Here is a 72,089-nt window from a genome sequence, read left to right as displayed (position 1 = left end):
AGAGAGAGAGAGAGATTCCTAATACAAAATGGGAAACCAGAAAAGAAATTCTCTAGACGCAATGATGCTTCTGTTCCAGGCGATTTTCGGAAGTGAATCTTGATCTTCTTCCTTATTTATTTATCTATATTCCTAGAAGCTATATCTATTTTATTATCTTCTTTTATTCTTTCCTTATCACACAAAACATTAGTTATGAAATTATAGAGAACGATAGCAATGATTTGTATATATTTGTATTCAGCAACACTTTGAAGGCAAGGCCTAATTATCAGGAAAGTCATATGTCCCTAACTGATGAATGGAAATTTTAAAGTTAGAATATAATACTTTTCATACGACTACCACACCACCCAGAACACATTTTCCACCATTGGTCTTCTCTCCTTTCCCCTGAGGAAAAAAGAGCTCAGCTAATCCCCTCGTGTCCCCTCGGGTACTTTCAGTCCTGAGTTCCGCACCCTTCAGGTCAACTTGAGTTACAAGACTCTTTACAAGCACCTACGTTGCAGGTGTATTCATTCACTATGTTCGTGGCATCTACTTTATTGCTTGCTGTGGGAAACAGATGTCCGCCTGACATCAGGACCGAACCCAGGACGACATCTCACGTGAGACACAAGAGCGTTACCGACCATTCCTATATTTCACGTTCATTCAGAGGGACAAGTCGATTTACGTGCTATCACCTGAGTCACTGTTTGATTTGGAAGTTTGGTAGAAATCGTTGGTGTAAGGAGTTTAACCTGCCCAGGTAACTTCTCAAATCCAGGTTAAGTAGTTGAGTTCCAGATTCTTTCATATTATGGCATGGTTGGTAGCATCCTTGCCTGTCACTTGAGAGATCCTAGGTTCCACCCTGATATTAGGTAGAAAATATTTTCTACATTTCGCTCTTTGTTGTGTTCATTTCTGTTAATAAGAGTAATATAATTCTGTTTTGCAGTTATTCATTTATGATATTCCCCGGGATTCTTTTTGCATTTTCCAAAAATTGATTTCTGAGTCATATTATTATTCAGAAGATTAAACCTACCATATGGAACAAGCCCACAGGGGCCATTAACTTGAAATTCAAGCTTCCAAAGAATATGGTGTTCATTAGGGAGAGGTAAAAAGAAGTAAAGGGAAATACAAAAAGAAGAACTCTCACTTATTAATATATATATATATATATATATATATATATATATATATATATATATATATATATATATATATATATATATATATATATATATATATATATATATTATGCAAGAAGAATGGTATTACAGTGCAATTGCGTCTTCGCTTGAACTTCTGAAGTTCCAATTGCACCACATCCTCATATAGATAGATTTCTCTAGGAGGTAGGTCAGTAAGTTCCCAAGACAAACATGCTTCATCAGACTGAATAATATCCCATCCTTAACTGGCCCCATGTCTTTCGTAAAGAGAGAGATGAGAAGCTCAGAATTTTAGGAATCCCTGGCATGCCTTCGATCGCCCAGGCTGGACGAATAAATGAATGGTCCAGCCTGTTTTCTTAATTGCCCGATATGTCTTGTAAAGTCTTAGTAGTGAGTGTGCCTCTGGTTGTCATTCGACAGTTGTAGTCACTTCCGAGCTATAGAGAGAGAGAGAGAGAGAGAGAGAGAGAGAGAGAGAGAGAGATCCGTGGGTGATCTGTTCTCCTTTAAAACGTATTCCGTCATAATGTCTCAGGGGTAATTTCTCTCTCCCTCTCTTAAGCTGCCTTGGATCAGCCGCATGGAAACCGATCATCAATAATGATTTACGTGTATCATGGTGGCAGACTTCGCGTCTGTTTGATGACATCTGATTGCCCAGTCACTCACTAATCCTACATTGATGAATGCAGAGAGTTTTATCAGCAACGCAGAGCCTCGTCCTGATTTTATCAGCCGGGCGCCATCCATCAGTTAGTGGCCATTAGGCCAGTCGGAAAAGACACGTTTTATACAACTGGTTTAGTGGCTTTAGAGATTTCGGGTTTCGTCGACATTTTTACATAGCCCCTCTGTCTCGTTGGTCACTTTTATTGTTTCCAGGGACGAATGAGATGCATAAGTTAAACAATTTTGCATTATTATTATTATTATTATTATTATTATTATTATTATTATTATTATTATTATTACGCAGCTAATGACATTATTAACGTTACAATAATGATAATAACAACGGAAAATGATTCATCTTCTGCATCTTATTCGTCTCAGGAAGAAATGCTCACACGTCAGCCATAAGGAAAGTCCATAAATTATACCTCCCCAACTCTTTTCTACAAATCTTAAGTCAGTCCGGTATCACGACAACAACAGCACAAGGGCACTTCACTCCATAAACAATTCTCATTCAGCCACTAACTGATACCCTGAAACCGTTTCAGGCACTCGCCTGCAGCTGGGAAGGATGACATTTTATAAAGAAAGTATTAACAAGCATTTAATGATTTTGATTGTGGCATGTCTCCTCCAGAAAACAATTTACATGAACTAGACATGATGCCTTGATATTATGTCCCAGTAGAATCTATTGTTCACTTTATGTATATATATATATATATATATATATATATATATATATATATATATATATATATATATATATATATATATATATATATATTGTCACGATGCGTATCAAGTACCTGGTTATTACACAACTAATCTCAAGATTCAAAAATATACCTCACTTCAGCCAGATACCTGAACTCTCATAACATTAATTGTTACGACTGAATACTCTAAAGGTAACAGTGATCCTTAAGAAAAATCTTATTTATCAATCACTTAAAAAATCAAACTAAGTTCGTCAGAATATGTGTGAGGTATAAAAATTAAACTAGAAATCTTCTAGAGTAAAAGGGCATCACTCCATCAAAAAACTCTAACTGTTTCCCTGGTCTTAATTCACTTTAGCAAAACTAAAAGAACAAAACATGTTTATCACTTTGCCTTATGCACACACAATCAATCCTATTCACTGGTGATCAATAAATGAAACACTGTTTTTCTAAAAATGTTAAATACAAAAATTTATTTTCAGATTCAAAGTTTATAACTAGAATTCACAATTAATTAGAATTCACAATCTGAAAAATTTACTATTAGTTGAAAATAAGACAAAACTCAATGAATTCTTGAATTAAATTATGAAACAAAACTAATTCACAAAAACTTTATCAGGAATTTAAATTAATCAAGTAAAATTTAAACTATCAAGAATTACTCAAGATTTAAACAGAAAATCTCAATAAATGAAATCAAGTATGCAATGTTAAATTAAGTATGCAATGTTAAATTAAGTATGCAATGTTAAATTACCAAGAAATATTTACAATGCTATGTAAATAAATGTTACATCACAAACATAAAAAATGTGAAAATACAAAGAAATTGTAAATAGAAAAACACACAAAAATACACGTAAGATTTATCAATAATGATTTCACTTGTTCAAAATTTCCTAACTTATCACACCATAACCTCCTAACTTATCATACCATAACCTCCTAACTTATCATACCATAACCTCCTAACTTATCATACCATAACCTCCTAACTTATCATACCATGGTATCAATAAGTAAAATTTCACGTTACCTTACACAACTTGTGAAAACCTCTGTAAATCACTTGCTGCAGCTGCGTTACACAATACACACTTTTTACCAGGGCCGTTACGAACTAAATAACTTTGCTAAATTCAGATCTCAAAAGTTAATGTTAAAAGTGACCACAAAAATTTACGTTAAAGTAATCTCTTCCTAATTAGGAATAGAGAGAGAGAGAGAGAGATATGGAACCAAATCGACTGGTCTCAGAAATCAGAATGAAATAGATTTTAGGATTCCAGTAATACATGAAACAATTACATGATGTCATTAAAGCATTTTGGGTGCGAGATACTAAAGAAGCTTCTAGAAGCAGGAAGTGACGTCATTAAAGCGTTTTGGGTGCGAGATACAATGGAGAAGCTTCTAGAAGGAAAGTTACGTCATCCCAGCAAAACGTTTTGAACGCATCTTACAAAACATGACGTAATTGATCAGGACACGTATTCTTTCTCTCAAAGTGGCGAACGTGACTCAAACAATGCATGCAACAACATGAAATCACTCGTCTTGAGCCCGTATGGGACGAATTGGCGTTTGTTTTGCAAATCTGTCATCGCTAACCCAAAACAAAGCGTTCCCTCTTATCTCAACTGATGACAACTGAAACGAAACAAGCCTTGGTAGACACACACACGTGTTCACATAATACGCTTTTACCAAGAAAGATATTCGTTCTAAATTACGTTACTATTAAAATTATAACAACACTTCTAAATTACGCTATCAAGTAATCATTAGTACTTTTGAGATCTGATGTCAAACTAAATATGACACTTCAACAACCATTATCATTAAACATAACACATGAAAAAGTAAATTTGTCAAAATTATAGGAGGATATACGTATTACAAGGCAACATCATGAAATTCCTCCCCCGAGAAGATTACTTATCCCGGGTTTGAATCCAACGATTCACAACGGGATAAATAATCTGCTATGACATTATCTTTTCCTGAAATGTGTTTAACACTTACATTATATGGTTGCAGGCATAAAGACCACCTGGTCAGTCTCATATTATTATTTTTCATCTTATTGATGAATGAGATTGGGTTGTGATCCGACAATACTAAAATTTCTTCATTCCTAGGTCGGTTCACATACACTTCAAACTTTTTCAATGCTGTGATTAATGCTAATGTTTCTTTTTCAATTGTTGAGTATGTTTTCTGGTGCTTTTTCAACTTTGAAGACATAAAACATACTGGATGTAAGATTCCGTTGTCATCTTTTTGAAGTAGAACAGCTCCAATTCCACAGTCGGATGCATCAACTTGTATCACGAACTTTTTATTGAAGTCTGGAGCTTGAAGCACTGGTCTTGAAGTTAATGTGGCTTTAACCTTCTCAAATGATTCTTGACATTCTGGAGTCCAATCAAACTTTCTTTTAGGACTGGTTAAGTCAGTTAAGGGAGCTACTACGGCTGAGAAATTTGGACAGAAGCGGCGATAAAATCCAGCCATGCCCAAAAATCTTTGTAGCTGTTTCCTCGTAGCAGGAGGGGTAGCCTTGCGGATACCTTCTACATTAGCGTCAATAGGAGCGAGAAGGCCTTTTCCAACTTCAAATCCTAGGTACTGTACAGTTGCCTTTCCAAACTCACTTTTTGTAAGTTGATTGTTAGTCCTGCTTCCCGAAGTTTCTTGAACACTTTCCTTAATATCTTCAGATGTTCTTCCCATGTATTAGAATAAATCACAATGTCATCAAGGTATACACCTACTCCTTCTATTGATCCTAGTAGTTGATCCATCACTCGCTGGAATGTTGCAGGTGCATTCATCAGACCAAACGGCAAAACAGTGTATTGATACAGTCCAAAAGAGTAATGAAAGCTGACAGCAACTTAGCATTCTCATCTAAGGGAATTTGATAATATCCTTTCAACAAGTCTATCTTGAAACAAATTTGGCTTGCCCAATATTATCAAGTAATTGATCAATAAGAGGCAAGGGATAATTGTCAGCCACACTGATGGAATTCAGTTTCCTATAATCAGTACACATCCTAAATGAGCCATCTGGTTTCTTCACTAACACACAAGGAGAACTATAATGACTTGAACTGGGTTCTGCTAATCCATGATGCAACAAATATTCAACTTCTTTCTTTAAAACATCTCGATGAAAAGGCGATAAGCGATAAGCTCTCATTTTAAAAGGTTTTCCATCTTCTCTGATCTTTATCTCATGCTTTGTCAGATTGGTACACCTAGGTACATCTGCAAAAATTTCAGGGAAACTTTGAATAACTTCACTTAATTCACTACTTTGCTCAACACTCAGATGTTTTAGTTTATCTTCCAAATTTTCTAATATTGAAGAATTGTTCATTTTGTTTTCAGCTCCTAATTCGTAGCCGTCATCGTCCTCTGTAGATGAAGTTGTTTGTGTTATTGACACTGTTTCAGTTTTAGTCTCTGAGAGGTAAGGTTTCAAAAGATTCACATGTATCTTCCTCTGTCGTTTTCTTCTTCCTGGTGTTTCAATCACATAAGTTCGATCACTTAACTTCTCTATTATCCTGTAAGGACCTTGAAACTTATTGGTAAGGGAAATCTTTTCACTGGTAAGAACACTAGAACTTGCTGTCCAATACTAAAATTTCTTAGCTTAGTTTTAGCATCATATTTCCTTTTCATTTTCTCTTGACTTATTTTCAAATTTTCTAAAGAGAATTTTCTAATTTCTCTTAATCTTTTCCTCAAGTTCTTCACATATTCTCCTTGGATTTCCTCTTGATTTTCTTCCCAATTCTCTGCAAGAATCTTCAATGGACCTCTAATGTCTCGACCAAAAATCATTTCATTTGGTGAACATCCCATGCTTTCTTGATAAGCATTCCTAACTTCAAATAACATTAAAGGTAAACCAGCATCCCATTCTCTTCCTGATTCATTACAATACTTAGTTAACATACTTTTCAATGTCTGGTGGAACCTTTCCAAGGCTCCTTGAGTCTCTGGATGATAAGCAGTTGATAACTGTTGTTTTACTACTAACAAGTTCATCACATCCTGGAATAATTTTGAAGTAAAGTTCGTTCCTCTATCACTTTGCACAATTTCTGGTATTCCAAACTTGGAGAAAAACTCCACCAACTTCTCAGCAATTACCTTTGCACTTATACTTCTTACAGGAATCGCCTCAGGATACCTAGTCACTGGACACATTAATGTTAATAGATATTCATTTCCTTTCTTTGTTTTCGGAAGTGGCCCAACCACATCTATAATTACCTTGCTAAAGGGTTCTCCTCTAACCTCTATGGGTTGCAGGGGGGCTTTCTGAATGGTTTTATTCGGTTTTCCAGCTATCTGGCACGTGTGACACACTCTGCAAAATTTGCTAACGTCCTTGTGAAGTCCAGGCCAGAAAAAATACTTCATAACCTTCTCAACAGTCTTCCTGATTCCCATATGTCCAGACTCGTGCGCTACTGCTACAACTTGTTTCCTCAATAGATATGGAATCAAAATTTGATGATATTCACCCCATTCAGCATTTCCTGGTATATCTGCAGGTCGATGCTTCCTCATTAGCAATCCTTCCTTTAGATAATAACAGGTAGAGGTTTGTTGCATCTCTTCTTGATCAACAACTCTGAAGAACAAATCAGCCAACGTTGTATCCCTCTTCTGCAGTTTCATTAGCTTCTCTCTTGTCACTTGACCAACTTCAAGGGCTGAACTCTCCATATCTGCTAACTCTGCTTCTGTAGTTTCATTACCATCTTCAGGAACTCTTTGACTACTCGGAGTCTCTTCAATAACAACAGGATCCTCTTCTTCTTGGGAAATCTCTTCACTACTAACACTAGGGGAAACTTCACTTTCCTGGAACAGTTCTTCTAATCTTAAAGATCCTTCACTTGATTATTCTAGTGCAGGTAAATCCTCAGTATTTTCACTTGCAAACATAGTTCTCTTCATACTCCTGGTAGTTACACAACTTGGAAACAGGTGGGGGTTTTTCTTCTCTAAAGCTACTGTAGGACTAACCCTTAACGGTTTGTCTGTCACTATAGGACAAGGAACAAATGGTACACCACCAACTTCATTACCCAGTAAAACATGTACACCTTCAACAGCTAGTGAGTCCTTTACAGCAAAATCAACATTTCCTGTCACCAATTCACAGGACAAATGCAAGCGGCATATAGGAGTTACCTCTTCTCCTCCTATACCCTTCAAAATAACTGAATCTCCGGTGAGATTCTTCTCCAACTGTGGTGAGCACCACGAACTACCACACTATGGTTACTCCCGTATCACGTAATACCTTGACTGGTACCTGCACACTTCCTCCTTGAGTTGTCAGCGTACCTTCATAGATATATGGCTTAAAAGCCTCCAAGCTGCTCAGCCACTCACTGCTTGAAGTTACATTTCCACTGGTTGCTAAACACTCTGCTTGTTTAGTCTCAGTCGTTCCCACACTGATCTTTGTAGTTTGCTTCACCTGGTTACCTTTAACCACTTGACCAACTGGTTTGGTCTGCTGTTGTGTCTGATAACAATCTCGACTGTAGTGTCCTACTCTACCACACTTGTAGCAGACAACATTAGTCTTCTGTATCTGTCTTGAAAACTGACTGGATGATGAGGATTTAACATTTAATTGCTGAGGGTGTTACCTGACTTTGTATTGGCATAGCCACTAGAAGGATTTCAGTTGTAATGTTCCTGAAATTTGGATGAGATCTGAAACCTGTGCGTTGTTGGTTCTGGTACTTGACATTATAATGTCTTTTGCTAGAAATTATATTAAAATCTTCGCTCAATGTAGCAGCTTTGTCAAGTTTTTTAACCTCTCTCTCTCTCTTAAATAGGCTCTTATGTGTTCAGGAATTCCTCTAAGATATTGTTCTAGGACTACTAACTCCTCAAGTTCGTCCATAGATTTAACTTTAGCAGCCTCCAACCATCGTTTAAAACATCTTCTTACTTTGTAAGCATAATCCAAGAAAGTTATCTTGTCATCCTTTCTCAAAGATCTGAATCTTTCATTATAATATTCAGGGGTCATCTGGTAAACTTGTAGCACATTATGTTTGAGTACCTTGTACTCTTTACACTGATCAGCTGATAAGGCTAAATAGGCACTTCTTCCTTTACCAATGAGAACACTCTGTAACAAGACCGACCATTTATCCTCTGGCCATCCCATACCTGAAGCTACTTTTTCAAAGTGATCAAAAAACTCATCTGGGGCTTCTTCTGTAAATTTTGGAATTAATTTCTGCACTCTTACTGCATCAAATACAGGGTCTGAATTACCTTGAGTAGGGTTAGACGGTATTACAGGTAATGTGGATCGAGCTTTTATTAACTCCATCTCCCTTTCATGTCTTGCTCTTTCTCTCTCCTCTTTGCTCTTTCTCTTTCTTCTTTTGCTCTTTCTCTTTCTTCTTCTGCTGCTTTTTCTTCTTCTCTTTCCTTTCTTTCTCTTTTCTCTCTATCTTCTCTTTCTCTTTCTGCTTGCATTTTCTCTCTGTCAGCCTGTATCCTCAGCTTAATCAAATTTTCTTCTGCTTCTATACGTCTAAGTTCTGCTTCTGCATCACTTTTCTCTTTCTTTTGCTCATGTTTATCTGTAAATTCTGCCTCAGCTGCATTCAACAATTCCTGTGCCTCTCCTAACTCTTCATCTACTTTACCAGAGTCCATCAACGCTTGGATTGCAATATATTTGATTTGTGCCTTAATCATACCACTAGACACATTACCCCCACATGCTACTGCTAAAGCAATCCACTGTGCCTTAGTCAGGTTGGATTCAGATAACTCTTGGATGGAAGGAGCTGCTAAAAACCTCTGAACATTGAACAGAGCCATTTTCTCTAAGTTACTCAACTAAATAATTCACAATACAAAGCAAAAATAACTATGTGGTCACTCTCCTATCAAAATATATCCCTAACACCACCAGTATAAACCATAAACCAGAGTGATATTTTGTTTTGTTCCACGGGTCTCTGGGCACCAAACAATATTATGTCACGATGCGTATCAAGTACCTGGTTATTACACAACTAATCTCAAGATTCAAAATATACCTCACTTCAGCCAGATACCTGAACTCTCACAACATTAATTGTTACGACTGAATACTCTAAAGGTAACAGTGATCCCTTAAGAAAATCTTATTTATCAATCACTTGAAAAATCAAACTAAGTTCGTCAGAATATGTGTGAGGTATAAAAATTAAACTAGAAATCTTCTAGAGTAAAGGGCATCACTCCATCAAAAACTCTAACTGTTTCCCTGGTCTTAATTCACTTTAGCAAAACTAAAAAGAACAAAACATGTTTATCACTTTGCCTTATGCACACACAATCAATCCTATTCACTGGTGATCAATAAATGAAACACTGTTTTTCTAAAAATGTTAAATACAAAAATTTATTTTCAGATTCAAAGTTTATAACTAGAATTCACAATTAATTAGAATTCACAATCTGAAAAATTTACTATTAGTTGAAAATAAGACAAAACTCAATGAATTCTTGAATTAAATTATGAAACAAAACTAATTCACAAAAACTTTATCAGAATTTAAATTAATCAAGTAAAATTTAAACTATCAAGAATTACTCAAGATTTAAACAGAAAATCTCAATAAATGAAATCAAGTATGCAATGTTAAATTAAGTATGCAATGTTAAATTAAGTATGCAATGTTAAATTACCAAGAAATATTTACAATGCTATGTAAATAAATGTTACATCACAAACATAAAAAATGTGAAAATACAAAGAAATTGTAAATAGAAAAACACACAAAAATACACGTAAGATTTATCAATAATGATTTCACTTGTTCAAAATTTCCTAACTTATCACACCATAACCTCCTAACTTATCATACCATAACCTCCTAACTTATCATACCATAACCTCCTAACTTATCATACCATGGTATCAATAAGTAAAATTTCACGTTACCTTACACAACTTGTGAAAACCTCTGTAAATCACTTGCTGCAGCTGCGTTACACAATACACACTTTTTTACCAGGCGCCGTTACGAACTAAATAACTTTGCTAAATTCAGATCTCAAAAGTTAATGTTAAAAGTGACCACAAAAATTTACGTTAAAAGTAATCTCTTCCTAATTAGGAATGAGAGAGAGAGAGAGAGAGATATGGAACCAAATCGACTGGTCTCAGAAATCAGAATGAAATAGATTTTAGGATTCCAGTAATACATGAAACAATTACATGATGTCATTAAAGCATTTTGGGTGCGAGATACTAAAGAAGCTTCTAGAAGCAGGGAAGTGACGTCATTAAAGCGTTTTGGGTGCGAGATACAATGGAGAAGCTTCTAGAAGGAAAGTTACGTCATCCCAGCAAAACGTTTTGAACGCATCTTACAAAACATGACGTAATTGATCAGGACACGTATTCTTTCTCTCAAAGTGGCGAACGTGACTCAAACAATGCATGCAACAACATGAAATCACTCGTCTTGAGCCCGTATGGGACGAATTGGCGTTTGTTTTGCAAATCTGTCATCGCTAACCCAAAACAAAGCGTTCCCTCTTATCTCAACTGATGACAACTGAAACGAAACAAGCCTTGGTAGACACACACACGTGTTCACATAATACGCTTTTACCAAGAAAGATATTCGTTCTAAATTACGTTACTATTAAAATTATAACAACACTTCTAAATTACGCTATCAAGTAATCATTAGTACTTTTGAGATCTGATGTCAAACTAAATATGACACTTCAACAACCATTATCATTAAACATAACACATGAAAAAAGTAAATTTGTCAAAATTATAGGAGGATATACGTATTACAAGGCAACATCATGAAAATATATATATATATATATATGTATATATATATATATATATATATATATATATATATATATATATATATATATATATATATATATATATATATATATATATATATATATTCCATGAACTAGGCATATGACTTGATATTATGTTTCAGTAGAATCTATTGGTTACTTATCATATATATATATATATATATATATATATATATATATATATATATATATATATATATATATATATATATATATATATATATATATATATATATATATATATATATGTGTGTGTGTGTGTGTGTGTGTGTGTGTGTGTGTGTGTGTATGTATACACGTTCACACAGCCGTCCAGGAGAAGGGATGGCTCTAATTATGACCTAGATAACAGCAACTGTCTAACAAGGGGGGTTGCGCTCCATTGAACAGAATATGTAATAGTGAATATACTCAAATTACCATAAGATTAAAATTTTTAAGGGAAACTTAGATTGTCCACGAAAAAGTATAATTCACTAAAATAATCAGAAGAGAAAATATTTACAGGAGCTAACAATTCTGCTCCGTGGCACTATTCAAATTAAATTCCTAAGCAAAAGTGCCACACAATGTGCAAGCATTATAATTATGCCTTCTTAGGCTACTACTGTACATGTCAAAAGTAGGGGAGAGGATCTTAGAATGCACAGGATGCGGTATGGCAAGCGAGATGGGATCACAATGGGATTTCCGGGTATCATGACCGGATATGGCACCTGTAGTTTGCAGAAAGATGGCACCGTTGACCTACAGGTAATTCCACACAACAGGTACTCGCAACACGGATCTGCAAGAGCAGGAATGTTGAAATACACGAATGGAATTGAATGACACTTATCTTGAAATACGTAAGCAAATAGCAAGACACTTGTATCACAAATGTACTGTTTGTTTACACTTACAATCAAAACACAAGTTAGAATTAACACTATTATTCCAGTATAGAAAATCAAACACCGCAGTCAAAATCACATGAGTTTCTGAGGGAGAAACGGCAAAGGGGTAGTCTAGAAAAATAGGAGAACAGGTGGAAAAATCAGGTAAAGGTAAAATGGTGAGGCTTGCAGCTGAGAAGGATGACATTTTATAAAGAAAATATTAGAAAACATTTAATGATTTAGATTGTGGCATGTCTCTTCCAGCAAACAATTTTCCATGAACTAGACATGGTGCCTTGATACTATGTCCCAGTAGAATCTATTGTTCACTTATCATATATATATATATATATATATATATATATATATATATATATATATATATATATATATATATATATATATATATATATATATATATATATATATATATATATATATATATATATATATATATATATATATATATATATATATATATATATATATATATATATATATATATATATATATATATATATATATATATATATATATATATATATATATATATATATATATATATATATATATATATATATACATATATATATATATATATATATATATATATATATATATATATATATATATATATATATATATATATATATATATATATATATATATATATATATATTGACGTCACTGTTCAAAGCACATTTTATAAAACCCTTGACATACATTTTTGAAATGAGTAGGAAGTTAGTGATTTTCTTAATTACTACGTCTTAAGTAAAAATAGAACTTCAATGCGAATTCTTGGTAATTCTAAGACGTAGTTCTGCAGTGAGCTAGACTATGGCAATTGACGTTTTCCTATGTTATTTTACTTGCTTTACAAGAATTTAAAGTAATATTTTGTCGGCCGGCTGTAACTAAACTGTAATTGACCTTTGAAGACTACATGACGGGGTAGATCCGAGCCGGCATTCCGCGGCGAGCCCCCGCCCTCCATAGCTAATATCGCAAAATTGTAACCAATAAACACCCGTAGGGTACGTTAGGTTGGTATTTTTAGGGGTGTTTACTTGTTACAGTTTTGCCGTATCATCTATGGAGGGGGGTGGGGGCTTGCCGTGGAATACCGACTTAGATCTACCCCGTCGTGTAGTCTTCAAAGGTCAATAATACAGTTTAGTTACAGCCAGCCGACAAAATATTACTTTAAATTCTTGTAAAGCAAGTAAGATAACATAGGAAAACGTCAATTGCTATAGTCTAGCTTACCGCGGTACTACGGCTTAGAATTACCGAATTCTTAACTGGAGGTGAAAACATTTCTGTTTTACTAAGAATCTTAGTTGATACCCTGAATTATAGAAAGATGAATACTATTGATGTGTCGTAAATTCGAGTGTAAAGGAAAAATAATATACAAAAGGCCAATGCTCTACACGCGCGTCTGTATACAGCCCATTCAGTGACGATCAGTGCCAGCCACATACATGAATTATGCCGCGGACGCTCGATTCATGAAGCCCTTCCGGTACACTCCTTCAATTCAGTCATTAGGGAGGATTACGACGCCATCAGATGGCTTTAATGGCTACTGACTGCGCTGACAAATCTGTTGGTGCTACTTTGGCGTGTTATCTACGCGTCACCTACTTCGAGATGCCAGTACTAAACATGGCGGAAGCTCCTTGGGACGCCGTGTTTAGTACTAGCCCCTCGGGGATCAGAGTATTATATACACCCACATCTACTGTATATTGTTTGGTCGACAAATTATTATATTAAAATAAACGATATCTACGTGCGGCCGTCTACTTTACATTTACCACAAGGTGTTTAGTACTAGCACCTCGGAGTAGGTGACGCGTAAGTAACAAGCCAAAGTAACACCGGTCTATTTAATATCATTTCTCACATAAACTGAGCACTGAAACTGTCAAGATTTGGGTTTACGATGAGGATTCTGTTGATGAGCTCCCTGCGTCAGGAATTCGTGTCATTCTCTCCGTCTTCCTTTGAATAAATGAATTAATGCGAGCTTTTATATCCTCGTGAACCCTGGCTCTCTCTCTCTCGAGATATCATCTCTGTCCACCGCGTGTCATCTTTGAGAGGGACTGATGAATGGGCAGTTTCATTCTTTGATTCGTTTCCCTAAAAGACAGAAAGGTTTCTTCCGCAGTGTGCATTAGGTATCAAAGTCGTTGAAATGGGCTTTGCTAATAAAATAGTTTCCACTTTTAATTAAAGCGGTAATATACGCCTTAGGTCTCTTGAATGCTAATGGGCAATGCAAAGGAAGCGAAAACAGAATTTTGTTTACAATTCTTAGATTCTAAATAATAAGGTAATCTGAAACTTGTCTTACAGGTCCAAATCAGTTTTTTTTATTCTTTACAGAAGCCATTGGAAAAAGCACGTTATTCCTCGTGTCTAACATTGACACACACACACAAATATACAGTATATATATATATATATATATATATATATATATATATATATATATATATATATATATATATATATATATATATATATATATATATATATATTAATTTGATTTTGTTTTGTATTTGCTAAAAGAAATAATCTTCTGCTAAAAGTATTAACCAAACAAATTCTCGCATAGTCTGCTCCATATCAGGTGATGTTATAATTATCCAGTTTGTGTGGATGCATTCAGCAGTGATATCCAATGAGGGTTGCTTAGGAACAGAATTCTATTAGGGTATAACACTTCTTTTAATAATTGAGTTTTGTTATATACTGTAACGGTGTAAATGAGAAAAACTTTTCATTCAAGAATAGTTTTGTCACTTTATGGATTACGGGTTAACGCTTTATCAGGTTTTGTAACTAGTAATTTTTATTTTTAAATGAAAATTCCTTGACTAGTTTTTCTAACACATTGATTTTTTAACCTGCCTCTGATAACTGGGTAAATGAAAATATCACTTTAACTCAAAACTTATAGCTCAAATGTTCCCTTGTTCTTCTATCAGACATAAATCGCTAAGGCTGAATAACGCTGATGAGCAAGATATTTGGCAAGAAATGTGACAAATAGAAAAACAACAACAGTAACAGCAGCAATAATAATAATAATAATAATAATAATAATAATAATAATAATAATAATAATAATTAGCGTGAACACTGAAATAAAACAATCTTTAAAGGGACAGAATTCTAAAATTATTCTCTCATTGGGATACTCAATGATTAACGTAATGGTTTTTATCTTTTGTTTTTCCCAGTTCGTAAACTTCTTTCACGGGTTTTTTTTTTTTTTCTCCCCGTCTTCATTCCGAAAAGCCACAAAAGGAAACAAAGAATCTTTGCAGTTGTAGCACAACTCCGCAAGAGCCTGAAGAGAGGTGTGATTACGGCCCCTTTTGTGCCTCCGCGTCGGAAGAGACGATAACGGTTGTGTCACTTCATTTGGGCCAAAAATGCTCTAAAAATTATATGAGGGAGAGATATAAAAATACAGTTCAAGAGGGTTTCGTATGTCAACTTTATTTTACTCTTCCTTTGTCCCGTGCAATGAGAATGGGAAAAGGGGAGAGACGACCCTCTCTCTCTCTCTCTCCCGGTTTAATTATTTGACTTTTATATTTTACATAAAAAAAAAAATACGTTTGAGGATGAAGACTGAAAAGAGATGGACATGCATCGTATTTACGTTAGAGTATGTGTTACCATTTGGTAAAGTTTCAAATGGAAGAACTATTCTCTCTCTCTCTCTCTCTCTCTCTCTCTCTCTCTCTCTCTCTCTCTCTCTCTCTCTCTCTCTCTCTCTCTCTCAAAGAAAAGAGTAAAGGTAATAACAAGACATAATGATTAGCATAGGATTAATCACAATGACCTTGAATATGGCGTATATAATACAGCAAAAATACAGAGAGCAATATACATACACACACACGCACACACACACACACACACACACACACACACATATATATATATATATATATATATATATATATATATATATATATATATATATATATATATATATATATATATATAACAGTTAGACTAGGTTGATTTATCTCAGATTTATCATTGTCATTTCTCGAAAACTATTGATACGGAAAACCTCTGAGTCATAACCAATTAAATTTCCGTAATCTTGAGAACGTTACGGTACCGCCGAATGTTTTAAAATTGATCAAAATGATTTTGTGCTGGAATTAACAAAAAATCAGTTTTTTTTTTATTTTTACATTTCACATCTGTAAACAAATCTGAATGTTAAACGAGCCAAAATACTGAACTGTTTTCAAATGTCTTGAGGACATATTCACTTCAAAGGTACTCACGATCACCTGATGAAACAAGCATTTTCTGGGAAAAGTCTTTGTGTAGAATAGGAGGCTTAGACCACAGGACAATAATATTTTGTTACGGATTTTATATCATACGATGAATACCATATGCAAAAGCGTCAAAAACTTTGATTATGTTTTGTGATTGTCCGTTTCATATCTTGAATGACCACAAGAACCAAGAAGCCCGCTCTATACCTGCGCCGATCAGATTGGCTCCCACAGCATCAAACCAAACTCGTTTTTTATTCCTCAAGGAGTTGATAACTTCGTTAACTTTGTTTGGATCAGTAGCTATAAATCCCTACCACAAGGTTTGCTAGTTTGATAGCTTTTAAAGAGAGAGAGAGAGAGAGAGAGAGAGAGAGAGAGAGAGAGAGAGATAACTAAACTATATGACACCCACTTAGTGTACGAAATAATTACTATATATATATATATATATATATATATATATATATATATATATATATATATATATATATATATATATATATATATATATATATATATATATATATATATATATATATATATATATATGTGTGTGTGTGTGTGTGTGTGTGTATGTATGTATGTATATATATATATATATATATATATATATATATATATATATATATATATATATATATATATATATATATATATATATATATATATATATATATATATATATATATATATATATATATATATATATATATATATATATATATATATATATATATATATATATATATATATATATATATATATATATATATATATATATATATATATATATATATATATATATATATATATATATATATATATATATATATATATATATATATATATATATATATATATATATATATATATATATATATATATATATATATATATATATATATATATATATATATATATATATATATATATATATATATATATATATATATATATATATATATATATATATATATATATATATATATATATATATATATATATATATATATATATATATATATATATATATATATATATATATATGTGTGTGTGTGTGTGTGTGTGTGTGTGTGTGTGTGTGTGTGTGTGTAGAGTCTACTGGTCACTTTTTACCAGATAGATATGTAATTGTAATAGCCACAATGCCCTCTTGACTTCTCGAATTCTCCGCGCTTTTTTGGATACGCTTGTCACTACAAAGCCTTAAGATCCAAGTGCAAAAAATATGAAGATATTGTGATGTTCGGGAGCGGGAAACTTTTATCCTTCATGTGGTCAGGTCGGCAATGTGACCTAGTTGTGATTAGGGAACTGGCGTATCCAAAAAAGCGTGGAGAATTCGAGAAGTTAAGGGGACGTTTCGGCTATTGCAATTACATATTTATCGGGTCAAAAGTGACCAGCAGAATCTACACACATACACACACACACACACACACACACACACACATATAAATATATATATATATATATATATATATATATATATATATATATATATATATATATATATATATATATATATATATATATCCGTTCACGTAAGTGGGTGTCATAGGGATTAGTTATCTCTCTCTCTCTCTCTCTCTCTCTCTCTCTCTCTCTCTCTCTCTCTCTCTCTCTCTCTCTCTCTCTCTCTCTCTTTAAAGGCTATCAAACTTGCAAACCTTGTGGTAGGGATTTATAGCTACTGACCCAGCCAAAGTTAACAAAGTTATCAACTTCTTGAGGAATAAAAAGTGAGTTTGGTTTGATGCTGTGGGAGCCAATCTGATCGGCGCAGGTATACAATGAAGTTTTATCCTGAGGTAAATATTCAACACAAGAAACGAACAGAAAGGCAAAAGCAATTATTCTTTGCTGTGACTTCCCAGCTGGCCTTTGGAAGCTTAATATGTCTGTCTGCTTACACTTGCACAAGAATGGAATCCATTCTGGCTCTGAGGATTCTGTTTCGTTCAATTTTTCGTCAATCGGAGTCGTTTACTCCCCAGAAAGCACATACGAGACTTCGTCTTTGATTTTAGACCAATTATTACTGAAATGTTTAAAAAATTCTTAAGAATGTCTTAGCTTTGTCTCACATGACCCTTATGCCTTAATTGGATGGACAAGTCCTCCCTTTTGAGAGGCTTAAGGAGTTCTTCAAGATTCCTGAAGACATAAGGGAAAGGTCGCGGAAACCTGCTTTACAAAGGGTCACTTGATAATTTTTTACTTCTTCTCTCAGAGTTGCTACTCCAGACGATTATGGATCTTGTGACTTTCTTTGTTACAGCGGAGAAAAACTAGAGGATCAGGTTACTTCAAAATTAATCTCTTTCAAGTGTCTGTCTGTTTCTCATAGCGCAAGTGGTTGTTTGCGTGTCTCACAAACAAAGTAAACCTGCAATCAACCTCCGAGGAAAGGATGGTTATGGGCACCAGTTTCTTTAGTTTTAGTTTTCTGGCAAAGAAAACTATTGAGATGGCTCTGTCTGTCCGTCCCCACTTTTTATATCCACACTTTTTTCTGTCCGCCTCAGATCTTGAAAACTACTGAGGCTAGAAGGCTGCAAATTGGTATGTTGATCATCTACCCTCCAATCATCAAAATACCAAATTGCAGCCCTCTGGCCTCATAGCTTTTATTTTATTTAAGGTTAAAGTTAGCCATGACCGTGCGTCTGGCAACGCTATAGGACAGGACACCACCGGCCGTGGCTGAAACTTTTATGGGCCACGGCTAATACAGCATTATACGCTGTACAGAAAACTCGATTGCGCCGAAGACACTTCGGCGCATTGTTTACTTGTTTTGTTTTATGGCCAGTTAACATCATAACACCAACCAGTACCTTTTTGTTTCTCATCGTTTACAAAACAGATTTGTGACACGCCTTCTGCTCTTTCTGTAACTGACCATCACCCAGTACCCAGCCATCGCTGTGACAGTATCTCGCAAGACAAAGTTTACACTGAATCAGCCACTGTAACTATATGTAACATAAATTTGCCACTGTATAACGTATTCTCGCCCTCCATGTATATAACATTTATATTGATACGTGGCAATTGTATTCTTGCCTCACATGCATATTGACAAGTGGCAACCGAACATTTTCAAATTCAATCATTGGCTAGCAGTACGCCGCTTCCCCTCTAGGAGTTCTGTTGTTCTCACGCAATGTCCTTCTTATATTGTAACCTTGCCTAATAAGAACCTACGCTTTAGATGAGCTTGTTTCACGTCTCATCCGAACAATAAAAACTCTTTTTTCCCCAAAAATTCTACTTTTGGTAGCTATCAACCACGATCACGCACGCCACACTACGTCTAATTATCTCGTTCAAACGTCGAACCATTTCCCTGACGAGGGTGACTCCAGAGCGATAAGATCGCGTCGTTGACTGCCTCTTCCAAACCTTAACTGCTGAATCGTACATGAAACCCTTTGAAAGACAGCTTCCATAACATTAGCCTCTTCAAACACCTACAAAGAAGCTCTTCAGTTATTGTTCCTGCTGGCAGTACTTTGTAATTCTAATATCAAGAAAGAAAGAGTTGTTTTTATGATCCTTCTCTTTCATAATGCGGCCTTCCTCTAACGATATATATATATATATATATATATATATATATATATATATATATATATATATATATATATATATATATATATATATATATATATATATATATATATATATATATATATATAAATATATATATATTATATATATATATATATAATATATATATAAAAAACAGAGTTATGTATATGAACAAAAATTTACATAATCGTGGCTTTTCACTTATTACTTCTGGCCACAGTATAGTAATGTATCATTGATAACGATAAGAATCCCGAATCTGAGCTAAACAGTTCGATCAGATGCATAATAATAACAGCTTATATTATGTGCAACAGGACCTGGACATCCAGTGTTGTATCTCCCCTGATACAAAGGATCGTGCCTCTGGTCAACATTTCATTCGACGTGAGTCAGAAATTTATTTCTGTTCCACACGTGATTGTGTGTTGATGATTTCTATCTTATTCACTCAGAAGGGATAATTCGAATGAAATGTTGTCTATTGGGTCATTGCTGAGTCGGGAAGTTGGGAAAACTCGTTGGTATGCAAGCAGTTAGCTTGCCCAGGTAATTCCTTGGGTGCAGTTGCTCTCAGGTTCCAACTTCTTTTAGGCTTGTATGGCCCAGTGGATAACGCCCTTGCTTTCCACCTGAGAGACCTGGGTTCGATCCCGACGTGAGTCAGAAATTTATTTCTGTTCCACACGTGATTGTGTGTTGATGATTTCTATATATCTATATATATGTATGTGTATATATATATATATATATATATATATATATATATATATATATATATATATATATATATATATATATATATATATATATATATATGTAAGTGAATTAAGAAAAGATAAAAAAAAACTAAAGTTTCATTTCATAGTTGACTTTATATTCGTTATTTCATCACAGACATCATTAAAAAGAGTAAATCCGTTTTTTTATTACCTAACGCACTGCATGAAAACAGTTGAAATTTCTACAGAAAATTTAAACTGACAGTTACTGAAACTGATTATAAAAATGGCAGTGTACGTTTCTTAATAGGATACATAACTTCTGAAAAGGTCCATGATACACAGAATATAATATCGCTAACGACTGGGAAGAGATGCTTCCACCACTAAACCCCTGCTTAAATTGACAAACCTAATAGCTTTCGCTGACTAGAAAACGACTCTTCAAACCCTATAGGTTACCAGAAAGCACTTTCCCCAACAAGTGTAGAATTTGCATATACATGGCCTAAGTTCTCATACCTATGATAGGGTCGCATTAATAAACATTGAGGTGTCATGTGACGATCAGCGTTGGTGGCCTAAGGAACTGGAGAATCCCGTGCAAAAGGTTGAGTTCTTATCTTTTCCAGTGATTTATCTGAATGGCTGTTCAATATGTATTGTTATCACAGCCAAAGAAAAATCCTTCAGTTTACTCTGGTATCTCGAACATCAGTTGCCCTTCTCACTTTTATTCTCGATCTTTAGTTTTCCGAAGAGAAAACTACCATCCAACAGGTCCACAAAAGACCATCCAACAGGTCCACCAAAGACCATCCAACAGGTCCGTCCACCAAAGACCATCCTGAACAGGTTCACTAAAGACCATCCCACTGTATCTGGGTCGACTGCATTTACACCTAGTTTGGTGTAATCTGCCATTGGCTATCCTACTAGTTAAGCCTACATCTATGTCATTAATGTAAATCAAAAACAAGAGCGGGCTAAGGACAGAACCATGGGGAACTCTGCTTGTCACATCTGCCCATTCTGATCTTCTTCACTGTTTAATACGACTCTGTTTTTCTATTATAATTCCAGTCTTCGATCCAGTCTGCTCTTTCTCCTGCAATTCTTACAGCTCTAACTTTTGTCATTAGTTTCTTGTGTGGAACTTTTGTAAAGGCCTTTGGAAATCTAAGTAGAGTATATCTATTGCTCTATTACTGTCGTAAATACCAACATATGGAAAACTCCAAGAGGTTTGATATAGCAGGATCTGTTTTGTCTGAAGCCGTGTTCACTGTTTAACAACAGGTTGTTTCTATCAATGTGATCCACACTTTGATCTGCAATTATGGACTCAAAAATATTACAAGGGTGACGTCAGACAGATTGGTCTATAATTTCCTTTTGGTGCCTTTCGTTGTTTTGCAGTTTTCTGTAGAGTTTATATAAGTGAGGAACTATCTCCTTTTTTAACCCTCTTATTTTCTCTTGGATGAATGCCATCCGGGCCAGGAGATTTGGAACTTGCTTAGTTTTTCTATTTGTTTTTAACGTCTTCTTCTGTATATATCATTTGTCGAGCAGTTCTGCCCCCTTCATATTTAATAGCAGGTTCAGGAATTTGGTAGTGTCTTCACTGTGAAAACACTAGTAAAAACTTATTCAGTAACTCTCCTTTTTTCAAGTCTGGAGTTCACTAGGTTTCCTCTATTGTCTCTTAAGGACCTATGCTATTTTATTATTTCCTACTAATAGCATGAGCAAAGAACTCTTTGGGTTTCACTTACAAACTGGATGCAACTCTTTATCCTCATTTATCTTTGTATTTCTTACTAATTTGTCCACCATTCTGCAAAAGTTCTTTATGCCTGCTTGCTTCCTCTGGTGTTGGGTGGATTCATTGATTTGTGCAATCTGTCTCTTTCTCTCATTTTATTTTTTAATTTCTTGTTGAACCACTTAGCCTGAAGGTTGCCGTTGTTAGTATTTGCTTTAATGGTATACATTTGGAGTGTTTTTTTGTGTATTCTTCAAAAGAGAGAGAGAGAGAGAGAGAGAGAGAGAGAAAGAGAGAGAGAGGTAGAGAGAGAGAGAGGGTATTGCATACTGAGAGATAGAAAGTTCATGAATACTGAGAAAGATAGAGATGGAAAGTGTCCTCATGAATACCGTGAGAAAGATAGAGATGAGAGTGTCTCAGAGAGAGAGAGAGAGAGAGAGAGAGAGAGAGAGAGAGAGAGAGAGAGAGAGAGAGAGAGAGGGTAGCTTAGTTGCTGGACTCAATTTTCATTTTACTGAAGGTGACTCTGTAGTGCACTAGCAAAATCTCTATAAAAATGTAAATGAAATAAAATATTAAATACCAGGAAAATCAAGACTTTTCAGACAAAAATTATTCTGTTCAAGTATTAAAAAAAAAAAAAAAACTGCAACTACCAAGTTGCGTGATCCTGAAACCTCAAAGGTCGTCGTTTTTCAGACATTTATGCTGATAAGATATATTGTAAATGCAATCAGGATGATGCAGATTGTCAATCATGAAAACCTTTAAACAAAAAGTTGTTGCTTTTTAGCATACGAACAAATTTCGGGGACACACTAGTGGAAGTATGAAACCATAAAAGTTGATATGTTTGTAAATGGCATTGAATACAGAATTTTGGTCAAAGGCGAAGCACTGGGACCCATGAAGTCACTCATCGTTGAAAGGGAAGCTGACAGCAAAAGGTTTTCAAGGTGCACTATGAAACAATTGTTAGGAGAGGGTTAAGGAAAGTAAGATGGAAGAAAGAGAAAATGAAAGGAAGTACAGTAAAAAGAATAAAAGAGGTTGCAGCTAGGGGCCAAAGGGACGATGCAAAGGACCTTGTAAGGCCTACAGTGCACCGCATGAGACACACTGACGGCACTAACCCCTTACAGCGGCGCTTATGAAAGTGTTACTTTTACAAGAACTCTCTCTCTCTCTCTCTCTCTCTCTCTCTCTCTCTCTCTCTCTCTCTCTCTCTCTCTCTCTCCACAGACCACAATCGAACAGTGAACGAGAATCTAAAATTATCGGTAAAATTCCCGAAAACGACGCCTTTTTTTTCGTCTCGGCTACGTTAAGCACATTTTTAAATTCCCTCCGAGGATCCCCTTCCTCCTCTCACTCATACTTCTCGACAGATCAGTTATGTTGTTAAAATATTTTGTGGGTGTACACCATGCTGATATACCCCATTTGATGTATAGGTCATATATGTCAAAAAATCGTTTAAAATTTGAAACTGAAACTGAATTGTCTATAGAAGAACTGTATGTAACCCTCGAGAGATCTTCTTCGCACTAAAAGGACCTTTGTGACGCTCTTATCCAGGACTAGTGGAAACTCGTTATCAGGGAGTCTTGGCAAGTGGAAACGTAGTCCCTGACACGAGGCAAATAAAATAGAGATTAACATACATTCAAATGTTTGTTTGATAATGGAAAATGGTTCATAATTCTATACACAAGTTACGGACAGAGTTCTGATAAATATAGCTGGAAAGCTGACATTGTATTGTCCCGAAGAATATTGCGAGGACATTACGCCATAATTTGTCGTCGGCGTTTCCAGACGATTCTTGTGTCGTTGGGCGTAATATGGAATTGGATTTGGAATTATAAATTTGGACCAAAGGCCAAGCGCTAGGACCTATGAGGTTACTCAGCACTGAAAGGTTAACTGAGAGCAAAGGTTTAAATGTGTAACAGAAGGAAAACCTCGCAGGTGCACTATGAAACAACTGTCCGAGAAGGTGGAAAGCGTGATGGCAGAGAGAGAGAGAATACGAACGGAGGTACAGCAATAGGAAAGAAAGGGGTTGTAGCTAGGGGCCGAAGAGACACTGCAAAGATCCGTAAGTAATGCCTACAACGCACCGCGCGAGGGGCACTGCCGGCGCTATCCCCCTACAAGGTACCTCCTTGTGTGTTTGGGGGCAGCATTGTTTGAAATAAAGGAGCTTCATGTTGCTGTCTGTCGGGCTGTTACACCGAGAAAAGTCGTGAGAAGGGAGGAGACAATTCCCCAACGTGACAGATTGTACCGTCAATATCACTTCTATTGTGACAGCATAAGGTAAAGCGCCACCTACATCAATTCACTGTGAAAACAGTGAACAACTTTTGTTAATTTTAAACTGCCATTTATTCATCCTCAAAATTAGAATACGGCACCTTCCTTCAACCGTAAACCGAATTACCAGATTCGCATCCATCACCGTCTACGCCATTACGAACACAATACTCGGTAACAGACCAATTATCTACAAGCCAAATCAATGCTTGCTCATTCTGTTTACACACACAGTGACGCTTCCAACAGACGTCTGATGTTTTCCTCTGCTCATTCAGACGTCAACTGGAGCAGATGAATTGAATTGAATTGAATGGAATACAGAATTCAGGCCAAAAGTCAAGCACTGGGACCTATGAGGAGAGGGTGGAAAGCAAGATGGAAGAGAATATGAAAGGAGGTACAGTAGAAGGAACGAGATAGGAGCTTGCAGCTAGGAGCCGAAGGCACTGCTAAGAACCATAAGTAATATCTACAGTGCACCATGAGATGCACTGACGACACTAACCTCCTACAGGGTGGAGCAGAAGAGACGCGGCCACAAAGCGACAGATTTTCAATCCAAGTGGATTTCACGTCATCCAAACCAGAGGCAAATGTCGAGTAGTGGTGGTTTCGGTGGACTTCAGATGCAAATAGAATTTCTCTTGAGGACATGCAAATATATATATGGGTATACCTGACCGATTTGTTCCTTTGCATTTCTCAAGTTTTAGAGACCGCAAATATATTTACGCGTTTCTTAAAAGTATTTATTTTTTGTGTCGGTTTTCTATAATGTGTGCTTGTGTACAAGTCAAGCGGGGAGAGAGACAGATAAAGAGAAAACTCCGTATGCTTGCACAGTATTTATGTACTACTCTGTAATGTCTTCAAAAATGTTATTTCAAATTCCCTCACTTTCTTTGAGGGAACGAAGTATTGATAGTAAAAAGACAACTGCTTATTTCGACAAGTAGTTATAGGATATGAAGTATCTCCTCAGAATTGGCGAAAGAATTTGCAGGATCATATACCTCTGTTATAATTGACCAATTCCCGATTTCTGTTATATATGATGAACAAAAAATGAGGGAATAGCCTCTCAGTAATAGACATCTTTTCCTTAAACTGAAGACGTTATAGCCAAAGCAACTCAGTAGAATTCAGTCATTAACCTATTAATAAGGCATAGAAAAACTCAGTGGTACTTTTTGCTTCACACTAAACGATATATACTCATCAAGCACGGTTGCAATGGATACAAGTTATAAACTGAGTATTCAGTTTTATTGGCATACCATACAATACCTGCGATGACTCTCTAGTTACCTGTAGACAGTTGGTTTCCAAAATCAAACCTTGGCTGTGCTTTCCTGCTTCCTCCCAGGTTGTTTGTGACAGACTCCTCTACCACCACCGGACCTGTCGAGAGGCTCAAGATCAGTATATTCCAAAAACTGTAATAATTTTGTTCCTAACTTAAAAGTCTAAAACTCATCCAGTCATCGGTGTAACCAAGTAATCTTTAAAATCATTCAGGGTTAAGTTTTTAGTTCTACGTATAATGCATTAGGGTATTTAGTGATCGCTAGTTCAGTTCTCTCAAACCTGCAGCGAAATCTTTAACCACTGCCACTAGGACGTTATTTTTTTGGCAATTTATTTCTATCATCTCAAATTTATTACTTTACCTAATACTTTGAATCATGTTAGGAGCAATTTAATTCTATAAAATCTGCTATATACAGCAGATGTGATTACACTATAAAGGATCATAAGTTCTGAATTTTACTTTCTCCAAAACTCCCCTTTGACTGTCGAGAGTTTAACCAAGGTCATAAGTCTTCAACTTTACACAAGGATCTCTCTCGGGGTCCAACCATCCAGCAATTACCTATTAAACTGTCTCAGCGTAATTTCAAAAACCTGCATACTTGTCTGGACAGGACAACCTATTCTAGTTTAATTTCAATGGTACATAGAATAGGAATAAAGAATTTAGGTCATTGGAACTTTCCATTCTCAGAAAGTAAAGATTATGGCCACAGAATATTTAAACACCCCCCCACCCCACGTTTGCTGAATTACACCACAGACTGTTGCCAGCTTATTAAACTTAAATTTTCAAAATTCTAAATTGGAACATTTATATTTAAATTTCCGCTTCCTTTTAAATCGAAGTTCCCAGTAGTTACTGTCCCTTTTAACCAACCCAATCTAATTTATTAGGCCTACACAAGAAAATTCTGTCATCTAGGGACTGTTTTAATAACTAAAACAAATGTTAAAGGTACATACATTTGATTAAGAGCCAAATTACACAATTCCATGAATTATTTGAACTTTACAAGAAAACCTGAAGTGTTCAACCAAAGCATTACATCATCCCTAGTCAAAACGTTCGATACGAAAACTTCATTAAATTTAATTTTATTCATAATTACATAAGGATCAGATAGTGATTAAGAATACGTTGCTAGTTCTGCAGCTTTAAGTTTTCTATTAAAGGGTTACATCAAAAATCGAACACTGAAGAAGACAGCACTCCTCCCCCAACGAGGGTCTTCAATATCAAGGCTTGACAACACTAAGTAGGCTTCAACATTATTTTCTCAACACAGCCAAATTCTCAAGTTGTTCAATTGTCTCCCTGTACCACACTGCCGAGAGCTCTGTACACGTTGAAAAAACCTGTCAATCAGACCAAAACCAAAAGATTAAGACTTTAAATTCAACTTACGAATTAATGAAGATACATTACAGGAAATAAGTTAAATAAAACTCCTGCGCCATAACTGACAGCTGAAAAACTATCATATGCTGTAGTAGCCACCATCCAAGCTAAACTTTCGACCTGTTTATGTCACTATCGAAGGTAAATCTGCCGCAGAGCAAGATATATCCTGTAATTTGCACACAACTGCCACCTCAGTCTCACGTATAGGGCTCAAGTAACGAAAACTATCAGTATATTCCGATTAATATGAGAACTCCAACCACTACCAATCAAAGTAAATTTGTGCAAAACTGAATATGCCCATTCCCAATCACATTGCATCTGCTGTAAGTCAGAAGCCATATACACAAGTTTAACTATTAACGGGGTAAATTATTTGCAGTGCTTGCAGCCGTCTCTTATTTTAAGGATTACTTTAAACAATCAGACAACAGAGATATCCTGTTACTATCAAGACAGTTTTGAGGACCTTAAAACCCAAATTTTATTCTACAAATACAGTGTTTAATATTCCTCCATTACACTAAACTTGAACCTCTATTTGAAAATATCATACATATCCGGATATGTTTAATATTCCTACATTACACTAAGCTTGAACCTATTTGAAAATCTCGATTATCAATAAACACTAAAATCAATATTCATGCTCCAGTTACTTTCATAGTATCAGTTGAGATTTACCAATTCAAGAACTTAACACCGAAATATTTTAAAAACATCGCGATATTTCACCAAGTAAACGAACGTTAAAATTAAAACTTAAATTTCTTTACTAATCCAAGGTACTGGTATTTACACCAACCCATAATACCTGTATTGAACACCGTAATGCCGATTAATATTTAACCCTGTAAAAAAAAAAAAAAAAAAAAAAAAAAACAAGCCCCCTCCTGGCGTACAGCAGACCGAAGTCTGCCGTACGTCAGAAGACCTCCCTCCCCACAGGGCTCCGCCCTGAAGGGGAGAATAACTTGTAAAAAAAGTTTGCAAAAATAAATTAGGAACGTTAACTCACCTTTGGAGCGATGAAATATACATTACCAATGTCCGTGTCGACAGATTAAGTCTGACCGTCAGCGACTCTCGAGCAATTTAGAAACCCAGCCAATCCTGAAAAGGAACGATTCAGTCGTAATAAAAGCTATAACTTTGAAAGAACTGTCAAAGTAATGTAAAAGCTTTAAGAGACAAAGTACTCTATGGAAAAACTATCCATTAAAATATTAAAACTCACAAAATATGAAAATTTCAATAACAGGCACTATGGGAATAAAGTAACAACTGCAATGTCAAAACTGTAAAACATTTTACAATGTACTATAGGAAAAAGTTCAAAGATTTAACAACAAATACAAAGTACTTCAGGAAAACAATAATCAAGACCCACGGAAGTCAAACGACCATTCACCTCTCCTCGCAGACAAAAACAGCGTGAACACGGGCGCACGCACAACGACACGAAGAGCTGGTGCAACGGATCTAATACCATTGAATTCCAATACTGTTCTGACGAAACTCCTCGCTTTTTGTCGGACGAAAACCGGAAGCTCCGATGACAAGGGACCCTAAAGGCACAGCCTAGCCGGCAGACGAGAGCTCTGTCGTTTTCCAATAGAATTGACAATTTGATTATTATTAACCACTGCTCAGGAGTCTAGTTTATCGGAGACACTTCTAATTATTTTCAGAACGCGCAAATTCTAATCATTAATGAAAATAATAAGTGATTTTAGGCTATGTTAACCGTTATTATTCGGTATGAAAAGGACTGATGGCTTCGCTATTAATTGTTTTTGAGTAATGTAGCATATGATTTTTATATGACCTTTTCATTACTGCTGTTAATGAACAAAACGACAAAATGGTCAGTAGGAGAGGTTTGTCGAGATATCAGTTGATGTTTTTATTGTTGGTCTTATGCCAACACTGGTTTCAAATTCTTCAAGTAGTACGTAAACATCAGTTAATAATCGCAATTTGAAAAAAAGCACTGTGTGGGGAAGAGAAAACCGGAGATTCTTTTGCGCTGCTCCTTCGCCTCTATGAAGTGGGATAAATACTAATTCAAAGTAAGTGGTTTTGAAAGTGCCAGGACTGAAATCCCCTTGCACAGCATGAGTAGTCTACACGAGGGAGTCTTAGACGAAGTGGCAGCAGCAGTTACTGCTGTTTTTGGGTAGAGGTGTCCGTCCAACGGAAGTGTACAGTCATGAATGGGTGTGATCATTTGTGCTACAAATGATACTCTGAACACCACCACAATCCAGTAGTTTTAATCTGCTTTAATTTGTCATCCTCAGAAAATTGTTCCACGACATCTGCCATTTCATAAAAGGAATTGAAGGATCTTTTACACCATATTAAATTGAAGAGGCTTTAAATGTTACTCTCTCTCTCTCTCTCTCTCTCTCTCTCTCTCTCTCTCTCTCTCTCTCTCTCTCTCTCTCTCTTTCAAAACAGTTGTACATAATTCATTAAAATTACTTCTTCTAACAAAAGGGTTTTTATTTCATAAATTGCATGAAGCAGGTGCCAGTGTAAATATATCAGAATTCTGAACACGCAATCATAAAGGAAATGTTGATAAAGCAGCCAACAATGCAATCACTATGACTAGATCAAGTATACTGTCCCTGCCAGTGATTCGTTGCTACCATTAAATCTCACCACCATTATGAAATGCCAGGTGTCGTGGAACAAGTTTTCTGACGACGACAAATTAAAGCAGATTAAAACTACTGGGTTGTGGTGTTGTTCAGAGTATCATTATGTAGCACAACTGATCACACTCATTCATGACCGCACATTTTTCCGTTGGACGGACACATCTGCCCAAAAACAGCAGTCATTGCTGCTACCACTTCGTCTATGACTCCCTCGTGTGACTAGCCATGCTGTACAAGTTATGGTGTCTAACCCATCTGGCTAAGGGATTTCGAGTCCTGGCACTTTTCAAAACCACTTACTTTGAATCGGTATGGATCCCACTTCATAGAGGCTGAGAAGCAGCGCAAAAGAATCTCCGGTTTTCTCTTCCCCACGCAGTGCTTTCTTCAAATTTCGATTATTAACTGATGTTTTACATTACTGCTTGAAGAATTAAAACCAGTGTTGGCATAAGACCAATAATAATAACATCAACTGATATCTAGACAACTCTTCTACTGACCAAAGCAATTACGAAGCCAGATTATCTTCAGTTTTAAGGCTGTTTAGAAGCAAATGCTCGTCATGAAACAAGGTCAGACTAATTTAGAATGAACTACAATCTCATAAGAGTTTACGTTTCCTCTCTCTCTCTCTCTCTCTCTCTCTCTCTCTCTCTCTCTCTCTCTCTCTCTCTCTCTCTCTCTCTCCCCACACACAGACATACAAGCAATCGTTCTGTACATCTTATTTTCACAGAAAAAACTTTAGAGGGGCGAGAGACACTGAAGTTTGGAAGTGTATACTCAGCAAGATCGGTTGATTGAGAGCTACGTAGGCATAGGATTAAGTTTGGTTTTACCGGGCTGCTCTTAGGAGCATGAGCCCGTGCTGGCACACGGCTTTTTTTTTATCAGAGACCAGAAGTTGTGTTGCTGTGTAAGTGACCTCCACAGAAACTCAGTCCTCGGCCTCATTTAACCTTTTATCGAGATCATGTGTCGGCTTACACGCACCTTCTATTTGAGTCGCTAGTATGTATATCTGTATTCAATTGTTTATTTGTCTAATTAGCCTTCAATTTTATACTTAACTAGAGGTGAAGGCGTGGAGGATATTGAAGGAAAAAAGTGAGACAGACTTATGTGCACATGTGATGATAATGATGTATAGGATCTTTTTGGACAATTCAACCAACTCTGGCCATAATCTTTATTCATGAAGCACATGCCAGTACTTCAGTAGTTGATGATTCCGTCTATTTAAGCAAATAGGTATATATATATATATATATATATATATATATATATATATATATATATATATATATATATATATATATATATATATATATATATATATACCTTTGAAAGGTGCTAGGTCTAACCACAAAGGAACTCTTCTGCTGAAAAGTCTTTTCGTTTGTCTCTCAGTCATTCTTCACGACTTCTTCCCTCAAGGTAGAGGTCATTTAATCAAATATACAGATGTTTATTGAAATACCTTTAATGAAATATGAACAAAAAGTTTCCTTCAACATGAATGCACATTTTCTTGCTAAGTTTCATTCCATTTACGAATCTCTGACCTGGAAGGCGAAACCTAAAAACCTCAAAAGTATTTCCAGGTTAAACTTTTGATGGAATTCCTCATCCTGGTTTCAGAGGAATGCTGTACAGTATGCACTCTGGGAATTCTTACACACATGCATGTATTTTTCACAAATATTAACCCACAATGTTGTTAACATCCTGTTCGCTATACCTCGGGAATAACTTAAACCAAGGAATTACAACTGATTTTCAGTCGTAATTCATTCTGGTGTAAGTTATTCGATTCATAAAAACTGGGTATTCAACGATATCTGTGGCTTAATATTTGTGAATATAAACAAGTATCACGGTGTATGACATCGATACATCATATATATATATATATATATATATATATATATATATATATATATATATATATATATATATATATATATATATATATATATATTCTCTAGTAAACTCATGCAATAAAAGAATACATTTTTAAGATAGAGTCGAGACAGCAAGTCCCGACTAAAAGGACATTAAGTACCGTCAGAAATTGGGCCAGGTCCTTTATTTTATACATATATTGGGGTTAGCTGTTAAGAAGGCTTACCCCGGACTGGACGTCGACAAGGTTAAACGTGGAGTTTATTTTCAGTACTATCATCACAGAGAGAATATATATTGGAATACACACGTTGAGTATGTGTATAGACATATATATATATATATATATATATATATATATATATATATATATATATATATATATATATATATATATATATATATATATGTGTGTGTGTGTGTGTGTGTGTGTGTGTGTGTGTGTGCGGGTGTGTATGCAGAGAGGAGAGAGTCTAAACACAACTTAGGTGCTGTGGTATATCACGTGTCCATACTCGTCTAAACGTTTTATCATCTTTATTCATTAACATCGATAATGAAAAGGTCATATGAAATCGTATGCAGAGGAATTACTCAAAGCAATTAATTGCGAATCCGTCAGTCCTTTTCCATACCGAATATTAACGCTTCACATAGTCTAAAATCACTTATTATTTTCATTAATGATTAGAATTTGCCTGATAGATATTTCTGAAAATAATTAGAAGTGTCTCGATCAACCAAACTCTGAGCAGTGGTTAATAGTCAAGTGACAATTCTGTTGGAAAACGACGGAGCTCTCGTCCCCCGTTGGGCTGTGCCTAAATTTAGGTCCTTGGCGTCGGAACTTCCGGTTTTGTCAGACCAAAAGCGAGGAGTCTCGTCAACACAGTATTGGAACTCGTTGGTGATAGTGCGTTCGTTCCTGCTCTTCGTGTTGTTGTGTGCGAGTCCGTGTATACGCTGTTTTTGTATGTCAGGAGGCAAGTCTTCGTGGAACTTTGGTGGGGTTTATATTTGGTTTCCTGAGGTACTTTACTTTTATTTCAGTGTTTCACGTTTTTGAGGTTTGTCCCTTAGTACGCTGTAAAATGTTTTGCCGTTTTGATATTGTAATTGATATATTCCGATAGTGCCCAGTTTTGTTGTAATTAATATTTTGTTTTTTTTTGATAGTTTTCCATAGCGTTATGTATCTTGAAGCTTGTACATTACTTTGAGAGCTTTTAAGTTTATAGTTTAAATGAAATCTTTCCTTTTCAGGATTGTCTGAATTTCTATATTGCTCAAGAGTCGCTGACGGTTGGACATAGCAATCTATCCACACGGACTTGGTAACGTATATTTCATCGCTCCAAACGGTGAGTTAATGTTTCTAATTTATTTTTTGCAAATTTTTACTAAGCAAGCTATTCCTCCCCCTTCAGGGGCGGAGCCCTGTTGGGGAAGGATGTATTACTTCTGACGGTATTGCAGTAGACTTGGTCTGCCGTACGCCAGAAGAAACTTGCGCTTTTCTTTTTTTTTTTTTAATACAAAGGGTTAGTACTAATCCGTATTATGGTGTTCAGAACAGGTATTACAGGTTTGTGTAAATGGGAGTTCCTTAGATTAGTCAGTGAAGGAATTTTGAGTTGCTCTTGAAGTTTTTTGAAGTTTATTTGGTGAAATATTCAAATAGTTTTAAATATTTCATAAGTTCATAATTAGTTAAATAGATAAATCTCAACTTGTTTAAAAGTACTATGAAATTAAAGTAACATGGAGTGTAAATATTGATTTTAGGCTTAATAAAGTTTATTCATAGCTTTGAGATTTTCAATAACTTTGAGCTTAGTGTAATGGAATAATATTCAAAGATTTTATTTTTACAGTATAATTTTGGGCTTTAAGATCAAAGAAACTAAGGGTCTTTATAGGAATAGGGTATCTCTCGGTCGTCCTATTTTGTTAAATATAAAACCTTAAAGTAAGAGAAGCTGCAAGCACTTTGCAAAAAGATTTACCCTCCATTTTCAGTTAATAATTAAACTTATATGCTTGTGACTTAAGTCAGATGCAATGTGATTGGGAATGGGCATACTCAGTTTTGCACAAATTTAAGATGTGATTGGTAGTGGTTGGTGGAGTTTTCATACTAAGCGGAATGATTATACAAATAGCTTTCGTTACTGAGTTCTGTACGTGGGACTGAGGTAGTGGCTGATGTGTAAAAATTTAAGATGTGCAACCTTGTTTTGCGGCAGTTTCTTTCAATATTGACGTAAACAGGTCGTAAGTTTAGCTTAAATGGTTGCTACTACAGCATATTAGGAAGTTTTTCAGTCATGGCGTAGTCAGTTTTCTTATAACTGATCTCCTGTAATTTTCTTCATTTATTCGTAGTTTAATTTAGTCTTAACCTTTGGTTTTGGTCTGATTGACAGGTATTTTCAACTTGTACAGCGCTCACGGCAGTGTGGCATTAAGTTAGGATGGAGAAACACTGTTAAGTGTGGTACACGGAAGCCAACTGAGCAACTTCGAGTACTTGGCGGTTTCTTGAAAATGTTGAAGCCTACTTTCTTAGTGTTGTCAAGCCATGTTATGAAGACTGCCATTGAAGATTGGAAGAGGAATGCTGTGATCTTCGTGTTTGATATTTGATGTAACAAACTATTTTAACAGAATAACACTAAGTCAGCAGAACTAGCAACGTATTAATCACTGCCTGATCCTAATGTAACTGCTATGAATAAAATTTAATATTCTCATATTAAACTTTTGACTAGCTATTGTGTAATACGTTGGTTGAACACTTAAGGTTTTTGGAAGTTCAGAGAATTTATGGAATTGTGTAATTTGGCTCTTAAATGTAGGTACCTTCAACATTTGTTTTAATCGATTAAAACGCTATTCTAGCGACCGAATTTTGTCTTAAATATAAGCCCAGTAAATTAGAGGAGTTGGTACAAAGGGACGGTAACTATTGGGAACTTGTAATTAAAGGGGAACAGAACAGTGTAAATATAAATGTTTCAGTTTAGAATTTTGAAAGTTATTAAGTTTAATAATAAGTTCGTGGTAAGTTCATGGTAAGTTCGCTACACAATGTCTGATGTGATTTAGCAAATGTGGGGGTAAATATTCCTGTGACCATTATCTTTCTTACTGAGAATGAAAACTGAGAAAGTTTTAATGTCCCAAAATTCTATATTCCAATTCTATGTACCAATGAGAAATTAAACTAGATTTTCCTATCCAAAGTATGCAGGTTTTGAAATTTACGCTGAAACAGTTTAATAGGGTAGTGGCAATTGCTGCATGGTTGGACCCCGAGAGATACCTTGTGTGTTTAAAGTTGTAAGGCTTATGACCTTGGTTAAACTCTGGACAGTCAGAGGTGGAGTTTTGGACAATAAAATTCAGGACTTATGACCCTTATAGTGTAATCAAATCTGATGGATATAATGTATAATGGGTTAATTTGATAGAATTAAATTGCCCCAACATGAAAATTATTAGGTAATGTAATTAATTTAATTTATCTTTATATAAATAGTCCTCAAAATAGCTTAGTGGCGGTGGTTAACTATTGCGTTGCCAGTTTGAGAGAACTAAACTATCGGTCACTTAACTACCCTGAAAATGCGTAGAACTAGAAGACTTGATCCCAAATTTAAAGAGAACGTGGCTCCCACCGCTGACTGCATGAGTTTTAGACTAAGATAGGACCAAAAATATTAAGTTTAGCAATAATAGAAATTAATAGTCTCTGGAATATACTGATCTTGAAGCCTCTCGGCAGGTCCGGTGGTGGTAGAGGAGTCTGTCAAGAAAACCAACTTTGCGGAAGCACACAGGGAGAAAGCAGGAAAGCACAGCAATGGTTTAGAAGTTGTGGAAACCATCCGTTCTACAGGTAACTAAAGAGGGTTATAGCAGGTATTGTATGGTATGCCAACGAAACAGTACTAAATTGCAACTTGTATCCATTGCAACCATGCTTACGATTATATATTTAGTATAAGCAAACGCACCATTTGTTTTTTTAAACTTTGTTAATTGGATAATGACTGACTTCTACCGAGTTGCTTTGGCCATAACTACTACAGTTTATGGAGGAAAAAAATAAAGTATCTTAGAGTAACCAGACCACTGAGCTGATTAACAGCTCTCCTAGGGCTGGCCTGAAGGATTAGATTTATTTTACGTGGCTAAGAACCAATTGGTTACCTAGCAACGGGTCCTACAACTTATTGTGAAATCCGAACCACATTATAGCGAGAAATGAATTTCTATCACCAGAAATAAATTCCTCTTATTCTTCATTGGCCGGTCGGAGATTCGAACTCGCGGCCAACAGAGTGGTAGCTGAGAACGGAACCTGCTCGCCCAAAAGGACCTTTCAGTTTATGGAAAAGATGTCTTATTACTGAGAGGCTATTCTCTCGCTTTTTGTTCACCATATAAAACAGAAATCGGGAATTGGTCAGTTATAACAAAGGTATATGATCCTGCAAAATTTTTCGCCTATTATGAAGAGATACTTAAAGTCCTGTAACCACTTGTGTCGAAATAAGGCTGTCTTCTTTTTGCTGCCAATACTTCGTTCCCTCAAAGAAAAAGTGAGGTAATTTGAAATTATCTTTTTGAAGACATTACACAGGGGTACATGCTGCGCAAGCATACGGAGTTTCTCTCTCTCTCTCTCTCTCTCTCTCTCTCTCTCTCTCTCTCTCTCTCTCAGAATACACAGAAAAATTCGTCAGGTGTATACCGTTAAAGCAAATGCTAACAAACGGCAACCCTCAGCCTAAGTGGTTCAACAGAGAAATTGAAAATAAAATGAGAGAAAGAGACAGATCGCACAAATCAATGAATCCAACCCAACACCAGAAGAAGCAAGCAGGCTTAAAGAATTCTGTAGAAGGCGGACAAATTAGTAAGAAATGCAAATATAAATGAGGATCAGAGAGTTGCATCAGTTTGTAAGGAAAACCCAAAAGAATTCTTTGCTCATGTTAATAGTAGGAAGACAATAAAAAATAGCATAGGTCCCTTAAGAGACAATAGAGGAAACCTAGTGAACTTAGAATTGGAAAAAGCAGAGGTATTAAATAAGTTTTCTACCAGTGTTTTCACAATTGAAGACACTACCTCAGTACCTGAACCAGGTATTAAATAAATATGAAGGGGCAGAACCGCTTGACAAAATAATATTTACAGAAGTTAAAAACAAAATGGAAAAACTAAAGTTCAGATCTCCTGGCCCAGATGGGATTCATCCAAGAGAAATTAAAGAGTTAAAGAGGAGAAAGTTCCTCACCTATATAACTCTACAGAAAAACTGCAGAACAAGGAAAGGCACCAGAACGATGGAAACGGGGTAATGTACCCCCGGTTATTTTTCATTAGTCTATATGACCATCTGATGCCAATGCACCAAAACTAGGGTTTGATATAGTAGTCACGTGAGATTGATAGGATGAAATAAAGAGCACTGAAGACAATTCACTTAAATGTTTAAGAGCTTTTGTTTTCACACTAAACAACTCTGAAGTATGAAGTAAAAACTGCAAATTGTCCTAAACTAAAATATCATTACAGAATTATCATGGACTACGAAAATATCCGAAGTTAAGTTTTTTCAGAAGTACAGTTTCTTAACCGCCAGTGCTGTTGTGACTGATCTTATGTACCTCAGTCCAGTGAAGCTGAATTCGTCAGTTGTGAATATATCTTGTATCGCTGATTTTTTGCAATAGAAGATACTTTTATACATTCCTTAGTCCTTAATGAAGATATTTTCATTATCAGAATTGTCGGGTTTTTAGTAAAGGTAAATTTTCTGTCAAACGAGGAAGGCATCATCTACGCCTGGGTGACATTTTCAATTAAGAGTAATAACGATTTCTGCAGATAAACATTCATCATCTTAACCGAAGTGGAAGATATGATTAATGAAACGTGGCAGGTGCGCGGCTGACTTACATCCATTTTTAGGGACTTCGTTCTTTACGACTATTAAGTAGCAGCAAAAATGATTCTCGAACCTTTTGAACTCTGACCCGGCTCTGAGGCAGTTCTCCCGTTATGTCATGACGACGCTAAACAGCCGCAAGGACTGAGTGCATGCTTGCGTTTGATCTGTTTTAATATAGTAACTACCATTTATGTTTAAATTCTTTTACTCAACTACATTATTATTAAAATGGATAAGCTGGCAGCCTTCACTACTTAACGCAGATTTCTTTGATAAGAATATAAGAATAGTTACGTTAATGTCTAGCCAAGACTTAATAGCCCAAACAGTAATAACGGCGATGAATGAGGAGTTTTCCCACCCCTCAGTTTTAAATACTGTAGAAATGCACTGACATCTTATTAACGAAGGAAAGGGAAGATTCTAAATAAAGGTTTTGATAATCAGAGTGTATTTGATATATTACAACGTATTATTAGCTAATATTATGTAGATATCACAGCCTTAATGCTCTTTATAGCTTTTACACTACTATCAATAGCGCGAAGTTCATTAATATGCCAAAGACAATTGTTCAAATTCAGGGCCCAACAATGATAAATCATTTGTGCTGTTGCCCTAACACCATCAGACACCCGACTGGTGAGGCCATTAGCCAAATCTACACAGCAGAGGACATTGACAGATAGTGAAAATATCTAAGTACTACGACACTCACTTCCTTGTCATGTCAAGCTACTTACATCAAAGCTTTATTGTTCCAAACATTTTGTTAGGAAATGAGCTGAGGTGAAAGTAATACAAAATCAAATGTTGGATTATAATTTTGATGAAAATGTCATGCATATTCAGCGATCCATTTTGGAAATATATTATTTTTAATGAAAACTCCACTTTATAGGATCCGATACAATCCTAAAGAAGCAGGCAAGTTATTTAGGTAATTTCGTAGATTCAATTCCAGTTCCCTCTTGTTTTTCCTCAGTCTAGTTCAGTCATTATTCCTGTAAACTTTATCTGTATGTGCGTGAATGTGTGCGTGTCTCTCTTGCTGTTAGGTTTCATGTATCCTTTTGTAATTTGGTTCTCGTTCAGTGGTTTTAGAATGATCATTGTTATCTGGCGATGTCCAAATCACAGAATAACGCAGGCAGTAGGTTTGCGTAAATGCCGTTAAAATCACGTAAGGTTTTGTAATGCCAAGAGAACAGGAACCCGAATGAACGTTAATCAGAAAGCAAATTGAAAGGGAGATGAAAGAGGCTGTTGGTCACCGTCAGTGTCATGGAATACTTTCCGGTGTTGATTAAGAGCCAACTCGATAATAGTAGCCAAGCAAGACTAAAATTTTCGCCCATACAGGAATAAAGCCACCTAGTGATGTGAATTAAGAACCTAACTATAATTAGTTCAAGTTAACATAAAAGATATTCAGAAAGTTACGTAATAAAATGTGCACATTCAGCGTTGTAACGTTAAAACTAAATGAACACTCGAATACCGATATTTTTATATTGAAATCATATAGAAGTATATACACATAAAAGGATAACGGAAAACTAATGACTTTGTTTCGTCCAAAATTGTACATAGTTGTCTTGAATGCAGCTGGGAAAGATTACTCAGTGTAACTAACTATAAATAAAATGTAACATTAACCATCAAAAATTCAGATAAAAATTATGAGACCTTTCTTTAGCCAGATACAATAAAATTTATTTCGTAAGATAGATAGGAATTGATAACCAACGGGGTCGTATTTTGGTTTAATGGCAACGTTATTAAAGTTTTTTTTTTTTATTAAATTTACTGTATTATAAGATATTGGCAAAATAAAAGTTAACTTGCAGCCTCTAAATTTTCACCAGTAAGTTCATATTTTACCATGTGAAATCCACTCAGCAAGACGAGAGGTTAAACTAAATGTAGTTTTAAATACGCCATACACATCTGTTTACACGTAGTTGTACGGCCATGGAGTGGCTAGTTAAAAAAAACCTATGTTATATTTCCAGAATTTTATAATTGAAAGAAGAAATGGCTTTTTGTATCATAGAATAAAATAAAATGTCACTTGCTTTTCGTTTAAATATTCAGTCAGATCTAATTCTTTAATGTGTCACTATTCCAAAAAAATATTGTTGTTTGCCACAGCTCACGTCTGTTAATGCGATTTTTTATTTTGCAGGTATGGATTTATGAGGAAGCAGCCATGACCCAGGCCATTGACGTAAACCAATCAGGCAGAACTCATCAGGCCGGAACAGTAAGTTTTGATTCACCTTGGTGTGGAATTTTCCCTCTTATAATTTCTGCATAATCCTATTTTGCTGTATTATTCCAGAAAGCGTAAAATTTGGGTTTTTTTGTTCATTCATTTTTAAGCTCTATGCATTCTCTGAGTTGAGTTTTTCATAAAGAGAGGTTTTTTTCATTCACAATTGTATCACAATACCACACCTTCTCACATGCTGGGATATGGCAGTAAATCCCGGCTCTGCTGAGTCTGAGTCTCGGGGTCATGGGATGGCAGTTGAACCGCAGATGTTGGGCCGATGTTCTCCTGGGATGCGCCTCAGTAGCTGCCATAATCAGGGCATCTGTCCTGGGCATGATTACAAGTGGCTTCCCACCTCGAGGCTGTTCTCAGCGAACCCTCCTCCCCCCACCGGCGGATCCACTTCCTGACCCTTTTCGCGGTCTTCCCCAATCGAGGAGTTTTACTCGGCACTGTTGTTCCACAACTCGGTGATTCTGCCTCGTTAAGCATGATTTATGGGGCGCACCCTTCGGGCGTAGCTGTTGTGGCCGATTAATGTTTCATTAAATAGAAGTCTTGATGCACAGATTTATGCTGGCCATATCAACACATCATTACATCAAATATCTAACTATTAGAATAAAACATTTGATAAAGGTTTTAAAGAATTTGCATTATTTAACTTCACGTTTCCTCCAAGGGAAGGTTGTTTGTATACTTTATCATTAATGGAAACAATCCATATAGGAAATGTTTCTAATAACGATGAAAGTACACACACTATCAACCCTTAAAGCTTAAAATAGTATGGGTATGACTGTTCGGTAGAATCCCCTGCACCTCTCTCAAGCATTAGTATGTTAAATAAAATTCAATAACAGGTGTAAGGTTTTATGGCTATCAGATCTTTAAAATATAAACAAATGCTAAACAATAATCGACCAATAGTGAAACTTATCAACATCTATTTCATCACATAGCATAATCGCCATGATCACAATAAAAAAACAATATTTATGATAAAGAATGCTGTAAGTCTGACGTTTCCTTTGCCGGTGTCTACGATCGGAACCCTTTTGAAAACTACTTCGGTGCTTCGAGAGACCAAGTCAGTAACCTCCTAAGGTAGTAGGGTTTTAACTAAGTCACCGTATTCGGCCTTTGTGCATATCACATTTCCACCTCCCGATACCGGTGTGGGCAGCGCAGTCTTTAGAAACTTTAAGTTAGGCTCATTTCTCCATTTAAAAACTACGAACGTAATAACAACATTGCTTGTGAACTAATTTACCACCGCCAAGGTATTCTACATTAACATTAATTATTATTAGACGGGTAAAAGATTAATCAATTACAGCTCATTTTTGTTAGCCGCAACCTCGCGCAGCCAATGAAACTGCCATATACAATAGTATAACAAGCGTTCGCGAATTGTTTGTCCCCCACTACAATTACCGGGGAGCATATTTCCCAAGTCTGGAAGAGTATAGGGATAGGGGAAAATTAGGACCAATCAAAGGGAGCGGAGCTGATCCATGACGTCACAAGCCACGCCCTTTAGCTCCTCAGTCCCATATCCATTACTGCCAGTCACGATGCCTAAGAAAAACTTCCCAATTTCACAGCTTATGTCTTGTATGACTTATACGTTTTAGTCAGATACATCTAAACATAATGCAGCACTAATTTAACAACATAATATTCTTCAAATGAGATACACCGTGAAATATATTATGCAGTATTGGCTTCTCCCTCTTGGCAATAGTGGTCAGTGCCTGTACAAAGTCGATATTTACTGCATAAGTAATATTTTCATCGCGAGTTTCTAAATGATATACTTGAAAATGTATGTTTAATGCCATTTATAAAGAGTTGCGATCACTCATGAATCAAACAATACACAAGATGGTAAAAATGATGGTATCTGACCTGTTTGTAGGGGAAAATAGAGAGAGAGAGGGGGAGTAGGCTTACGCTTCGGCTTTCTTTGGACATATGCTATTTCGCAGTATTGCACATTACTGTGCATTGTATAAAAGCAATATACTGGTCATTACTAGGTCATGAACAGGAATCAGACTGATATAATCCCTACTATTTACAGGGACACAGCATCAGCTTCATTCATTAAATTACTTCAAGAGCTAATGTCCCCTTAATTAAGGAAACCTATGGCATTGTTGCGTTGACGATCTAAGTTAGCCTACTGTAACCAAATATAATTACTTGACAAACTCATCCTGTCAGTAGCTAATCTGAAAAAGGTTGTTTTTCAAGGTGTACTTGATAGGCTGTAGTAAAACATTGCCTTTTTGAGGTGGATTCCCTTTTGATAACCTTCCAAATGTCCTTACCTGATTGGTACTTGTCATTCATTGTGTACAAATATATAAAAAGTTTTTATTGAATATTTTTTGCTTTTGATTTTTACTTTTCATAGATTGTGTACAAATAAATAAAAAGTGGTAATATAATTTAGTCCTGAATATTTTTAGCAAGCCCTAACGTGATTTTTGCTTAAAATTCATTGTGTACAAAGAAAACGCTGATTATTTAATTTATATTTTAATATTTTTTAGCAAACCCTTCGTACTTGTGATTCATTGTGTACAAAGAATTAAAACGAGTGTTTCATTAGTATTTAATATTTTTAGCAATGATAAGAGTACAGAATACCTATTTATGGAGTTACAGTAGACTTTTTACTGAGCTGAACTAGAGCAGAATTGATGCATAAATTTACTAGAATTGCGATACGCTTTAAAATAAATATGGATGACACTTTTTTCCAAAATCTCTTTCAACAGAAAATTTTATACAAATACTCAGCATGAATTAATTAAAGCCAGGGATAACGGTAGTATATGAGTATACCATTACTTTCATACAAGCTCACACTCAATAGCCAAATGTATGCCTTGAATTAATTGCATAAATTTGTCATCAAAACTGTATCCTCCACATTTCATTTAAGCATAAGGCAGTTATTATTTTAGGACTGTACATAATACCTTTTTATAGCCTGAAACAACAGTAGTCCAGTCAAATTAGGAAAAAAAAATGAAAAAATTCATAACAAGCTGAAAATTGGAGAATGTTTTCTACAGACAATTAGAAATAACATATCAAAAGTCCCCATCCGTCCACCCTGAGCTTCGTCCGCCATCTTGGAAAATGGCCGCCAAATTTCAGTTTTTCGCTATTTCCATGGAAACCACTGATCTTAGGAAAATAACTGCCTTATACATTATTGTTCACCATAATATTTTCTACAAAAGATTTTCAATGCATATTTTTGCTATGAATGATAGTTTTAATGATATTCTCGGTTTTGCAACCATATTAAATTGTGTGAGCATGCCCATGTGAATTTATTCACTTGCTTTTGATCTGATACTTGGCTATTTTTTTTTTTTTTTTTTTTTTGCACTATAGTATTTTCTAAATGGTTATCCTTTTTGTTTTGTTTTCATTTCAGAATATACTTTAAAAATGGAAGGAACCACAGATCAAAGTGAATTATGTGTACTTTGCGAAGAACGCTTAATAGAAAGTGAAAATGTTTGTGTTAAGAAAGGTATGTCGACACTTGTTGAAGCAAGTAAGAAAAGAGGAGATGATATGTGGCAAAAGTGGGTTAATTTATCAACTATTCAAGTACACATAAAATGCAGAAAAGACTATATTAGAGAAAAGAGTATAAAAGCAGCTGATAAAAAAGATACAACTGACCAGGAGGAAACAGGGTCACCTATTAAACAGAAAATTAGATCAAAAGAAACTGTGTTTGATTTCAAGAAAAAGTGTATATTTTGTTTTCAAGAGTGCTGTGAAAAAGAGGAAAAGAAAAAACCTCTCCATAGACGGCAAGTAGTTAGTAGAGTAATGACCTTAGACTTTGGAAAAAATGTGCTGGATAAATGCATCAATCGTAATGATGACTGGGACAAAAAAGTAAAAGCAATTATAGTTGGTGTTCATTGTTTGGTTGCAGAAGAAGCAAGATACCATAGGTCATGTAGCTCCAAGTTTTTTTCGAAGCAACACTTAAATCCGTCAGGTAAACGTGGACGACCCGATGTTGAAGATACAGAAACTGGCTTAGAGAAAGTTTGCTCATATATGGAAGACAGTGATGACTGTCAATTTACTTTGCAGGAATTGTTAGATGTGATGCATCAGAACCAATCTTGCAGGACAAGTGGAAGCTATCTGAAAACCAAATTACAAGAAAAGTATGGAAATGATGCTATCATAACTACCCTCCAAAGAAAGATTCCCATTGTATGTTTCCGCAAATCAGGAGATAAATTGCTATGTAATTCTTGGTATAATGAAAAACTCCATAGTGAAAAAAGAAGAGCGAATGAGGATTGTTAGAACTGCAGCAGCTATTATTAAAGAGGACATCAAGTCAAAGGTGTACGACTCAGCAACTATCCTTCTCTGAGGACTCTTTAATAATGTTGAAAACAACATACCTGATTCTCTTCAAGTTTTATTACATGAAATAATTGAAAAAAGGAGGAAAGGAGATACAGACAACAAACACAGGGTATGCTCTGCTATAGCTCATTCAATCTTACAAGCAGTCCATTAAGAACATCTGTCTCTCTGATCCTACTCGAGTAGCTGTATACGTACACAGGAAATTTGGATCAAGACTCCTGGTACATATTTTACATAAACTGGGATTCTCTACTGGATATAATGAAGCACAACTCTTTCAAGCATCTTGTATGAAAACTACCCCTCCTAATATTTTGCCTGATAGTTTCATGCAGTTTGTTTTTGATAATGCAGATTTTGATGTGCACACAATAGATGGGTTTCACACATTTCACTGCATGGGAGGCATTGAATGTGTAACATCAGCAGGCTCAATGATCAAACCAGAAGTAATTGAAAGACTGAAAAAATGCCATCTGCTAGAGAAATTTCTTCGTGTTCATCTATAACAGTGAAACCCTTCACAAGTTATAGTGAAAGTGGACTGAAAAGGATTGAAATTGAGGATCTAAAGAAACTTACATCAAATCTAGTGAAAAAATTACAGCGTCATCTTGCCATTTGCTATGGTTGAGTGGGAAGTGGATGAAATTTAAGGATATTCCACACTGGAATGGATTTATGGATGCTATCAATAATAGCGAGGACTTTGATACGACGTCCATTCGCTTCTTGCCTTTCCTTGATTTAAAGGCTACCTCTTCTGATGCAATAAACAGCGTGTTACATTTTGCATCTGATTCATGTAGAAAAAGCAGTAAGAGTGTGACATGTGTTACTTTTGACCAGCCACTATATTGGAAGGCAAGAGAGATTGTGTCCTCTACTGAAAACAGTTTGAATTTAGGTAATGTTTTCGTGCGACTAGGTGGTTTTCATCTCTTAATGTCATTTATGGGTTCTATTGGGTACATCATGGCCGGTAGTGGATTAAAAGAAGTGTGGGAGACAGTTTATGCACCTAAATCTACAGACAAAATGATGACAGGACACAGCTTTGCCAGAGCCCTTCGAGCACATCTGTTAACATATGCTGCATTGGGCCAGCTTCTTTTAGATGGTGCAACCATTTCTGATGAGGATAAACAAGAGGTTCAGTCCATGCTTCAGCAGTATGATAACAAAACATTGACTGCAACATCAGTAAAGGAATCGGCTATCATAAATAGCATTGTAAAGAAATTTAACACTCATGTGTAAGAAGTTGCCTTAAGGGCAAAACAGCAATGCTTTGGATACAATATTTCCAGATGGTGACTGTGATGCTACACTATATAGAGGCTGAAAGACTAGGAAATTGGGAATTACACCTACTGTGTGTTCAAGAGTTTATACCTTACTTTCATGCAGCTGGTCACTTAGTTTATGCAAAATCGTGCCACCTATACTTGCAAGATATGCATGATTTACACCAGCATATGCCTGATGAAGATTTTGTCAAGTTTACAAAGAAAGGATTTTTTACAATCAGCGCTCAAACAAGAATTGGGCTGGTCTATGGTCAGATCTTACTGTTGAACAAACGCTAATGAGGACCATGAAGACCTCAGGAGGGCTGACACATGGGCGAGGATAACCGATAGTGTATTGAGTCGGTGGATTCTTGGCATGCCAGATACATGTGAAATGTGCACCAAAGTTGAGGAGTTTTGTGGATTGAGAAGTTCGTATAGTGAACAGCACATTGAACTACGACCTTCAAGGATTGTGAGAGATAATGAAGATACAGAAAAGATTTTGCAGTGGTTTCTGTTTCATCCACCCTTTCCAGACAATAAGGAGATTATGTCACTTGCAACTGGGATAACTGGTGATAATAAAATAAACTGCTACAAAAGCTATGAAACTGGATTGGAGTTTATGAATGTCATAACTGGACAAGCTTTCGGTGAGGTAAAATTGAAGCGCAAGAACCGTGTGTTACCTCTGGCAACAATAAACTCAAGTGTCACAATACGAGAAGATATTGTTCCTGTTGATACAACTCTTCTGTTTCAAAAGAATAATACATACATTAGACACTAGTACTGCTGATCTGCAAGATTATTTTCAGTACATTTGCCCCAATGCCACCTGCATTATTTACTGAACAGGGCATGAGAAAGACCAACAAAGCTGCAATGTATAGTGTGTTCAATGATAAGAGTACTAGTACGTTTCAGTATCTGGATGAAGCAGTTTTCATTGTAGATGGAGGTTTTCTACTTCATCGTGTTGTGTGGCCATCACACATTCAAGGACTCACTTATGATGAGGTCTATGAGGCATACATCCCATACATCAAACAGTATTACCACACAAAGGCAGTCATTGTGTTTGATGGATACGGTGACTCAAAATCTAGTACAAAGTATGCAGAGAGACAACGCAGATCATGCACATTGCAAACTACTGATACGATTTTTACCCCAACACCAAAGTATGCATTAGTCAAGAAAAATTCCTATCAAATGAGCATAACAAATCTCGATTTATCAGCCAGTTGTCCAGAAAAATAGCTGAAAATGGTATCTCAGTGAAACAAGCACCTGATGACGCAGATTTATTAATTATACAGACAGCTATACGAGTGTTTGAACTCTGAGAGCACCATCGCTGTTGTTGGAGAAGATGTTGACCTTATACTTCTGACTGCACTGACACCAGAAAGCAGAAATATTACTGTCTTGAAACCTGGTCGTGGAAAAGTGCCTGCCCGACACTACAATTCTTCTGATCTACAAGCTTCACTTGGTTCACTAAAGGATTACATTCTTTTCATTCATGCTGCCAGTGGGTGTGACACAGTTTCGTCTCTCTTCGGACAAGGGAAGCTTAAACTATTCAGACTTTTACAGAACAAAGAAAGACTAAGAAAGCATGTAGATGTATTTAATAGCAAGACATCAACACAGAGATCAGTGGCTGATGCAGGAGAGAAGTTATTTATTGCCCTATATGGAGGTTCTGATGAAGAATTTGAGCTAAATTCATTTCGATTGAAGTGCTTTAGGAGAGCAACAGTACGTTGTAAAAGGCAAGTAAAACCTGAAAGACTTCCCCCAACAGCAGAAGCATCAAAACAACATTTTTCTTCATTAGTGTACCATCAGGTTCAACTATGGCAGAGCAATCCACTACCCCCTGAGCAGTGGGGATGGATAAAAGGCACTGATGGCTTGGTTCCTGTCACCACAGAATTACCACCCGCACCTGAGAAGTTGCTACATTTGATATCGTGCACATGCACAAAGAACTGTGTACGGAACTGCAGCTGTGTAAAAGGGGGTCTAAAATGTTCCATCGTATGTGTATGTTGTCGAGGGGTTTCTTGCTCAAACTCTATAATCCAATCCGAGGAAGAACTAATGGATGAACTGAAGACTCCCTCACGTGATACTGATGAAAGTGACAATGAAGATCATGAAGAATCTGTTGAACCAGAAGAAATATGTCATGCAAACCAACAGGAAATTAGCTGTGAAGAACCAGTCAATAATTCAGGTACGGCAAAATCAAGTGTTTTACCATCTACTTCTACTTCAGTGGAGCCGCTAGAGCGTCCAAGGAAATCGTTAAGATCACAGATTTAGTGTAAGAAATTGTATATGTGACAAGGAGAGTATCAAGATAGTTATGGATTAGGCCTAAAGGGGAAACCACATTAAAAAAAAACGCGCCTACGTACTTTACCTCATGGGTGGTGTGGAAAAAAGTACGAATTTAAAATATTGTGCTCAAAACTTGATATAGCTTGCAAACTATCACTTGTAGAGTACATATGCATGAAACCTCTTTTGTAGAGAATTTGGTGAGCTTTAATAATGTACTGAATAGTCATTTTCGTCAGACTAACCGTTTTCATGAAAAAAGCAAAAAAAGGAAATTTGGCGGCCATTTTCCAAGATGGCGGACAAAGCTCAAGGTGGATCAATGGGGACTTTTGATATGTTATTTCTAAGTGTCTAAAGAAGTCATGTGCAAAATTTTAGCTTGTTATGATTTTTTCATTTATTTCACTAAAATATGACTAAAATGACTGGACTAAGGCAGTAACGCCTGAAAAACATTCCATGCTCGAGTAGGCCAGTGGTAAACGTTAAGATTGGCAAAATCCTTATATACACACACACATATATATGTGTATATATATAAATAAACATATATGTATATATATAAATATATATATACACATACACACATACACACACACACACACACACACACACACACACACACACACACACACACACATATATATATATATATATATATATATATATATATATATATATATATATATATATATATATATATATATATATATATATATATATATATATATATATATATATATATATATATATATATATATATATATATATATATATATATATATATATGTATATATATATACATGATGAGAATTCATTTTTGACAGGTGTGGTTATAATGAGGTAAATGAGAACTCAGTCCTGGAACGTGAGTTTATTCCATCGTTTCGAGAGGTCTTCTTCTTTTAGGGAACTGAGAAAGTACAGGTTGCAGCAAGTATATATACAAAATCATATTCCCTAGGGCTGCACTATTGCTTTAATCTCCTTACCCTACCCACACTTGCAGCCCCAGGAATATGATTTTGTATATATGCTTGCTATAACCTGTACTTTATCAGTTCCTGGAGACCTCAGCCTTCAGAAACATTGGAATAAACTCATGTTCCAGGACTGGGTTATCATTTATCTCCATATATATATATATATATATATATATATATATATATATATATATATATATATATATATATATATATATATATATATATATATATATATATATATATATGGAGATAAATGAGAACCTAGTCCTGGAACATATATATATATATATATATATATATATATATATATATATATATATATATATATATATATATATATATATATATATATATAAACACACACATACAATACTTTACAGTACAGATCCTTGGGGCTAAAATGGACTTAATGCTGAGCTGAGACTTAAATTTATACAACTATGAAAGCCAAATAAAACAAACTGCATTGAAATAATATACAGGTAAATGTTCAGAGCTTGATTTTTATATATATATTCAACTCACAAGAAGTACTTTAGGGATGAGAAAAAAAGTATACAGCAGAGTCCAGCACACAACACAACATCCTGTCAACATTTTAGCAGCAACTTACTTCAGTTGTCCTCTACCTCAGGGACCACTGCCATGCGACTTAGCATTTGCAACATTGCACTGTACATTCCGGGTTTGATGACAGAGCTGATGCTGGTCGACGTCCTTTACCGAAGGGGGCTGCTCCTCTTGGCATTCCTGGGGATCGTCATGCTATTGTCGTTGGTTGGCAAGGAATCTTGCCACGATAGCTCCACTATACTGTATGTCATCGACAAGCCTGCACAATTCAGCAAGTTGTTCAGCTGATTTGTAGTTTTAACCGAAGGTATTCGCCGAGGGAATTTTTGCTGAGCCACTTCAGTTTCTGAATTACCATACTGAGCAGTTGTTTCAACTTACAATGTGGAGGTATCACCAATGTGCTCAAACCCCAACATGATGCACATACCTAGTATAGGACTGTTGTGAAAATAAAGCGAGGCTCATATAAATATTATCAAATGACACAGTTTATTCTTGAATAAACTCAATCACATCAATTTTTGCCTCACGCACCGTGACTGTATATGTAAGCCCCACGGCTTTCCATTAGGGTCCAAGTATACTTAAGACTTTGGATTCCCTGCCCTTTACGCTGTAGTCATAAATGCTATATACGTAATACTAAATGTAATATATTTACCCTGTTGCAATTTTCTTTAATCCTTTGTGCTTTACACTGTGATGGCACAGCAAACTTTGCAAAGTGAAACATTTTTCTTTCCCCGCCAAGTGGGCACAATTTATAAGAATTGAAAGACTGCTTATTTTTTACACAAAAAAATGTCTTTCCACTGCTTGGATTCTTCTCTGAACTTGACATTGGCTCTAAGTTTTACACAGTCTTGTTCATATTTAATGTCAACTTTTTACAGCCGTCACTTTCAAAGTCCAAGATTAAATTCAACTTAATGGGAGCAGAAATGCCGCGAAATTCTTGGCCTCCTGTCCGGAGTCTGTAGTGCTAATTGCAGGTCAGATACTGTAAGATCATTATTTACCATACCATAATTTTTACCATCTTGTGTATTTTTTATTCATCCCATGAGTGATCTCAACCCTTTATAAATGGCATTAAACATGCATTTTCAAGTATATGATTTAGAAACTCGCGATGAAAATATTACTTATGCAGTAAATATCGACTTTGCGAGCAGGAATTAACGGGGCACTGACCACTATTACCAAGAGGGAGAAGCCATTAACGCATAATATATTTCACGGTGCATCTCATTTGAAGAATATAATATTGTTAAATTAGTGTTGCATTTCGTTTAGATGTATCTGACTAAATTGTATAAGTCAGACAAGCCGTAAACTGTGAAATTGGGAAGTTTTCTTCGGCATTGTGACTGGCAGTAATGGATATGGGACCGAGGAGCTAAAGGGCGTGGCTTGTGACGTCATGGATCAGCTCTGCGCGCTTTGATTGGTCCTAATTTTCCCCTATCCCTATACTCTTCCAGACTTGGGAAATATGCTACCGGGGAACCCTTTCACTCTTCTTCGTTCCAATTTTTGTTTTCTCTCTCTTTGTCTCGGTATTTCAGCAATTTTCTCTGTTTTTCTTGATTTATCTTTCTTATGAATATAAATGTATCTGTGATAGAGCGAAAGTATCCCAATCTTACTGTGTCAATGTTTCAAGAATATCACAAATAACGGTGATTTAAGTGAGCAAAAACTGGCATTCCTTAGTTGCCATCAGCCGCATCACCCATCTTCACTATGAATGTAGGACCATTCATGCAATAAAACTGAATACAGTAGGATTTAATTTAACGTACAAAGAAATTCACCAGAGAAACTTGTGTTCACTACCTCAATAACGTAAGTAAACACGGAAACACATTTGATCCCCAACAGTCTAGTACTAAACACGGCGAAACAGTGTAGATGAGTCACTGTTTCCCCGTGTTTAGTACTAAAATTTCTCAAGGATCACAAGTTCCTAAGTGAATTGATTTCACAAATTCCTGAAAATTTCAGGGATTTCGTATATAAATCCTATATATTTATATAATCTTATTCTAACATTATATATATATATATATATATATATATATATATATATATATATATATATATATATATATATATATATATATATATATATATATATATATATATATATATATATTATATATATATATATATATATATATATATATATATATATATATATATATATATATTATACATATAGGAAATGAAATAAAATATCAGATGAAACACACAACAAAAGCCGTGAATATATTTAGTAATAACATAAAGGTGGTTTGGAGGAAATGCCACGCCTCTTAGACGGTGCAAATGTCATAGGTGAGACTCGTCCCCGCAAAATGGAGGAACCCTCCAAGTGTAGAAGAGTCATTTTCCTTTTCACTTTGAAGATGATGGCCATTAAGCAGAAAATGTCGAGGCGTTTTGTGTGCTTCATTGTCAAGAGTAATATAATTAATATTATTTCGACTTATTCTTGTTTTTGCACTCACATGCTTCTTTCTTGACTCCCAAATGCTTTTGTTTGCTGAAGATATCTGGCTTCACAGTCTTTATTAAGCTCTTCGATTTACCATTTTTTTGGTCTAGTCTAGCAACCCTAGATACAAATGAAAATGACCATATTGTACTCACGTTGAATATTTACTGCAAAGTTCAGTGAAATTGTCGTAGATGCGATACTACTGTTGATGTAGTTTGATCAAGTGAATTTACGGTACATAGTGGGGTACTGCAAGGGAATTTTATGTCACCTTTTCTGTTTGTCCTTCTCATGGATTTGAATAACGAAAAAAAAGGGTGGAGGTAGAGATCGAGGACAGAGTTAAGGTTAGAGTAACGATAGAACCTTGACAATGTCGTTTTAATCTGCTGTTGCTTTAATCAATATCGAAGGTAGACGGTGAAACAGACCACTAATTCTGAAAGAAATGTTCAAGACCGAGTAAAAGAGGAAAATGAACAAGAAACTTCCTTAAAGGTCAACGAACTGTCATCCACAGGGAAAAACCATTTTCTCTCGATCTTTCTCTCTCTCTCCCTCTCTCTCTCTTACTTACGCAAAGAACAAGAAAAGCACACGGGTCTGAGTAAATTCTAAGATATAAAGTTTTAGGCGATTTAACGTAGCTCCTTCTTGCTGTACATGCCAATACTGTGTTAAAAACTTCGATATAATTAAGTTTATTTGACATTAATAGCAACGAGAGCAATAAAGGACTATGATATTCGTGAAACATTCAGCATCATAATCAGATCACCATACCATTATAGATAATCGACCTTATACCCTGTCCCTTTGCCCTTTTCAACGACAGCGTCAGAAGCGCGATTAGCCTAACTTAGGCAAGAGTGCAGAAAGATAATTTTCTTCATTAAAACAAGTAAAAAATGTGTCGCAGTTTCTTCAGCGCAATCGAGTTTTCGTTACAGCGTATATTCAAGGCCACCGAAAATAGATCTATCGGGGGTCTCAGTATAATGCTGTATGAGCCGCGGCCCATAAATCTTTAACCATGGCCTGGTGTGGCTTGCCCTATATCATTGCCAGATGCACGATTATGGCTAACTTTAACCTTAAATAAAATAAAAACTACCAAGTCTAGAGAGCTGCAAGTTGATATGTTTGATGACTGGAGGGTGGATGATCAACATACCAATTTTCAGCCCTCTAGCCTCGGTAGTTTTTAAGATCTGAGGGCGGACGGACAGATAAAGCCGGCACAATCGTTTTCTTTTACAGGAAACTAAAATAAGACCTGAAAGACCTCTGTTATTTAGCGAGTTTCGCCAAGAGAAGTGTTTGCATTTCGTGTTTCCCTCCTTCGTCTGAGTTTTAGATGTTATTTAATTCATGTGCACTGTTGCTGTTTTTATTATACCTCGTCATTTCGTTTATTCTTTATAAGATATTCGGAAATATTTCAAGCATCTCAATTTATAACAATTCATATTTCTTAACTGTGATAATTCATATTATTGCTATTCAAGTAGAGAAACTTTCACTTCTGCCACTCGAAGATATCGGAAGAAAGTGAGTCGTCATGAAGACATTAGACTAAGAATGCCCTCAACTTTGAAAAATTATGACCACAGGGTAGATAAAAGTTCCCAAACAACAACTATATAAGTATAATAAACGACTATTAATTCTAAAGTGTTTTTGTATATTAATGGTGAGAAAAAATATATAATATTCATTTGCACCGACCTTGAATCCATTTGGAGTATAATGAAACCCCTGTTTTGGAAAATAGTATGGAAAACCTACTAATATTCAGATTTAACCTTCATAACTTGACAGAAAAGGACGGTAGAACGGAAGTTAGAATCAAATAAAACACAAAGTGTAAACTAAGGATCGGAGCAGGAAAACTTGGTAACAAAATGCTACTTTTAATTACACGATTATTCCGTGACACCTGTGAGAAGTATACCTGGAAGTATTTAACTTAACAGGCAATAAATTATCAGGAAAAACCTGATATTGTTTCCATCTGTCTGCAGAGACCAGAAGATGGTTCTCTCATCTCATTCTTATCGAAAAGGAAAAGATCAACTTCCTTCTTCTGGTGCCCAGAAAAAGTTGGAGTTTTATATCACACTTCAAAGGAATATGAATGTCAGTGTCTTTACCCAGGAAACAAACGTCATTTCCCTTAGTTGATCCTCTTTTTGACAAGGAATAAATCTTTCAGTTTTCATCTTCTTGGTACGCGTCGTTTCCCGTGCGTAAGAGTGTGGACAGGAATTTCATATTCTCTGTATTTCTGTCTCACTTTTCTCCGTCTTTCACGCTTTGTCCATCACTCGTCTCTCGAGCTGGAAGCCTTATTGACTAATGTTCGTGTAACTTTGTCGTTTCAAGCGTTGCCACTTTCGTTGCCTCCCCTGATTGCACCTGAATCTTGCATCAGTGCTGGTATATTGTTCCTTCACAAGTTCCTGCATCCATCATTCCCTCCTGATGATTGAGTTCTTCTTTGTTGTTATTGATTTAGGACGGAACGATTACCCTCAGGCGACTTCACGTGGACACACAGCCCTCAATAAATAACAAATATACCTCCAATTTAGGCGTTTTGTTACTTGTCATACACAGGACTTCGGATGCGACTGCCTCCCGAGGTTTCTCTTGCTGACTAACTTGAATAAAAATATATATTTTCACAGCAAACCATTTAGGTGATTTGGTTTCCCCCTGGCCCCCAAAAAACACACACGCGTTACACAGTATGAAGTCGGATTTGTAAACCTTCCAAGATCCTTTAGAAATAGAATATTGGTTGCTATGTAAAAAATTTGCAAGTCATCGTTTTGCTTTTCGGGGAGAATTATTATGTGGCCTTATTATGTTGAATTCGATATTCCACGTGAGAAATTTTCCTTTAGAGTAAGAGAGAGAGAGAGAGAGAGAGAGAGAGAGAGAGAGAGAGAGAGAGAGAGAGAGAGAGAGAGAGAGTTACCTATATTCCGACACATTTTAAAGCCTTAATAATCAGCGAAAGAAGTTAAACGAGCCAGTATTTCATGCACTTCGTTTTGTTCTAGTTGATGAAAATTAAAATTTTCCAGTATTCAAAAGAAAATCTTCATAGCCTCTCTCTCTCTCTCTCTCTCTCTCTCTCTCTCTCTCTCTCTCTCTCTCTCTCTCTCTCTCTCTCTCGTGCGCACGATAGCATCATATAGGTATGTCGTTTCATAGGAAGTTCTTAACAGCTCTCCTACTCTTCTTGCTTTGAGAATATCGTTCCTCGGGGATGACAGGACATCTCCAGATCCTCATTTCATAATAATGGTCTGGGTAGGAGGAACTCAGTCAAAGCTCAGGGTTCAGAAACAGAGAGGAAGATGAGACCGAGAGAGTGAGGAAAGTTTTTATTCTTTCTAAGGAATATACCGCCGGTTATATGATAAGATTATTATGCATTCAGAATAATATTATACTGTAGACAACTCCACTGAGTAGCACGAACGAATAATGACTCCGAAAGTTTCTTTTGTTCGATTCAAATGGCTGAAGCAGCGGGAGAAGTGGTAAGAGAGAGAGAGAGAGAGAGAGAGAGAGAGAGAGAGAGAGAGAGAGAGAGAGAGAGAGAGAGAGAGAGAAAAATGTTTTTATAAGAAAATATGTGGCAAGACTCTCTTTCTGATTGACGTCCAAAATCAGCTAATAAAAATTAAGAACGCAGAGGTTTGATAAAACTGGCATCGAAAATCCATAACTGAAATTTTCTAATGCTCAACAGACACCGTAATTATTTTACTTTAAATTCCGCACATTGCAGAGGACTTATAGCTGATTACCTCGCAAAAACCGTCAGATGATTTACAGATTCAGCCAAAGTTTCGAGGAAAAGTGTTGTCAGATTCGGAGAGACTTTCCTTGTTTAGTCAGGAAGATTGACAGCGAAAATGATTGACAGCTTTTTAGCTCTCGTGATTTTTTCACGTTCTAAGCTGCAGACACCAAGTTTCACTTTGCTTCGTTAAAAAAAAAAAAAAAAAAAAAAAAATCAGATTGTTAATGGCAAGATTTCATTAAGTGAAGAAAAAGGGATTGACACCAAGACTACCTGTGACTTTATCGTTGAAGAAAGTTGAAACTGAAATATCTGAAAATGAACAGGTCTTAGTGCTTTTATTAACTTCAGCTATTTGAGCATTATCTTCAACGATTTCAAACGCCACCAGGATTAACAAGATGAAGTGACTGATGGTAAAACGGGATAAAAACTTCAACTACCATTAATACTACAACTACGACGGTCTCCCAGGATGTGTGCCCTACCTCTTGTCCCATTTAACTTGGTCAGAGGCGTCCAGCTCAATGAAAGTTATGCCGAGAACGCCCTCTTGAGGGAAAGGGGAATCTCTCTCTCTCTCTCTCTCTCTCTCTCTCTCTCTCTCTCTCTCTCTCTCTCTCTCTCTCTCTCTCAAGTTTATCTATACGTCGCACGATTCTAAATGTAACGGTAACTTTTCTTTCTTTCTTTCTTTCTGCAAACCTTTGTAGACAGAGTCAACAGATAATAAACCAAGAAGGCTGCAACCTGTAGAGAGAGAGACAAATCAAAGGAAAATTTAATAAAAAATAAGCATAAAGGAACAGAAAATGAAACCGATGCACCTGAGACTCAGAAGACGTCAGCAGCAGACAGCAGGAATGAATTTGCTCCGCTCCGAAATATTCGGAGACCAGAAGATTCCAGAACTGCACTAGGCAAACTAATTGTAGCTTTAGTGGTAACCAAGATTAACTTGAGCATTATTAAACCTGACGAGCTTTATGGCGCTGGAACAGGGCGCTGCCCGTCATGTCTCCCCTACCCTCCCGATCCCCTACCTACCCCATCCCACCCGGGGTGGACAAACAGGTTTGCAGAAGGAAGGTGGATGTGTCATGTCTCCCCTACCTTCCCGATTCCTTACCAACCATACCCCCACCCGGGGCGGACAAACAGTTTTGCAGGAGGAAGGTGGATGTGTCATGTCTCCCTTGCCCTCCTGATTCCCTACATGCCCAGCCCCCACACGGGGAGGACGAACAAGAAAGATCCACTCGGATTTTATCATTATAGATATTAAAAGACGACACACGGTTTGCAGCAGCAGCTGCTTAGAGTTACCAGCAAAAACAGCCAGGTCGGGTAAAGAAGAGCAGAGGATGTTTGTCGTGCTCAGATACCCGTGATCTCGGTTCACACGATGAATGCGAAATAGTAACAGTAATAGTAATGGTAAAGTAAGGAAATAAACATCGAGGAGATCTAATGATCTCTAACTCTTTATCTTTCTAATCCTAAGTCAGACCTCTTCAAACAAGCGAAATGGGAGAAGCTGGAGTCGGAAGACTGAATTGATTGACTGATTGATTTAAGTAGACTAACAAAACAACATCCATTTGCATTGACACTGGGTAAAGGTAGATTAAGTCTTATGTTTTATCTGTTCAATGCAGCTTGCCATGCTGCACGGGTTTATTTTGATTGGACAATGATATGAAAGATTGATTGATAGACAAGGAAAACAAATCTTGGTAGGCTCATAAAGTTTGATTGATTGGTGTAATTAATCATGATAGACAGCCTTGAATGTAATTACGGAATTTAATTGTGATTTTTTCATCGAATTTGTAGTGAAGCGCAACAGATTACTATCTAAAGTAGCGTTCCCTAATCAGAGAGGTTCCTTCTTTCATGTTACTTTTGGCTTTTGCCCAATCAATCTGTTGATTTCAGAATCTTACTTATTACAATATTTTTCTTGTGTACCATAAAGTTAAGTGTATTTCTTAAATTTGTTTTCTTAAATTGTATTTAATTTAGTCTGTTTATCAGTTATTTCTTGTCTGCTAGCTTTAACTTCATTTCCGCGTATGATTGCATTATGATAGAAACAAATATAACTGTGAAATAGTCTGTTAATAAAATAGCGATTTTTGCATCGTGCATTCTCAGAAACAAATATTTCTGAGCGAAGGTCGGGGGAAGTACTTTATCTTAACAATTCTGTAAGAGTTTAGACGAAATAAATGAAACTAATCAAGACAATAATGACAATAGAGGCGTCTCCTGCCACCTGCGCACAACTCGACTGGGCTGCTGAACGGGCTCTTCTCGATCCCTTTATGAATTTCATGAATTATTTGCTTTTAATTGTTAAGAGAGAGAGAGAGAGAAAGAGAGAGAGAGAGAGAGAGAGAGAGAGAGAGAGAGAGAGAGAGAAAACAGATCGCATCTCGACTACCCGAAATGATCAGTGTCTGGCTCTATATTGCTTATGGCCAACATACGCAGGAGGTCACTCGCGTAGCGCTTTCCGCACACCAGTCATTCTGGCTGTAGAATGCGACTCAGTTGATATTGTGATCAACGAAAGAACTGAGTTTCGCGATTTATCTCATATTGAATGACATTAGGAAGAGTACCTGGGTTATCCTCACAAATCACCATAAGAGGGAAGTGGTGGCCTGAGGGAGCAAGTGGTTCCTGCTTTAAGCTCAATGGAGCAATGACTGAAATAGTAACTGCTGAGAGGAGGAACAAAGTTCAAGAAAAAGACACCCACCACAATTGTGAGGCTACTACTCAAAGCAGCCAGTTATAATGCCAGATAAACATTTAACAACTCTGCAGGAAGCGGAGTGAAATGAAGGTATTCCAGCACTGACTAATGTCACTTCTGGGAGAGATATACGAGTAGACAACTGAAATCCAAATGGTTCCCAGGCCTCAGCACTGACCTGAGTCAGGATTTTACTCATTGATCTCATCTCTGATTCTTGGATATCCTCGGTGAGTCACATTCAATGTTTTCAGGCAGAGGTAACACTGATGCTCAGCCTCCCTGAGCACACACTGTGCTGGTCTCAGTTAAGCCTAGTGAATGCAAAACCAGCATACTAACTACATATTCCTAAAAAGAAAGATAAAGTTCAGATATTATACTCTGTGAGAGAGCATATGGCACTGGGTTATCTTCCCAGAAACATTTTTAATTTCCAAGTTCCAGTCCTGAAAAACTAAATCTATCGCATCAATTCTGATACTTATTTGAATTTGCTTAAGAATTAGATATGTGGATCTGAGAAAAATTTTTAATACTGACACAGTAAATCTCCAAGTGATGTAAAGCAAAGAATTAAATTATGGCTTTTCAATTGTGGAATACCTCTCTTTTGGGATGATGGTAATTTTTAGAGTAATAGGCTAGGATGATCATCCCAGAACTAAGCTGGAGAGAGAATCCATCAACATCAGTGTCACCATCCACTGCCAACTGAAAGGATTTCTTGATAAATTTGGTGACCTTATGACAGGATAACTGATCAAAATAGATCTTAATAAGTAAATGATTCCTTTATATTCTTATTACCAGTGCTGGAGCTACTTACATTTTCCCCTCACATACAGTTTTAACATATATTAATGTGACAGCTGGTGTTTCTTCTCTGGCTGGGAGTTTTTACAAATACCAAGGTTGGCTATTTAATTTTCATATCTTCCAAGTACCAGGAAAATGGATGCTCAAGATTTTCAGGTATAAGTAATAATACTAAAACTTATCCCCAACCTCAAAGCTTCTTTCTTTTGCTTCACAATCAAAATATTTCTTCATTTTACCGGGTTTCTTACGTTTTTATACGCTGTCATGACATATTCGATTTCACGAAACTTCTTTTCACATAGCTTAACAAATTAAGAGCAACCCCTGACTCTCTGCATGATAAGGAGAGAATGTATCATGTTGAATCATCAGTTATCTCATTATCTCCTGAAGGTACTTGCTGACAAAATTTTATATCACAGTCTGATTGTAACACCTTAGGTAACCCAAATGTTGTGAAGAATCCTAGTAATGCCTCTGCTACCTTCACACTTTTAATGTTCCTTCAGGGTATGGTTTCTAGATATCTAGACATACTCCTAATGGTTAAAATATATTCATTTCCACTACTGGTTTTAGGAAGTGGACCTACTGTGTCTATCATCACTTCTTTAAATGGATCCCCAACATAAGAAATGGGTACAAGAGGGGCCCTCGGAATTTTTTGGTTTGGCTTCCCAGTTACTTGGCAAGTCTGACAAGAAGTCATATGCCTCTTAACAGCCCTTCTCATTTTAGGCCAAAAGAAATTCTCTGCTAATTTGGTAAAGTCTTTTGAACACCAAATGACCTGAAAAGAATCATGAGTAGCCATAACATTTTGTTTCTGTATACCCTGAGGTACTACAATTTGCTCATGGACTCCACAAAATTGAAGCCTCTGTCTTCAGCCACCACCCATTTAGGCTGATCACATACCTGTGATAATTAAAATAGGACAAACGTCTATCTACATTTAGCCAAATTGTTTGCCATAATTACATCAATGCCTCTCTAATGGTAATGTATCCAATTAATTGCACTTCAAAGGTCCAGTAACCAACTTAATTCTATAAAGACATTCCAGTGGATATGTAGGTAATGTGTTAGAAATACCTCAACAGCATGCCTCTTGCTGAGACTCAAAGAACTCCAATAAATTAGAACTGAAAGTTGTGAGGAATGTACGATCCTGCTAGAAACGAATGTTTTTCTACTGTAACTAGGATCAAAACAGAAACAAAATGAAATAGATAAGAGTAACACAACCCTGATAGATCAGTCCTAAAGAAAAATAGCCACTTACAAGAAGAAACTAATATAACAAAGAACCAAGAAAAGTATACAAATGTTTGTTTAAATTCATTGAGATATTAAGAGAAATGGAAAACACTAGAAGATAAAACAAGCAATCACAAAAATAATAGAGGATAGCTATGGATGAATTGTGAACTGAAGAGTACAAAAGAGGCCTTTATTTGATTAAAGGTTAAAGTTAGCCATGATCGTGCATCTGGCAACGTTATAGGACAAGCCACCACCTGGCCGTTGCTGAAATTTTCATGGGCCGAGGCTCATACATCATTATACGCTGTACAGAAAACTCGATTGCGCCGAAGAAACTACGGTGCATTTTTTACTTGTTTTACTCAAGATGAATCACCTCTTGTCCCTGGGAATACTCTCACTTTGCTCTAATTAATTGACGGCCCATGGTTATCAGCTAGCGTGTTTTTCTGAAGAGAGAGAGAGAGAGAGAGAGAGAGAGAGAGAGAGAGAGAGAGAGAGAGAGAGAGAGAGAGAAAGCCTGAGCAGAAGAATCAAGGTGGAACAGACTACAGGCAAGTGTCAGCCTTTAGCAACATCATAGTTATCAGAGAAATATATGAGATGATGCCATTATTCGTCATCGTAAACTGAATGCAAATGGAGGAAGGGAGATGACCACAAAGGAAAGCTGAAAGTTCCGGAACTGAGGTCCCACGCGCCTCCGATTCACTGCATTAGAGAGAAGTTTGAAAAGTCATACGATCTCTCTCTCTCTCTCTCTCTCTGTGTGTGTGTGTGTGTGTGTGTGTGTGTTCTAAGGCACATTTCAACCTCGAAATAAGAAATCAAGAAAACAAATTATAATTACCAAAAATCATTGCTAAAGATTAACCTAGAAAATGAAAGCAAAAGTTTTGTTACTCCATGCTTAGTTGTTCAGAGGGCGATCGTTTACATTTCCACTATGGTTCAGCCTGCAAAACAGTCTTTCATGGACAATCTCTGGTATATCTAGTGATATGAGTATGGTCAACACACAATCGGCCGTGAACAGAAATAGTTTCGACTCATTATCAGAGGCCGAATCAGGTCTTTCAATTGAAAGGCGCGGTGCTGCCCACTGGATACTTCATTGCTGAGTCGGGAAGTTGGGAAAACACGCTGGTGTGCAAGCAGTTAGCTTAACCAGGTAATTCCTGTGCAGTAGCACTCAGGTTCCAACTTTTTTATGACTTGTATGGTTTGTAGCAGCACTTGTCTTCAAATTGAAAGACCTGGGTTCGATCCTGGTGAGCCGATATTTATTTCGCCCACACGATTGTGTGTTGATTATTTCATCATATTCACTCAGAAGGGACAATTGAATGAAATGCTGTTTGTCATTGCTGAGTCGGTTGGGGAAACACGCTGGTATGCAAGCAGTTGGGCTTACCCAGGTAATTCCTGTGTGCGTGGCACTATGTTCAACTTTTATGATTTATAGCCCAGTGGGCAATCTCTGTCTTGCAATTGAAAATACCTGGTTCGATCCGATGTGAGCTGAACTTAGTGATATATTTATTCGAAAGAGTCATGCCAATAAGTTCTCCGGAGAAGGTCAAGAAAGCAAACTTACTTTTGGTTCAGGATTTTGCTCTGGTGACCGCCGCGTTGTACATCATTGCGTGGATGCAGTCATTATCTTGCGTCTCTCTCTCCACGGTGCAGTCGGGATTTTTCATCACATGACACGATTTCTGTCTTTGTTTGTTAACAATAATATACGTCATCACCTTTTACCGTCGTATACTAATCCCATTCTGATATCCTCTGCTTTCCTGTCCTCGCCTGTTTTCCTCCTAAATGCTTGCTGCTTGTTTCAGGAATACTGATCCCAACCCGCAGCCGTTCTCGGGATTACCAGACAAATTGTTTGTGTTTTAGACAAGTGATACTGCAGGCGTTGAGAAGAGGCTGAGGAGAACAGCTAAAGAGTTCTGAGGCCTTAATTAGTCAGAGAAGATCTTTCAAGATGAAACGAAGAGGTCTGGTTTCATCTTTGATATCCTGGCTCTCTCTCTCTCTCTCTCTCTCTCTCTCTCTCTCTCTGACAGACTCACTCACGTCAATAAGGAGTTTAAATTGCACGATAACGGAATCCACAAATTTTGAGTGACTTCCTCCCATCTAGATTGGTGTTCAGGTGTGTGTGTGTGTGTGTGTGTGTGTGTGTGTGTGTGTGTGTGAGAGAGAGAGAAAGAGAGAGAGAGAGAGAGAGAGAGAGAGAGAGAGAGAGAGAGAGAGAGAGGGCATTCACGTTTCAGGTTAGGAGGGCTCGTATATTGCATATTTTATTGCAACTATGTTATTGAATTGCACAGTCCTCCTGACCCTCTTACCATGTTCAAACCGTCTGTTTCTGTACAAACACAGATGTTTTTAACTATTTAAAGCAAAGGTTTGCTAACTTTCTTGAGTTGCTGGAGTTCGTTGCCTATCCAGCAGCTAAAACAAACTATTCAAAGCCTAATATGAACTTATGCCTGGGCAAAATTTGGTGATATTTGTATTCTGTTGCCTCCCACCTCTTACCCTCTTTCATTCAGCAGCCATGGCTGGCAGATACCAAATGCAGAAGATAAATGCAAGTTTGTAGCCTGTGCATGTGTTCTGCTCTGTGATTCCATTCAAACAATCCCATCTCCCAAACACCCAAAACTAATCCCCACCAGACTGAAGCAGAACCTTCCGGATTCATGAGGCACTTCTTCACGCAAGTGCTGAATCTGCACCAGTCCCCAACTAAGGTCCATTCGTTCCTTCACTTAGCATTCATTCGTTAAATACGTATAACGTCAGGTTTCTATTGTATTGGACCCATACTGACATTGTTGTATGTTGAAACGACGTTGACTGTAGAAAAAAGTTGATTTTCTCGCATAAGCATTGTCGTTTCCTATCATATCATCCCTAGGGATTTTGGTTTCTTTTCTTATTTTCCTGCGCGTTTTGTGGAAAATAACGAATATGTAAATCTAAGGAGGAAGCAAGAAAATATGTGCCAATGAAATTCATGATGAGGACAACTTCTTTCTTTTTCCCTTCATTCCTTGACACCGACTCCCCTCACATAAACCAAGTGAGAGCCACTTCTCTTCCTCCACTTCAGCTCTCTTCTTGTGAAACTAAAATGTAATGCTGATGATGATATTAAATATATGGACATCTGAATGTGACAAAATGTTTAGGATTCATGTAAACGTAAAACAAAAGATTATTCAGCGAAGGTAGATAAATTTATGTTTTATAATCTTCATGATGCACAGCACGCAATTCTAAGAGGTCATTTCAAATTTATTCTAAATAAAAGGGTATAACATCCCTCTCTCTCTCTCTCTCTCTCTCTCTCTCTCTCTCTCTCTCAATACACCCTGATGCATGTTCAGTTTCGATTTACTGATTAAAATTTCACCTTCTGGGTTGAGCCGTGCAAATTTTTCCTCAAAAGGAAGAGAAGCTCACAGCATTGGTACAACCAACCCTGAATAATTAATCAACCAGGGATGAAACACATCCACACAAGAGGCTTCTCAAAGGACCACAGACTACTGTTGTAAATTTGGTTATTCAGTCTCACCTAGTGCCTCTCGACACTGTCACAGGGAATCAGACAGCTCCCGTGAACGTATACTGCCTCGGCGTCTCTTCCGGTTGGGGACTTTCTCACCTGAGACTGTGCTTCATTAAGCTCACTTCCTCTCCTTTGCTCAGCACCTTAACTTTATTTCTTTTTTATTTCAACCTGTGTTGTCTTCTTCTTCATTTTTCCTGTTTACACCTGGCATTGTTTGCGGAAGCTTGTTCCACAGGAAGGTGAGCGACCAGAGTAATGGTAATACGACTGTGGAGTAACCATTTCCTTTAGAACAAATGTTTTCCTCCCTTCCGTGGGATCTCAGACCTTGAGTACTTCATATCTCTCTCAGTGAAGTCTCCCAAGAGACCTTATTTACGGCACCTACCTCTTCATTCTGGTTTTGTTCCCTTTACAATCTCTGACAGCACTTTATCTACGGACATCTCAAGCACATTTAATCTTTTTTCCCTTTCATCATCGCTTAAAAGAACCTCATTAGAAATTCTAATTGAAAAAGTCTTTTAAGACTGAAATGCATTTCCAAGCAGAAGTACCAAAGCAAGGGAAGGAATCACTTAGATGGTTGGCTATAGGTTTCATCTTCATTTTGTAACAGTACTTTTCCTTCTGGAGCTCTAAACAGCAAAATTCAGGTATTCTCTTTAAGGCCAGGATAGCTTCCAAAATATTTAATTAATGATTTGAAAGCATATTTTCTTTCACTACTAACCTTTGCAAAACCTTCCATTAGGGTTGGTCCTGTGATCTAACAGTTTGAGAAGAACTCCAGCCGCAAGTCATCTGGTGGCAGATCTATCAGCCAGTATGGAAGGAACAGGTAGTAACTATTCAGCCTGTCTATCCACACTCAGACAACTAACTGGACAAAGATCTAGTCAGCTGTCTAACTGTGGATAGACGGGCTGAATGGACACTGAATGATTCTTCCTCCCTTACCAAGCGATGACTCTGCTGCAGATATTTTGCGGCCGGGTTTTATTTCCATTTCTTACTCCCACATTAAATAGCACAGTTCCTGTACAGCTCAAGAATAATGATTATCCTAACGAGATTAACAAATGAAAACGGGAAGATTTTTACTTCACCACACAAGCAATATCTGTATCTTATCACCGTGGCTGGAGTTCTGTTCTTGCGAAATTATATATTCAATGGAGAGAACCATTTTGTTCTTTGAGATTTTATCAATACTGGATATGAAGTGATTGGTCGTGAAGAAAAGTATTAATTTAATAACAAAAACCAAAACCGAATGGATCATAGACGTATGCTGATAATTGTGGATATCTAATCTTATGCACAAAATAGACTGAAGCAATAGTCTGTTGAATAAAAAAATGAGTAAAAAGGAAATTTTCGTGAGTTACTCGCAAAGAGCTGTTTAAAAATCCTGGGAAAGAAAGTTAAAGTAGGAGCAGGTCAACTATGTGACAAGACCTCTTGGGGATAAAAATGGACCGTGATTTTTCTACCATGCACAAGTTTCGTTTCATTTCACGAACCTGGGAACGCATTTTAATTTTTATACTTTGTAAGTCATACATTACTTGAATGATCCAAAGGAAGGACCTTTCATTCCCGAAGTGTTTCAGAAGTGGATTTAACCACACCGAGGCCTTTAGTATGTCGTCAAAGGACGTCAAATTACACTGTGTCTTGTTTGTATCATCAGACTTATGGAAGAGGAATACAAGTAAACAATAAAAGAAGAAATCTCGAAAATGTGGAATGCACAGCACACATGCTTCTTTTATGTATTTACTACGAAGACTAAGAGGCCATGTCATATGTTCCACTTGACAAAGATTATTTTTACCTTGGTAAACATGAAATGTTTAAATATCCTTTGATAATCTAATAACAATTTACCTGATAGCATGTCAAAAGATTATATGTAACAAAACATTATTGAGCTTCTATTCACTTTATTTTTATGTTCATTGCCATTGTTTACAGGAAAGATGAACTGAAATTTGAAACCAAATACTAAAAATTTCAAAACACTATTGATATAATTTTTTCCAAAGTAGATTTTCCTTTCAATTCTTTGGCTATATTAATACAATCTTTACCCATTGTCTAAAATGATTTCATTCTTCCATATTTCACTTCAAATCTGGTTTAAGGTAAGTTTTCCACAACTTTATTTAAATTGCGAATTATTCTGCGATACTGAACCGTAATTGCTGATGTTGTTGTAGAGAAACCAGAATTTTCTTCAGTAGACGTTACGTGTCTTTTTTTGTGGATAAAATCTCATGATAATTTTTCCCCGAAAACAAAACGAGGACACAACGCAGAGCCAGATATTGAACTGCGCAATACATAACATTTTTCTCTTCCAAAGACTGATTTGATTGTAAATAATAGCTATCACCGAGGCCTTTTTCATAGGATCAGAGAGATTGTTTCATGAGTATCAGAAGCCTTTTTGATGTGTTACTCTGTCAACAGTCATTCCGATGACAAGAATCCCGCCCTTACTGCGCTGACATAAATCTCTTCTTTGGCGATGACTGATTTGAGAAAAGGAAAGACAAGGAAGGAGAGGAGCATATATTGCGCTCACTCACAATGGCTGCCAAGAAGTTTCACCAACTGCCTGTACCAGTATCTGCGTTTCCCATCACCCTCAGACTGGGGGCCCAAGGTGTCGATTCTTCAAAGATGGCATTAAAGCAGAACGGTTATAATTTGTGAATAATCTGTAATCTGTAAAGTTTAAGAACTGTTTATCTGAACGCTTTTTGCTCCTGCTACACTATCGGTAGAATCAACTTCGGTCCTGAGAGGAAACAGAATATTCTATTTTAATAATTATAGATTATAAATCATCAGATGGATATCATATCTGAGGTCCAGCAATTTTCCTAAAACCTCACCTGCGATGATCAACAGATTTTTTGACTATTACTCAGTGTCTTCATTGTTGAAAAAAGTTAAAAATCACGTCGGAATGAATTTTATTTCTTATACATTTTCTTTCATTTTTGTAGTCCTTCAGACTGTTAGTTTTTCTTTCAACTCATCCCTCTTATTCTCTCACGAAACATGAGTGCCAGGGAACGAAAGGCCACCTCCCTCTTAACAACCTCTACAATTTTCTTGGAGTAACTTTGCCTTTTTCCCATAAAAATTTCTGGCAAATGTGACTTACCAGATGGGATTGTGGAAGCCTTGATGGCATCCTTGGGTGAAGTTCACTCGTTGAACACGTATTCAAGTTTATTTTTTTATTATTATTATTCACTGGTTGTAGGTCGTTTTAAGAAAGAAATATACGTATTCAAAACGTATTTGACCTGGAATGTCTTCTATTTACAGTAGACAAAACATAATTATATTTTGAAAGGATGAAGGAGCTCTCTATATGCTGCAAGGGATACGAGATGAAAGGAGCCTGAGAATAATGACTCCTCTCTTTTGCCTCTCCGGTCGCCCACACCAGAACTTGGGTCAAGTCTGAGGTTAGGTAGGGTTTGTCTTTCAGGATTACTATATTCATCTCTCTCTCTCTCTCTCTCTCTCTCTCTCTCTCTCTCTCTCTCTCTCTCTCTCTCTCACTGCCTGTCTGTCCACCCTCCTTCTCTGTCCTTCTGTCTCTGTCTGTCTGGTTAACCTGTCTCCGCCGTCCCTTTCCGTCTGTTTGTTTCTTTTGTCCACTATAATATTTCTCCTCTGCCTCAAAACGAACCTTTATCAAAGCTCGTCAGGTTACTACCTGTTATAAATATCCTTCATTTTTACTTACACGCGTGTTAGATCATGCCGGGATGCAATGTCAGCTGCTCATTGATTCCCAGATGTACGGATGTTAGTTCTTTTAAGACTAACTATTGTTAACAGACAAAGCTCGGAATTGCAACTGTATTCTAAGTCCCCTACAACAATTCTGAGCGGTTATGAACTGTTTCTTCAAGAAACGAAGAACTTTCCAGAAATCAAAACAGCCAGCAAACAGACAATTTGCTGATTATTTTGTTCACATGTTCAGGCTAACAGTGTACCAGGTGCGTTCTCCATGAACATTGTCTGCAAACGTTGCAAAGTAAGAATGCATTTGACTGTTTGCGTTCTTCGTTTGCAAATTTGTGGGTGGTGTGTTTAGATTTAGTGGGGATGCATTTAGGTTTAATGGGAGTTGTGTTTATGTTTAGTGGAGGATGTGTTTAGGTTTGGTGGGAGGAATGTTTAGGTTTAGTAGTGGATGTGTGTAGGTTAATGAGGAGATGCATTTGGGTTTAGTAGGGGTGTGTGTTTAGGTTTAGTGAGGGTGAGTTTAGGTATAGAGGGGGTGTGTTTAGGTTTCAGAGGTGTAAGCAGAAATTTGCTGGTGGTGTGTGTTTGGATTTAATGGGGGTGTTCAGTTTTATGAGGGGTGTTTATTTTCAGTGGAGGATGCTTAGGTTTTAGTGGGGGGTATTTAGGTTAGGGGTGGGGAGTGGTGTTAGGTTAAGTGGTGGATGGGCTTAGGTTTAGGGGTGTGTTTTAGCTAGTGTGTGTGGTTAGGTCTAGTGTAGTCATATTTAAGTTTATTGGGGATGTGTTTCGATTTAGGGGGGTTTTATGTTTAGTGGGGTGTGTTTAGTTTTAGTGGGGGTGCATTTAGGTTTAGTGGGTGGTGTGTGTTGAGGTTTAGTGGGGTGCATTTAGGTTTAGTGGGGGGTGTGTTTAAGCTTTAGGGGCGTACTTAGGTTTAGTGGGTGTGTGTGTTGAGGTTTAGTGGGTGGTGCATTTAGATTTAATGGGTGGTGTGTTGAGGTTTAGTCGGGGGCGCAATTAGGTTTAGTGGGTGGTGTGTGTTGAGGTGTAGTGGGGTGTATTTAGGTTTAGTGGGTGGTGTGTGTTGAGGTTTAGTGGGTGGTGCATTTAGGTTTAGTGGGTGGTGTGTGTTGAGGTTTAGAAGGGGGTGCATTTAGGTTTAGTGGGTAAAAAGGAGGTTTCTAGTGGGAATGTTTAGTTTGGTGGAGGGTGTTTAGGTTTAGTAGACATGTGTTTAGCTATTTGTGTGTGTTTTGCTAAGTGGGGTGCCTTTTGCTTCTAGTGGGGTGTGCTTAAAGGTCTAGTTATATGTTACAGTTTAGTGTGTTTAGACTCAGTGTGGGGTGTGTTTCAATTTAGGATGTGTTTCGGTTTAGCGGGGACATGTTAATCAAAATCACACCGTATGCATATATAAATATATATATATATATATATAGTATATATATATACATATATATATATATATATATATATATATATATATATATATATATATATATATATGTACAGATATATATATATATATATATATAAATATATATATATATATATATATATATATATATATATATATATATATATATATATATATATATATATAGATATATATATATATATATATTTATATATATATATATATATATATATATATATATATATATATGTTATATATATATATATATATATATATATATATATATATATATATATGTAGTTAGATAGTATATATATATATATATACATATATATATATATATATATATATATATATATATATATATATATATATATATATATATATATATATATATATATATATATATTATCACATTATATAGTTTATATATATATATATATATATATATATATATATATATATATATATATACATATATACATGTTACATATACATGTGTGTGTGTGTGTGTGTGTGTTTTCACAACTGGAGAAACACATGAAATGTAATCATTCGCCAAAAAAAGCAATAAAAAACAAGAAGTCAATCAATATTGGTAGCCACATGGATTGTCTCTGACGCTACGAAACCAATGATACCGAATGAAAACAAATCAAAACTAAAAATGTAAAGAATATGAAGAATAAGAGAAAGTCTGAGTGGTATTACATGTTCTTTATATACGTATGTATATGTTTCAGTTCCAGGAACATAATTATTTCCGTCATTCGCAAGTGATGAAGTTTTCCTTCGCTAGAGGAAGCCTCCAGTTTCTTGTTACTCTTGAAATGTGGCTCAGATGACGAATTCTCTCTCTCTCTGAAGAAGATCGCAATATTTTACTTTATGAATAAAGGTGTTATAACATGCAGATTTTTTCATTTGAAAGAATGGTAATTGCAGAGACATTGGATACAATCATGTTCAGATATGAGATTTTCATAGAACGACAGTGAGTGTGACGTGAGAAGGCAAAACAAAATAACAGCTGATGTAAATACCAGAAATCACTATTTTCATTCAAACAGGGAGAAATATGTGACATTAGCGTGACCACACCATCTTGCTTAGTGCCTGTATTTTTATTCAGAGTTCAATAGCGGATGACAATAATATTTTATTCAGAGTCAAATTTGACAATTGACCTGAATAGAATATTACCGTTGTCATTCCCTGCCTGTCAACCTGAATAAAAATTACGACATTTAAAGTGATACGTTGTGGGTTAATAACAACGAGTTATATTTTTCTCCCTGTTTAACTGAAGTAGCGATTTCAGAGGTGACACATCATTTGGCATATTTGGTTTTGCCTTCATCATTCATATCACACGTCACACTCCATTCTGTCGTTCTTATGAAGTCTCATAATAGGAACATGATCACTCAACGTTACCGTACCATGATTGCGCCATTCCTCAAATGATAAAAGTAAATCTGCATATCACATAACAATTTTAATTCAAAAAGCAAATGAGTGCAGTCTTTGATCAGGAGAATCGAGAGACAGAATTCTCCTTCATCTGAGCCACACTTCAAGAGTAACAAGAAACTGGAGGCTTCCTCTAGCGAAATGACGGAACTAAATATGTTCCTGGAACTGAAATTCAACATATATATTGTATCCTTACGACGTCATTTGTGACTTTGCAAGATTTTTCATGCAATGAAATATCCAATGATGACTTTTTCTGTAAGAAGAATTCTCTCTAACTTGACATTTTGTGCTTGAGACGAAAAGCTAGTTAATGGTGAAGGCAAAACCTGTTCTCATTTTCTGGGACGAAA

The 72,089-nt window shown here is 36.2% G+C and overlaps 2 long non-coding RNA genes across 3 annotated transcripts; one reads left to right on the top strand and one right to left on the bottom strand.

Moving 5' to 3' along the window:
* Positions 1-28,883: 28,883 nt before the first annotated feature.
* On the bottom strand, positions 28,884-29,575 carry LOC136852741 (uncharacterized). The gene is made up of 2 exons (XR_010857234.1): positions 29,233-29,575; positions 28,884-28,934 (listed from the first exon to the last, which is right to left on the bottom strand). It is a non-coding gene; the product is annotated as an uncharacterized lncRNA (long non-coding RNA).
* A 3,671-nt stretch (positions 29,576-33,246) lies between these two features.
* LOC136853108 (uncharacterized) lies at positions 33,247-42,571 on the top strand. 2 transcript variants are annotated; one of them, XR_010857352.1, is made up of 4 exons: positions 33,247-33,465; positions 33,662-33,759; positions 34,825-36,299; positions 40,552-42,571. It is a non-coding gene; the product is annotated as an uncharacterized lncRNA (long non-coding RNA). The 2 variants fall into 2 exon arrangements; XR_010857351.1 differs by having other exon boundaries at positions 33,249-33,428.
* Positions 42,572-72,089: the final 29,518 nt, after the last annotated feature.

Source organism: Macrobrachium rosenbergii, chromosome 26 (genome assembly GCF_040412425.1).
Source record: "Macrobrachium rosenbergii isolate ZJJX-2024 chromosome 26, ASM4041242v1, whole genome shotgun sequence".
Classification (NCBI taxonomy): domain Eukaryota; kingdom Metazoa; phylum Arthropoda; class Malacostraca; order Decapoda; family Palaemonidae; genus Macrobrachium; species Macrobrachium rosenbergii.
This window is presented reverse-complemented; position numbering and strand designations above follow the sequence as displayed.